Here is a 72,089-nt window from a genome sequence, read left to right as displayed (position 1 = left end):
ACTATCGCCCCATTTCCCTAATAAATATAGATATTAAACTATATGCCAAACTGATCGCTACCAGAATAAATAAATACTTACCCTTCCTGGTGAACCCGGATCAAACCGGATTTATACCGGGCAGAGAGGCTAAGGACAACACCATCCGGGTGTTGCACACTTTACTTTCTGCATCATCTAATGTAAAACCCCTAGTCATACTGTCCACAGATGCGGAAAAAGCTTTTGACAGGGTGGACTGGGACTTCCTCTGGTCCACCCTGTCAAAGTTTGGATTCTCACATACCTCAATATCCCGCATTAAATCTTTGTATACGAGCCCATCGGCGCGAGTTAATGCAAACAACACACTCTCACAAGTAATTTATATAAACAATGGCACTCGACAAGGGTGCCCTCTTTCTCCACTACTATTTGCCTTAGTGGTGGAGGTACTGGCTGTACGAGTCAGAAATAACCCTCTTGTTAGTGGAGTCTCCTTTGGGGAGATCCACCAAAAATGTCTTCTGTACGCGGACGACATTATATTTACAATACACTCCCCGCTAATATCTATCCCCACCCTCCTACATGAACTGGAAGATTATAAATCAGTCTCAAATTTTTCTATTAATATGGGAAAGTCAATGTTAATGCCGATACACCTTAGGGAGGAAGAACTACAGTTTATTTCGACTCACACCTCATTCCAAATGACGAATAAAATACATTACCTGGGGATTGACATATCACCTACATATACAGAGCTGTTCAGCCTCAACTACATGCCACTTCAACAGGAAACTAGTAAGTCATTAGAACTCTGGAGCAAAAGGGGCCATCTTTCGTGGATGGGGCGTATTAACGCTATAAAAATGAACCTTCTCCCTAAGTACTTATATTTATTTCAAGTACTCCCCATAGACCTCCCCTTGCAGTATTTAAGAAGACAACAAAAAATGCTAGACACATTTATATGGGACAATGAGAGATCCAGAGTAGCTAGAAACACCTTATTCTTACACAAAGAGAACGGGGGACTGGGTTCTCCGAACCTCCTGAATTATTACAAGTCGGCCCATATGACCCGTATAGTTGCCTGGAAGCACTCCCCGGCTGGGAAAACCTGGACCCAAATAGAATCCTGCTTAGCAGGTGGCTTGAATTTGGGTGACCAATGTTGGATACCTAGTAAACACAGACCAACAGACGTTTGGGGGAACCACTACATATGGGATAGACTTCTATCCGAGGAGAAGCAGATCTCATCGCAGATCTCCCCCCTAACCCCTTTACTTAACAACCCCTTGTTGTTGCAACCACATACCTTTCCTTCGCCACTTATTTCAGGCATACCTACCAATGTCCCGGCACACATAGTATTACACAATGGAATTATTAAGACTCAAGCGGACTTACACCAACAACTGGGAGCCCCCTTTCACTTATGGTACCCGTATTTGCAAATTAGGCATGCTGTTTCTACTAGCACATATAAGCCAGACCTTGTAAGACCCCTGACCCCCTTTGAAACTCTGTGTACATCTCCTACTATTGCCAAATCCCATGTTTCTATTATATACAAACTGCTTAGGGGTTCCTTCCCTAATAAGACACCAACATTTATTGCGAAATGGGAAAAGGAACTAAACACAGAATTCACTGAGGCTTCATATCTTCTCTGAAACTAAAAAATCCTCTCTGTCCCTAACGATAGTCAAAATGAATTACAAACTACTTTCAAGGTGGTACCTTACCCCACATAGCCTTCGAAGCATATTCCCTAACTCCTCTTCCCTATGTTGGCGACACTGTGGAGGGGTGGGTACACTTTCACATATTTGGTGGTCCTGCCCACTTCTTAGCTCTTACTGGGACAACATAAACAGACATGTGGACAGAGTACTGGGGATGCCAATCACATTTACCCCTAGCCTGGTGCTACTGAGTGACATCCCAAAAATCTCCTGCCTATACCGAAAGAAACTGTTGCATTGTATGCTTAGCTGTGCCAGACGTTTGGTCCCTAGGTTCTGGAAAAAAACTGCCCCCCCTACCTATCATATGTGGATAAAAGAAGTGAGCCACATGTTAGATCTAGAAAAGCTGTACTATACGTACAAAGGGAAGCAAGATGTTATCTTAGACATAATTTTCATCTGGGAACAGCAAAACACTGACAATACCATTAGGGGGGAACCCACCACGTAGTCTGGCTTAATGTGACCTGCTTGACTAATATACCTCCTTGTGTGACCACTTTCTGTCCTAGGTTAAACTGTCTCAACCGTTTTCTTGAGTTTTAAACCGTTAATAAGCCTTTGACCAGCTTATCACATTAGCTACATATGTGTTCACTGTCTGTCAAAAATTAGAAACCTTCTGCTTATGTTTCTTTGATGCACTTGAACTGATTTGTCTATTGTCTGTTAGTATTTGATTTCTTGTTTTTGTTGTTCTTCTTTTTGAGAAAAAATAATAAAAAATTATTTGATGGAAAAAAATAAAATAAAAAAATAAAATACACAATATGAAATAACATAAAAAATTAAATATAATCCAAAAAAGTGTTCAAAAAGTTGATCAACAAATGTTAGTGAAGAACAAAAATAAGTCAATCAAAACTAAAAAATGGGTGATGAAAAGCAAGGTGAAAGTGAGGAAGTTGATTCCTTCCAATGTTAGTTACTTTAACAGATCCAAATTCCTGAGTGTGGTAGCTGAAGTAGCTGATTGGATCCTAGCACCTGTCAGCTGCTCCTATGGTATCCTAAAAAGTGTCCCTGTAAAAAAAGAAATTCACAACATAGTGTATCCAATATGAGAATGAAGTAAAGATTAAAGTAATGCTTACCAATATGTCAACGCGTTTCTGCCCTCAAAAAGGGCCTTTCTCAAGACTCTGCTGTAGTCAGAGCAGCAGGGTTAACAGTTGTGATGGTGTCACATCACCTACCTGTAAATGGTTTCACTGTCCTGCTCCACTTCCTGCGCGCCGGGTGCAGGTTACTGGTATCTGTCATCTGTGATTCTGATTGAGGAAGTGCTGCACAGTGTCTGCGGGAGCCTGGGGGCTGATCTGAGTGAACCGGAAGCTGCTGTGTAAAGGCCCGGGGATCTGCAGCTAGTGCTACTGTGAAAGCAACAGGTGAGCCATATGTTGCCAAAAAATGATCTAACCTTTTTTTTTTTTATTTATACCGGTATATACCGGTAAGAATTGACTGTAAATTTACTGTAAAACCTTCATGTTTTAAAAATTGGCACTGCCGGTTAGGGTTAGGGGTTAGGGTTTAGGGTTAGGGGTTAGGGTTTAGGTTTTTAGGGTTTAGGTTTAGGGTTAAGGGTTAGGGTTTAGGGTTAGGGTTACCGGTATTTGGGTTAGGGTTTAGGGTTATTAGGGTTAGGGTTTAGGTTATTAGAGTTTAGTTTATTAGGGTTAGGGTTATTAGGTTTAGGGTTATTAGGGTTAGGGCTATTAGAATTAGGGTTAGCCCCCTCCCTTTGGCACATCAGGCATCATGAAATAGAAATTGTTCCCCCCAGGGCACCTAATGACATGTTACCGGTATATACCGGTAGTTACCGTAAACATTACAGTCCTTTATTTATTTATATACGGTATACCGGTATGTTTGATTTTAGCCACCAATTACGGTAGCAAGAGCTACTCAGGTGCTGAACCAAAAATGAGACGGCTCCTAACCTTACAGTGCTACTTTTTAAATACAGATAGCAAGAGTAGAAACAAAATTGATAATAGGTTGTCCAGCTTTTATTTATTGATGTTAGAGGTCTTTCCACCCAGGGAGCTAAAGAGTGGAGTATGATATCACACCCGGGAAGGTTATATAAAGCAGCCCTGATAAAGAGGTAAACTGTTCTTGTCCAGGGTCGAGCTGATGACAGATGATGTTGTAGTATATGCCCCAGCCTACTTTGTTAATTGTATTCTGTGTCTTGTCACATACTTTCTCAGATGTTCTTGATATGAGTTGTAACCAGATGTTCTTGATATGAGTTGTAACCAAAAAAGATGTGATTGTTTCTCTTTTATTGCCTTAATATGTTTGTACTCAACTTAATTTACCTCAATAAAAAGAAAAAATACGTTGGAAAAAAAAAAAATTGATAATAGGAGTACGGTAAATTACCGTAGAAATTTGCTTAACATTCCATACTCTGTCTGAATCATGAAGGAAAACAATGGTGTTTCATATCCCTTTAACTAGCAATGGGGATGGTATGTACCGGTAATCATGGCGGGGTGGGGGCGGGAAAATGTATCCTCGCCGTAGCGCACTACCGTATATCCCAGAAAGTCCAGAAGTCAAAATCTACAGTATGTATAAATCCATGATGCTTTACGGTATTTCATTTCAAACTTTAAAAACCTCCATAAAACACTGCTATTCACCGAACACAATCACACTGTGTACAGGTCTTATGGAGCGAATGTGTGTGTGCCCTGGAGCCAAATCGCCAAGTGCAGGGGTGAAAAGCAGGGAAGCATACTGAGATTGTGCGGCATGGAGGAGGGAAGGATGCAGAGTTGTAAATTCTTACTGTTCTTTAATATGGATGCAATTCTATTTACCGTAATATTTCTTTAATATGGATGCAATTCTATTTGATTTGTGCCACCAGAGTGTGTTTTCTGAATTATGGTAAGACCATGCTCAGAGATAACGCAAATGGTCAGCACTCAACATTGGAGATACTGGTACATTACTGACAGTTGCTTCATCACTGTATTTTCTTGCAGAAACCCTCTACCGTACATACAGTTACAAAGATGATACAGCAGAAAAGAATAGCATATAAGATTCCTTTTAAACTAGAGGTAGTAAAATATGCAAAGGAGCATGGAAACAGAGCAGCAGAGAGACATTTTGGGCCACCTCCAACTGAGAAAATAATAAGAGAGTGGAGGAAACAGGAGGATCAACTGCAAAAACAGAATTTATGCTTACCTGATAAATTACTTTCTCCAACGGTGTGTCCGGTCCACGGCGTCATCCTTACTTGTGGGATATTCTCTTCCCCAACAGGAAATGGCAAAGAGTCCCAGCAAAGCTGGTCACATGATCCCTCCTAGGCTCCGCCCACCCCAGTCATTCGACCGACAGACAGGAGGAAATATATATAGGAGAAACCATATGATACCGTGGTGACTGTAGTTAGAGAAAATAATTCATCAGACCTGATTAAAAAACCAGGGCGGGCCGTGGACCGGACACACCGTTGGAGAAAGTAATTTATCAGGTAAGCATAAATTCTGTTTTCTCCAACATTGGTGTGTCCGGTCCACGGCGTCATCCTTACTTGTGGGAACCAATACCAAAGCTTTAGGACACGGATGAAGGAAGGGAGCAAATCAGGTCACCTAAATGGAAGGCACCACGGCTTGCAAAACCTTTCTCCCAAAAATAGCCTCCGAAGAAGCAAAAGTATCAAATTTGTAAAATTTGGCAAAAGTGTGCAGTGAAGACCAAGTCGCTGCCTTACATATCTGGTCAACAGAAGCCTCGTTCTTGAAGGCCCATGTGGAAGCCACAGCCCTAGTGGAGTGAGCTGTGATTCTTTCAGGAGGCTGCCGTCCGGCAGTCTCATAAGCCAATCGGATAATGCTTTTAAGCCAAAAGGAAAGAGAGGTAGAAGTCGCTTTTTGACCTCTCCTTTTACCAGAATAAACAACAAACAAGGAAGATGTTTGTCTGAAATCTTTAGTAGCCTCTAAATAGAATTTTAGAGCACGGACTACGTCCAAATTGTGTAACAAACGTTCCTTCTTTGAAACTGGATTCGGACACAAAGAAGGTACAACTATCTCCTGGTTAATATTTTTGTTGGAAACAACTTTCGGAAGAAAACCAGGCTTAGTACGCAAAACCACCTTATCTGCATGGAACACCAGATAGGGCGGAGAACACTGCAGAGCAGATAACTCTGAAACTCTTCTAGCAGAAGAAATTGCAACCAAAAACAAAACTTTCCAAGATAATAACTTAATATCTACAGAATGTAAGGGTTCAAACGGAACCCCTTGAAGAACTGAAAGAACTAGATTTAGACTCCAGGGAGGAGTCAAAGGTCTGTAAACAGGCTTGATCCTAACCAGAGCCTGAACAAATGCTTGAACATCTGGCACAGCTGCCAGTCTTTTGTGAAGTAAAACAGATAAAGCAGAGATCTGTCCCTTCAGAGAACTTGCAGATAATCCTTTCTCCAAACCTTCTTGTAGAAAGGATAGAATCTTAGGAATTTTTATCTTGTTCCATGGGAATCCTTTAGATTCACACCAACAGATATATTTTTTCCATATTTTATGGTAAATTTTTCTAGTTACAGGCTTTCTAGCCTGAATCAGAGTATCTATTACAGAATCTGAAAACCCACGCTTTGATAAAATCAAGCGTTCAATCTCCAAGCCGTCAGTTGGAGGGAAACCAGATTCGGATGTTCGAATGGACCCTGAACAAGAAGGTCCTGTCTCAAAGGTAGCTTCCATGGTGGAGCCGATGACATATTCACCAGGTCTGCATACCAAGTCCTGCGTGGCCACGCAGGAGCTATCAAGATCACCGAGGCCCTCTCCTGATTGATCCTGGCTACCAGCCTGGGGATGAGAGGAAACGGTGGGAATACATAAGCTAGGTTGAAGGTCCAAGGTGCTACTAGTGCATCTACTAGGGTCGCCTTGGGATCCCTGGATCTGGACCCGTAGCAAGGAACCTTGAAGTTCTGACGAGACGCCATCAGATCCATGTCTGGAATGCCCCATAATTGAGTTATTTGGGCAAAGATTTCCGGATGGAGTTCCCACTCCCCCGGATGGAATGTCTGACGACTCAGAAAATCCGCTTCCCAATTTTCCACTCCTGGGATGTGGATCGCAGACAAGTGGCAGGAGTGATCCTCCGCCCATTGAATTATCTTGGTCACTTCTTTCATCGCCAGGGAAGTCCTTGTTCCCCCCTGATGATTGATATATGCAACGGTCGTCATGTTGTCTGACTGAAACCTTATGAATTTGGCCTTTGCTAGTTGAGGCCAAGCTCTGAGAGCATTGAATATCGCTCTCAGTTCCAGAATGTTTATCGGGAGAAGAGACTCTTCCCGAGACCATAGACCCTGAGCTTTCAGGGATTCCCAGACCGCGCCCCAGCCCACTAGGCTGGCGTCGGTCGTGACAATGACCCACTCTGGTCTGCGGAAGCTCATTCCCTGTGACAGATTGTCCAGGGTCAGCCACCAACGGAGTGAATCTCTGGTCTTTTGATCTACTTGAATCGTCGGAGACAAGTCTGTATAATCCCCATTCCACTGTCTGAGCATGCACAGTTGTAATGGTCTTAGATGAATTCGTGCAAAAGGAACTATGTCCATTGTTGCAACCATCAATCCTATTACTTCCATGCACTGCGCTATGGAAGGACGAGGAACAGAATGAAGTACTTGACAAGAGCTTAGAAGTTTTGATTTTCTGACCTCTGTCAGAAAAATCCTCATTTCTAAGGAATCTATTATTGTTCCCAAGAAGGGAACTCTTGTTGACGGGGACAGAGAACTTTTTTCTTTGTTCACCTTCCATCCGTGAGATCTGAGAAAGGCTAGGACGATGTCCGTATGAGCCTTTGCTTTTGACAGGGACGACGCTTGAATCAGGATGTCGTCCAAGTAAGGTACTACTGCAATGCCCCTTGGTCTTAGAACCGCTAGAAGGGACCCTAGTACCTTTGTGAAAATCCTTGGAGCAGTGGCTAATCCAAATGGAAGTGCCACAAACTGGTAATGCTTGTCCAGAAAAGCGAACCTTAGGAACTGATGATGTTCCTTGTGGATAGGAATATGTAGGTATGCATCCTTTAAATCCACGGTAGTCATAAATTGATTTTCCTGGATAGTAGGTAGGATCGTTCGAATAGTTTCCATTTTGAACGATGGTACCCTGAGAAATTTGTTTAGGATCTTTAGATCCAAAATTGGTCTGAATGTTCCCTCTTTTTTGGGAACTATGAACAGATTGGAATAAAATCCCATTCCTTGTTCTCTTATTGGAACTGGATGTATCACTCCCATCTTTAACAGGTCTTCTACACAATGTAAGAATGCCTGTCTCTTTATTTGGTTTGAAGATAATTGAGACCTGTGGAACCTTCCCCTTGGGGGTAGTTCCTTGAATTCCAGGAGATAACCTTGAGAAACTATTTCTAGCGCCCAAGGATCCTGAACATCTCTTGCCCAAGCCTGAGCAAAGAGAGAAAGTCTGCCCCCCACTAGATCTGGTCCCGGATCGGGGGCTATCCCTTCATGCTGTTTTGGTAGCAGTGGTAGGCTTCTTGGCCTGCTTACCCTTGTTCCAGCCTTGCATTGGTTTCCAGGCTGGTTTGGGTTGTGAAGTATTACCCTCTTGCTTAGAGGATACAGAATTAGAGACTGGTCCGTTTCTGCGAAAGGGACGAAAATTAGGCTTATTATTAGCCTTAAAAGACCTATCCTGTGGGAGGGCGTGGCCCTTTCCCCCAGTGATGTCTGAAATAATCTCTTTCAAATCAGGTCCAAATAATGTTTTACCTTTGAAAGGAATGTTAAGCAATTTTGTCTTGGAAGACACATCCGCTGACCAAGACTTTAGCCAAAGCACTCTGCGCGCCACGACAGCAAACCCTGAATTTTTCGCCGCTAATCTAGCTAATTGCAAAGCGGCATCTAAAACAAAAGAGTTAGCCAATTTAAGTGCTTGAACTCTGTCCATAACCTCCTCATACGAAGATTCTTTACTGATCGATTTTTCTAGTTCCTCGAACCAGAAACACGCTGCCGTAGTGACAGGAACAATGCATGAAATTGGTTGTAGAAGGTAACCTTGCTGTACAAAAATCTTTTTAAGCAAACCCTCTAATTTCTTATCCATAGGATCTTTGAAAGCACAACTATCTTCGATAGGAATAGTAGTGCGTTTGTTTAGAGTAGAAACCGCCCCCTCGACCTTGGGGACTGTCTGCCATAAGTCCTTTCTGGGGTCGACAATAGGAAATAATTTCTTAAATATAGGGGGGGGGAACAAAAGGTATGCCGGGCCTTTCCTACTCTTTATTTACTATGTCCGCCACCCGCTTGGGTATAGGAAAAGCGTCGGGGGGGCACCGGAACCTCAAGGAACTTGTCCATCTTACATAATTTCTCTGGAATGACCAAATTGTCACAATCATCCAGAGTAGATAACACCTCCTTAAGCAGTGCACGGAGATGTTCTAATTTAAATTTAAATGTCACAACATCAGGTTCAGCTTGATGAGAAATTTTTCCTGAATCTGAAATTTCTCCATCAGACAAAACCTCCCTCATGGCCCCTTGAGATTGGTGTGAGGGTATGTCAGAACAGTTATCATCAGCGTCCTCTTGCTCTTCTGTGTTTAAAACAGAGCAATCGCGCTTTCTCTGATAAGTAGGCATTTTGGATAAAAGATTTGCTATGGAGTTATCCATTACAGCCGTTAATTGTTGCATGGTAATAAGTATTGGCGCACTAGATGTACTAGGGGCCTCCTGTGTGGGCATAACTGGTGTAGACACAGTAGGGGATGATGTAGTATCATGTTTACTCCCCTCATTTGAGGAATCATCTTGGGCAATATCATTATCTGTTGCATTACTGTCCTTACTTTGTTTGGACACTATGGCACAATTATCACATAAATTTAAATGGGGAGACACATTGGCTTTCATACATATAGAACATAGCTTATCTGATGGTACAGACATGTTAAACAGGCTTAAACTTGTCAACAAAGCACAAAAAACGTTTTAAAATAAAACCGTTACTGTCACTTTAAATTTCAAACTGAAAACACTTTATTACTGAATATGTGAAAAAGTATGAAGGAATTGTTCAAAATTCACCAAAATTTCACCACAGTGTCTTAAAGCATTAAAAGTATTGCACACCAAATTTCAGAGCTTTAACCCTTAAATTAACGGAACCGGAGCCGTTTTTACATTTAACCCCTATACAGTCCCAGAATGAGGCTCTGTCTATAACTAGAAAGGCCCCCATCTGAAAAAGGTGTCCAACACAGTGCCTGCCGTTTTTCTAAACGTTCCCCAAGATTATAATACCAATAATTAGTTAGAATCTGCATAATATGCCTAGTAAAGCAATTGTTTTAGCCCAGAAAAATGTCTACCAGTTTTTAAGCCCTTTTTGAAGCCCTTTATTCTTTTATGTTTAACTAAGAAAATGGCTTACCGGTCCCCATGAGGGGAAATGACAGCCTTCCAGCATTACATGGTCTTGTTAGAAATATGGCTTGTCATACCTTAAGCAGAAAAGACTGCTAACTGTTTCCCCCAACTGAAGTTACTTCATCTCAACAGTCCTGTGTGGAAACAGCAATCGATTTTAGTTACTGTCTGCTAAAATCATCTTCCTCTTACAAACAGAAATCTTCATCCTTTTCTGTTTCAGAGTAAATAGTACATACCAGCACTATTTTAAAATAACAAACACTTGATAGAAGAATAAAACTACATTTAAACACCAAAAAACTCTTAACCATCTCCGTGGAGATGTTGCCTGTGCAACGGCAAAGAGAATGACTGGGGTGGGCGGAGCCTAGGAGGGATCATGTGACCAGCTTTGCTGGGACTCTTTGCCATTTCCTGTTGGGGAAGAGAATATCCCACAAGTAAGGGTGACGCCGTGGACCGGACACACCAATGTTGGAGAAAAGCGAATAAAAGTAAGCACACTTTTCGTGGGCATGCTGCAAAGTGGCCACAGTTAGACGTGACCATGAAAGAATGGATCACACATCACCGGAATAATGGCTTATCAGTCTCTACAAAAATGATAATATATGAAGCCAAACGCATTGCTGTAGAGAAAGGCATTCATGATTTTACTGGATCACCATCGTGGTGCTACAGGTTTATGAGGCAATGGGACCATGCTATGCGCATCAAAACTAGAATTGCGCAAAAAATGCCAAAAGAATATGAAAATAAGATTCTGTCTTTTCATAAATTTGTAATTGATGCTAGGAAGAAAAATGGGTTTGAAATTGGCCAGATTGGGAATATGGATGAAGTCCCGCTAACTTTTGATGTGCCATCTAATAAGACTGTTGATCTGAAAGGTGCCAAAACTATCACCGTCGAAACCTCCAGACATGAGAAAACCCATTACACGGCTGTGTTGTCTTGCTGTGCAGACGGCACCAAATTGCCACCCACGTTAATTTTCAAATGGAAAACATTTCCAAAAGAAGTGATTCCAAGAGGAGTTGTTGTACATGCTCATGAGAAAGGATGGATGGACGAAAATGCAATGAGAGTATGGCTTGAAAAAGTGTGGTGCTAACGTCCTGGAGGGCTTCTGAAAAAACCTGCCTTATTAGTGCTTGACCAGTTTAGAGCACATATTAGTGAAACTACAAAAAAGTGCTTTAAAGAAGTAAAGACTCATCTAGCTGTAATTCCGGGAGGTCTTACCAGCCAGCTGCAACCTCTCGACGTTTCTATCAACAAACCATTTAAGTTCTTTATGCGAGAAGAGTGGAACAAATGGATGGCTGCTGGTAATCATGATCTGACACCTACTGGACGAATGAAGAGGCCCTCTATCACTCAAGTTTGTAAATGGGTGAAAACATCATGGCACTCAGTGATGGAGGAAATCGTTGTACAGTCATTCAAAAAATGTGGCATTAGCAATGCTTTGGATGGAACCGAAGATAATTTCTTAGCTGAAGATGAAGAAAGTGATGTTTGTGATCTCAGCTTCTTAAATTCTGACTCTAGAGATTCAGAGTTCTTGGGGTACACAGACTAGAAGAGTACTTGAAAGCTTAAAGTCTCTCTTCATTTGTTAATGACACTGATAATGGTTCTTTATTCTACTGTCAACTGTTCTATTATTCTGTTATAGTTTATTAAATAGTTTACTACACCATTTGATTCAGAATATTTTTTTTCTTGTTTTCCTCCTCTAAAAACTAGGTGCGTCTTATGGTCAGGTGCGTATTATGGAGCGAAAAATACGGTATTTGTATTATAACTGAGATAAATAACAACCTTTAATGAATAGGCAACTGACCATTATATAAAATACTTAATATGGCCTACCGTATTCCAATATTTTGTTGGAATGATTCACTAAACTAGGTAAAACAATCACAACAATGTTATTTGTAAAGGATAAAATGGAGGCAAATGTTGGACTGGCACTCTCTACTTACACTGAGGTTCATCTATTGTTATTGGACTATACCAGAGGAAATAGAGTTTTATCTAATTAAAGGGACATGAAACCCCCCAAAAATTTATCTCATGATTCAGATAGAAAATACAATTTTAAGCAACTTTCAAATTTACTTCTATTATCTAATTTAATACATTCTCTTTGTATCATTTGTTGAAGAAGCAGCAAAGCACTAATGGTTTCAAACTGAACTCATGGGTGAGCCAATGACAATCGATATATATATTCAGCCACCAATCAACAGCTAGAACCTAGGTTTTCTGCTGCTCCTGAGCTTGCCTAGATAAACCTTTCAGCAAAGAATAACCAGAGAAGGAAGCAAATTAAATAATAGAAGTAAATTGGAAAGTTGTTTAAAATTATATGCTCTATCTGAATCACGAAAGAAAAGAATAGTTTGTCCCTTTAACATGGCAAAACACTGCACCAAAATAAACAATATTTATGTAAGTCAGTAGTGTTAAAAAAAATATCTACAGGCTCATGCAGGTTGTTTTTTTGTTTTTTTTAAAAGATGGCATCCTTTGTCTGAGAACAACATACCTGGTAGATATGACTGCATAAAGACTATACTGGCTCCATATGTTAAGTTGCTATATATACTCAAAACTGTATTTTATTTTTAAATAGATGTCTATGTATTTACTTGTTTTCATATCCCAGTCATAAAAGGTAGATAGACTTGTTCTAGGAGGTTTTTCCATATATGTTCTGGATTTAGATTTGGAAATCAATAGCCATTCGTGAGACATACCTATAAACTTTGGGCTTGTGAGCTTACATGAATTTTAATATATAGTACTGTAAAATATCCTTGCACTAAGCCCCAGTAGCAATAGCAATGGGTCATGATAGTAATCACCTTGGGCCAATGTTGAAACGTGAAAGAAAAAAATCAAAACATTGGCCTCTAATTCACTTCAGATCTCTAACAGAGGGATAGAGTTGGAAGATGTAAAGAAAATTGTTATTGGAAGTGGACATTATATGGAATATATTTTGTTTTGTTTTGCTGAGAAAGAAATATTAGTTTACAAGGGTTCCAGATACACACAATAGCCAGAAATCTAAAATATTATTTTAAACATTCTACTCCAGAACTCTTATTGTTTAAAAGATAGATAATCCCTTTATTACCCATTCCCCAGTTTAGCATAATCAACATGCTTATATTAATATTTGTTTACCTCTGGGATTATCTTGTATCTACGCCTCTGCAGACTGCCCCCTTATTTAAGTTTTTTTGACTGACATCTATTTTAGCAAATCAGTGCTGACTCCTAGGTAACTCCACGTGCGTGAGCACAATGTTATTTATATGGCACACATGAACTAATGCCCTATAGCTGTGAAAACTGTCAAAATACCCTGAGATTTGAGGCGGCCTTCAAGGGCTTAGAAATTAGCATATGAGCCTACTTAGATTTAACTTTCAACAAAGAACACCAAGAGAACAAAGAAAATGTAATGATAAAAGTAAATTGGAAAGTTGTTTACAATTGCATGTCCTATCTGAATTATGAAAGTTGAATTCTGGCTAGACTGCCCCTTTAAGCACCTCTCTATTATTGCAAGTATAATCTATGAGCATACTTCACTACTAGCTACTAAAGATTTCTGTTTGTGGTAAAAAGCATTCCTGAAGAAGACACGCACGTACACACACACGCTTGTTCACAAGGAAGATGAAAATATTTGATAAAGCAGTATTTTGTGAATTATAGGAGCTTAAGTAGTGTTTCCAATTTCAGACTGGTTGAATGTCACATACTTTGGATTTTCTGTTCGCTTTTACTGACAAGTTTTAATTAAAGTAAGTCTATTCAAAATTATCAAAAGAATCCCATACTTTCCAAAACCAAATGAGAACAATTAATTTGGAGGTCCTACCAGGAAATTAAAGATTACAAATAAATTGGAACTCCCAACTGATAGTCTAATATGTAAAATGTTTCATGAAAATGAGAATTCACTTATAATCTTTAATGCCCATTTGCTACACACAATAAGTCTAATTTATTATCCATTATTACAGAACAGGTGTTTGTAAACCATGTAATTCAAGGGGACATTTATCACAAAAAGACGAATTCTCAAGTATGTATGCACAGTTCAGGAGCAGTTAATTACCATTCTTTTGTGCTCTGATGAATTGTGAGATGCTTAGGTCTGATGTTTTGATGTGCTGAGAGCAATTGATAACACTTGTGTTAAATGAGCCCACGCAGCTAAGAATAAACTTGAACACAGTATAAAATATGACCGTCTTCCAAGTATATGCTAGGGAATAATGTAATATTGGACCTGCTCTGTGTAAAAAATATATCAGAAATTAGGAGCAGCTTATTCCATCAGAAATATTTTTTGATAATCACATATATTACTACTACTATTTCTACTGGTGCTACTACTACTACCAATTTATTTAGGACTAGATTACAAGTTGAGCGCAAAATATTGCTTCCGCGAAATCGATATTCGCACTCAACTTGGAAATACCAGTGAACGCAAATGTGCGCTGGTATAGCAAGTGAGGTGGAATGCAAAGAGAGAGAGAGTATTGGGAAGCTATGAGAGTAAATAAAAAGAGTAGTGGGAAGCTGAGGGAGTAGATAAAAATTAGTATTGGAAAGTTAAGGGCCATTTATGTGGGAGTTCCTAAATTTAGGCATGTCCCCTTTAAATTTGCGAGTCTAAGGAGATTGACTGGCATTTCGCATGGAGGAACACTGAAGCAGAAGCCTGTTGCAGGGGCAGGGCTAGGTAAGTACCTGACACTGGGAGAGTAAATAAAAAAGAGTATATAGTATATATGGATAGCTCACTTTTAAATCTTATGCATATGTTATATAGAGCAGGTGCAACCTAGAATAATTTATACAAAATAACAAAAAGAGAGTAGATACCTCAAATAAGAGGTCTCTAAAAGTCTAGGAAAAACTGCACAAAAATCAAAAAGAGACCGGATGTGCCAAAAATACAAAACACACTTAAATATACTAAAAAATTTGTAACACACACATATTAGGGATCCCTTAGTTTCACATAATTGAAACCGGCTTTAGAAAAGTCTGGTGCACCGAACAGAGCAATGAGATACAGTCAACTTCTCCAATTGATAATAAATATTGCTGTATATGGATAACCAAAGTTGATAGGACAATGGAATATGCGATGAATAACTCAAAGTCCCAAAGGTGCCACAAAGCCAGGAAAGACAGGCATCATCCCCACATTGAAGGTTAGAAACAGACACGCTAGCATAGAAAAGAGGAGCCTTATATATACACGTATCAACAGGTATGACCACCGTTGAAGCGTCCTCCAACACACCAGTCGTAATATAAGTACCTGTCTTCTTTACGTAAGTGCTCCTCCTAACTCCACTGCTGTATTTACGTGCTGCCTTCTGGGGTGATTCTGTACATGGGGGGATGCCATGTAAGTAACAAGCTGCCGAACACCGACGAGTTGTATTGCTCGTTTTTCACTCCTTGATGTATTGCAGCATGGAGCTTCTTCCGGGTGCTGATTGGATCAGCCAATAGGATGAAAGCTCAATCCTATTTGCTGATTGCAACAGCCAATAGGATTTTTTCCTCCTTAATTCCTATTGGCTGATAGGATGATGGATGACCTCATTTAAAGGGAAACTTCATTCTTCGAAAGCCATTGGAAGAAGAGGATGCTCCGCGCCGGATGTCTTGAAGATGGACCCGCTCCAAGCTGGATGGATGAAGACAGAAGATGCCGTCTGTATGAAGACTTCTGCCCGCTTGGATGAAGACTTCTGCCGGCTTCAATGAGGACTTCTACTGGCTTGGATGAGGAATTCTGCCGGCTTGGATGAGGACTTCTGCCTGCATGGATGAAGACTTCAGCCGCCTGTATGAGGATGGATGTCCGGTATTCAAAAACTGTAATTGAATCGTCGAGGGTTAGGGTTAGGTTTTTTTAAGGGTTTATTGGGTAGGTTTTATTTTTAGCTTAGGGTTTTGGGCAATGTAAAATATCTAAATGCCCTTTTAAGTGCAATGCCCATCCAAATGCCCTTTCCAGGGCAATGGGGAGCTTAGGTTTATTTAGATAGGATTTTATTTGGGGGGTTTGGTTGTGTGGGAGGTGGGTTTTACTGTTGGGGGGTTGTTAGGTGTTAGTGTAACTCAGGTTAGGTTTTATTTTACAGGTAACTTTGTATTTATTTTAACTAGGTAGCTAGTAAATAGTTAATAACTATTTACTAACTAGTCTACCTAGTTAAAATAAATACAAACTTACCTGTGAAATACAAATAATACCTAAGCTAACTGCAATGTAAATATTAGTTATATTGTAGCTAGCTTAGGGTTTATTTTACAGGTAAGTTTTTATTTATTTTTAAAAAGGAATCAGTTAGTTATTAATAGTAGGTTTTATTTAGATTTATTTTAATTATATTTAAGTTAGGGGGTGTTAGGGTTACGTTAGTGTTAGGTTTAGGGGTTAATAGGTTTATTATAACGGCGGTGTGGGCGGACTGCAGATTAGGGGTTAATAATATTTAAATAGTGTTTGCGATGCGGGAGTGCAGCGGTTTAGGGGTTAATAATTTTATTATAGCGGCGACGATGTCGGGGAGCGGTGGGATAGGGGTTAATACATTTTTTAAGTGGCGGCGATGTCCGGAGCAGCAGATTAGGGGTTAATAATTTTATTTTATTATTTGCGATGCGGGAGGGCCTTGTTTAGGGTTTAATAGGTAGTTTATGGGTGTTAGTGTACTTTTTAACACTTTAGTTATGAGTTTTAAGCTACAGCTTTGTAGCATAAAACTCATAACTACTGACTTTCAGATGGCGGTACGAAACTTGTGGTTATAGGGTGTACCGCTCACTTTTTGGCCTCCCAGGTAAAACTCGCAATACCGATACTATGGAAGTCCCATTGAAAAAGGACTTTTTTTAAAGTGCGGTACTGACGTTGCGTGACGGCCAAAAAAGTGTGTGGTACACTTATACCTACAAGACTCGTTATACCGGCGTTAGGGGAAAAGGAGCGTTATACTCATAACGCAAATCGTAGCTGATTGTTTTTGTTATTATCTCTAGTAATATTCAATTTTAAAGGGCCAGAAGCCCCTCTGTTTTAAAAATTTACCAAATCATCATTTTCAAGATTGTGAATTAAATCTAAACAAAAGTTTAAAGGGACACTAAACCCAAATGTTTTCTTTCATAATTCAGATAGAGCATACAATTTTAAGCAACTTTCTAATTTACTCCTATTATCAATTTTTCTTCATTCTCTTGCTATCTTTATTTAAAAAGCAGTAATGTTATGCATAGGAGCCTGCCCATTTTTGGTTGAGAACCTGGGTTATGCTTGTTTATTGGTGGGTAAATGTAAGACTCCAATAAGCAAGCGCTATCCATGGTGCTGAACTTAAAATGGGCTGGCTGCTAAGATTTACATTCTTGCTTTTAAAATAAAGATAGCAAGAGAACGAAGAAAAATTGATAATAGTAGTAAATTAGAAAGTTGCTTCATTTCCTGGTGTTAGCTTTGGCGCCAAACATTTTTTCACTTCCTTTTGTATCATGCGTCATACTTGGCGCCAAAAATGTTTTTGTATATTACCCCTCTTCCTTTAATTCTTCTGGTTCTCTTTATATCTTAAAGAGCTAAGATGCTTACTTTTTTGCATATACTTTAGCATAAACATTTTTTCCCATTCCTGAAACTGCTATATGAGGAAATTGGATATTTTGTTTAAATGTTATTTTTTTCTTTTTATATTTTGCAAGATGTCTCAGTCTGATCCTGCCTCTGATGTTGCTGTAGAAACCATGCTGCCTGAACATAGTTCTACCAAAGCTAAGTGTGTTTGTTGTAAATTAGCTGATGGTATTTCTTCAGCTCAATTATGTGGCATCTGTCATGACAAGCTGTTAAATGCTGATAATGTTTCTATTAGTACAAATACATTGTCTGTTGTTCCTTCAACATCTAATGTACCTGATATTCCTGAAGATGTAAAGAATTATATTGCTGCAGCTATAGAAAAGACTATGTCTGCTATTCTGCATTCAAATAAACGTAAAAGGTCTTTTAAAACTTCTCATAATTAGACTTGTGCATGGCGGAAAAATTTGGTTTGGATCGATTCAGATGTTTTCGAATTTCGTTTCGGATCGATTCGAATTTGGAAAAAAACTAATGCATTCGTTTTGGATTAGTTTCGGATTCATTTGGATTGAAATCAATTCGGCTGGATTTGGTTCAGTTTGATTTGGAAATTTGGAATTTCGGTATGTGTTAGGTGGGATGTGCTGTGTATTAGACTAGTATTATGTACTGTATATTAGGTGTAACCCATAGCAGAGTGATATAACCTAATATACTGTACAATACTAGTGTAATCCATGGCCATCCAAATCTACTGAATAAATCCAAACTAATTCGGATTTATTCGGTAGATTCGGTACTACCGTAATTTGCAAATTTGAATCGATTAGAATCTCCGAAATTAATAAATTTGTCCGAATTTCGATTCGTTCCGAATCGAAACGCACATGTCTACTCATAATTCTGATGAAATTTGTATTGACCGACAACATACTGAAGTATCCTCTGCTGATGAGGATCTCTCTGGTTCAGAGGATCCTGAATCAGACTCTGAAATTGATAAATCTTCCTATATGTTTAAGATTGATTAAATTCGTTCTTTGTTGAAGGAAGTTTTGGTTACTTTAGGTATTGAAGAGTCTAGTCCTCTTGATAACAAAGCCAGTAAACATTTAAATTCTGTTTTTAAACCTCCAAAGGTTGCTCCTGAGGTTTTTCCTATTCCAGATGCTGCCTCTGATATGATTACTAAAGAATGGTCTAAGCCTGGTTCTTCTTTTAATCATTCTTCTAGGTTTAAGAAGTCATGTCTTTTACCTGTGGCTAATTTAGACTTTTGGGGAAAAGTCCTTAAAGTTGATGGGGCTATATCCACTCTTGCCAGACGTACTACTATCCCTATGGAAGATAGTACTTCTTTTAAGGATCCTTTAGACAGGAAGATTGAATCTTATCTCAGAAAAGCTTATTTACATTCTGGCTATATTCTTAGATCTGCCATTTCTATGGCTGATGTAGCTGCTGCTTCAACTTTTTGGTTGGAAAGTTTAGCTTGTCAGGTAGAGGATCCTGATTTGTCTAGCATTGTTCTTGTGCTTCAACATGCTAATCATTTCATTTGTGATGCTATATTTGATGTTATTAAGATTGATGTTAAATCTATGTCTTTAGCTACAGTATTTTAGCTAGAAGAGCTTTATGGCTTAAATGTTGGAATGCTGACATGGTGTCTAAATCTAGATTCCTATCTCTATCTTTCCAGGGTAAGAATTTATTTAATTCTCAATTGGATTTTATTATTTCAACTATCACTGGGGGAAGGGAGTCTTTCTACCTCAAGATAAAAAATCTAAGGGTAAGCTCCTAATCATTTTCGTTCCTTTTGTCAGAATAGAGAACAAAAAATCACTCCTTTCCCTAAGGCTTCTGGTTCCAATTGGAGAAAATCTATTCAAATTGGAATAAAACCAAGCTTATAAAAAAACAAATACAGCCCCCAAGACTGCATGAAGGTACGACCCTCAATCCAGTTCAGCTGGTGGGGGCAGATTGAAATTATTTCAGGACGTTTGGACAGGTTCTGTTCAGAATCAGTGTCTCAAGGGTATCGAATAGGTTTTAGAAGATTCTTTTTTTTTTCATGTTCCAACAAATCCTGTGAAGGCTCAGGCTTTTCTGAAATGTGTTTCAGACCTAGAGCTTTCAGGGGTGATTGTAGTTCCTCTCTAGAAACAGGGTTTGGGATTCTATTCAAATCTATTCATTGTCCCAAAGAAAGAGAATTCTTTCAGACCAGTTCTGGATCTGAAGTTTTTAAATCATTTTGTAACAGTACCAACTTTCAAGATGGTGACTATAAGGAATATTCTGCCTTTTGTTCAGCAAGGGCATTTTATGTCCACAATAGACCTACAGGATGCTTATCTTCACATTCCAATTCATCCAGACCACTATCGGTTTCTGAGATTCTCTTTTCTAGACATGCATTACCAATTTGTCACTCTTACATTTGGCCTAGCGACAACTCCAAGAAACTTCTCAAAGGTTCTCAGTGCCCTTCTATCTGTAATCAGAGAGCAGGGTATTGCTGTGTTTCCTTATTTGGACGATACCTTGGTACTAGCTCAGTCTTTTCATTTAGCAGAATCTCACACAAAACAACTAGTGTTGTTTCTTTAAAGGCATGGTTAGAGAATACATTTACAAAAGAGTTTCTTGATTCCTCAAACAAGGGTCACCTTTTTAGGTTTACAGATAGATTCAGTGTCCATAACTCTGTTTTTAACAGACAAGAGGCAAATTAAATTGTTTTTAGCTTGTCTAAACCTTCAGTCTCGATCATTCCCTTCAGTGGCTATGTGCATGGACGTTTAAGGTCTTATGACTGCAGCCTCGGATGTGATCCCCTTTGCTCATTTTCATATTGGACCTCTGCAGATTTGCATGCTGAATCAATGGTGCAGGGATTATACTCAGATATCACAACTGATATTCTTAAATCCCAACATTCAACTCTCTCTGTCTTAGTGGTTAGACCATCACCATATTGTTCGAGGGGCCTCTTTTGTTCATCTTTCCTGGACTGTGATCTCAACGGATGCAGGTCTTACAGGTTGGGGAGCTGCCTGGGGGTCTCTGACACCATAAGGGGTTTAGAAACCTTAAGAAGCGAGGTTACCAATCAATATTTTAGAACTCCGTGTTATCTTCAGAGCTCTTCAGGCTTGGACTCTATTAAAGAGAGAACTTTTCATTCGTTTTCAAACAGACAATATCCCAACAGTGGCATATGTCAATCATCAGGGGGGGACTCACAGCTCTTTAGCAATGAAAGAAGTATCTTGTATACTTTCTTGGATGGAGTCTAACTCTTGTCTAATTTCTGAGATTCATATCCCAGGTGTAGACAATTGGGAAGCGGATTTTCTCAGTCGTCAGACTTTTCATCCGGAGGAGTGGTATCTCCATCCAGATGTGTTTTTTCAGATTGTACAGATGTGGGGTCTTCCAGAAATAGATCTGATGACTTCCAATCTAAACAGGAAACTTCCCAAATAACTTTCCAGGTCTAAGGATCCTCAGGCAGAGATGGTGGATACTTTAGCAATTCCTTGGTTTTACCAACCTGCTTACATATTTCCGTCTCTATTTCTTCTTCCAAGGGTGATCTCCAAGATCATAATGGATCAATTTTATGTGTTTCTTCCTTTAAAGCCAGACCTTCTGTCTCAAGGGCCGTTTTTCCATCAGGATCTCAAATCTCTAAATTTGAAGGTATGGAAATTGAACGCTTAGTTCTTAGTCATAGAGGTTTCTCTGACTTAGTGATTAGCACTATGTTACAGGCTCGTAAGTCTGTTTCAAGGAATATTTATTATTGGGTTTGGAAAGCCTATATTTCACGGTGCTCCTCTCATAAATTTTCTTGGCATTCTTTTAGAATTCCTAGGATTTTATAGTTTCTTCAGGATGGTTTGATACTTTGAAGGGACAAATCTCTGCTCTTTCTGTTTTATTTCATTGAAAGATTGCTAAACTTCCTGTTTCTGACCTTTTAGTAAAACTTTCTGTTCACTGTTTTGTTCAGGCTTTGGTTCATATCAAACCTATTATGAAGCCTATTTTTCCTCCTTGGAGTCTCAATTTGGTTTTAAGGATTTTGCAGGCTCCTCCTTTTGAGCTTATGCATTCTTTGGATATTAAACTACTTGTAAAGTGTTATTTCTTTTGGCTATCTCTTCTGCTAGGAGGGTTTCTGAGTTGTCAGCTCTCTTTTGTGAGTCTCCTTATCTGATTTTCCATCAAAATAAAGCTGCTCTGGCTGTTCCAATCAGTCAATAGAATGCAAGCTCAATTCTATTGGCTGATTGGATCAGCCAATAGGATTTTTTCTACCTTAATTCTGATTGGCTGATAGAATCCTATCAGCCAATTGGAATACAAGGGATGCCATCTTGGATGATGTCATTTAAAGGAACCTTCATTCATCGGGAGTCATCGGAAGAAGAGGATGCTCCACGTCGTCTGGCTTCAAGATGGACCCGCTCCGCTCCGAATGGATGAAGATAGAAGATGCCGCCTGGATGAAGACTTCTGCTCATCTGGAGGTCCTCTTCTGCCTGGATCGGATGAAGACTTCTGCCCCTCTGGAGGACCACTTGTGCCCGGCTGGGTGAAGACGGCTCAAGGTAGGGTGATCTTCAAGGGGGTAGTGTTAGATTTTATTAAGGGGGGATTGGGTGGGTTTTAGAGTAGGGTTGGGTGTGTGGGTGGTGGGTTTTAATGTTGAGGGGGTATTGTATTTTTTTTTACAGGTAAAAGAGCTGATAACTTTGGGGCAATGCCCCGCAAAAGCCTTTTTAAGGGCTATTTGTAATTTAGTATAGGGTAGGGAATTTTATTATTTTGGGGGGCTTTTTATTTTAGTAGGGGGATTAGATTAGGTGTAATTAGTTTAAAATTATTGTAATATTTTTTTTATTTTCTGTAATTTAGTTTTTTTTTTTGTTGTACTTCAGTTTATTTAATTTAATTGTCTTTAATTGTAGTTAGTTTAGGTAATTCATTTAATGATAGTGTAGTGTTAGGTGTAATTGTAATTTAGGTTAGGATTTATTTTACAGGTATATTTGTCTTTATTTTAACTAGGAAGTTATTAAATAGTTAATAACTATTTAATAACTATTGTACCTAGTTAAAATAAATACAAAGTTGCCTGTAAAATAAATATAAACCCTAAGATAGATACAAATGTAATTATTAGTTATATTGTAGCTATCTTATGGTTTATTTTACAGGTAAGTATTTAGTTTTAAATAGGAATAATTTATTTAATTGTAGTAATTTAATTTCATTTTATTTAAATTACATTTAAGTTAGGGGGGTGTTAGACTTAGGTTTATACTTAGGTTTAGGGGTTAATAAATTTAATATAGTAGCGGCGACGTTGGGGACAGCAGATTAGGGGTTAATAAATGTAGGTAGGTGTCGGCGATGTTAGGGATGGCAGATTAGGGGTTAATAAAATTTAACTAGTGTTTGCGAGGTGGGAGTGCAGCGGTTTAGGGGTTAATATATTTATTAAAGTGGCGGCGATGTCCGGTTGGCAGATTAGGGGTTAAAAACTTTATTTAAGTATTTCCGATGTGGGGGGGGGGGGCTCAGTTTAGGGGTTAATAGGTAGTTTATGGATGTTAGTGTACTTTTTAGCACTTTAGTTAAGAGTTTTATGTTACGACGTTAGCCCATAAAACTCTTAACTACTGATTTTTAAATGCGGTAGGAGTCTTGACAGGAGAGGGTCTACCGCTCACTTCTTCCAAGACTCGTAATACCGGCGTTAGGCAAATCCCATTAAAAAGATAGGATACGCAATTTACGTAAGGGGATTTGCGGTAAGCTCGAGTCGCGGAAGAAAAGAGTCTGGCACCTGTACCTGCCAGACTTGTAATACCAGCGGGCGTTAAAAAGCAGCGTTGGGACCTCTCAACGCTGCTTTTTAAGGCTAACACAAGACTCGTAATCTAGCAGTATGTATATTATTAAGCCCTTTTTTTTTAATTTGGATAATGTCTTTATTATTATTCATGTTAAACAATTTTATCACCATTAATTTGTACGTTAGGCTAACATTAGTAAGTCAAACAATCAGCTTATCCCTAGGACAGCTAATAATAATGAAATAAGCTACTTACAGAAGACTCCCTACGCATTAATAAAGTGATATATTAAAAATGCATTGTCCACATGGATAAAGGAAATTAAATTCTACACATATTTTAACATGACAGCTAGCTAATCTTAAAAGAGCAGTGAGGGTTAATAGCATGAAGTTATTTGTGACCCTAATGAGCTCTACATCAGATTTGTAAAATTCTATATTTAAGGAAGATTTTCTAATTAGAATCCATGACCATACATTGATAATATGTCTTTGCTCTGAATAGGACATAATGGAATTTAGTAGTGGGGTAATGGAATGTCTTCATAATGTTCTTTCTGTTCTGAATGCAGAGGAACATTTTAGACTTCAAATCTGCAGAAAATTACCCATGGCACAGAGTATAAATGTGACGCTTTGTTTCTAGAGAACACACTGTGTAGCACATTTCTTGGCATATGATGGCCTTAAAAATTAAATAGTAAACCTGAATAAATGTCTTGCTGCTCGATTCTTTGTACATAACTAATTTAAAGGGACATGGAAGTCAACATTAAAACTTAGTATAAAATAAAAAACAAACTAGCTTTTTTTTTTTAAGTAGCAAGTCAATTTACACTTGCGTATTACATAATACTTGGAGGTAATATACTTTGTTCTTCCTACTTACATGAGGTCATGTTGCTTACATAACCATAGCAACAGCTTCAGTTGCAACAACTCCACGTGTTAAGGCTGTAACACACTGCAAGCGATGCAGCGCGAGGCGAAGCAGCTGCTTCGCGTCGCATCGCTTCTGAAGTTCAGATATTTCATCTCTGAGCACTCAGCTACGCGACCTGATGGAGCAAAGTGCTCAGAGATGAAAAGGCAGAACACACTGAGCGCACACATCCGCATCTACACGCTGCGCGCCGCTCCGCTTGCAGTGTGTCACAGCCTATAGAGTTGCAGTGTGGTAGGTACAGGAGCAAAGTAGCTGTAGCACTATTAGTTTTACATAAGATTGATTTTCCCTTCCCTCATTTTTTTGTAAGTTACAAGAAATAAAGAATGTATTTATAAAAAAATAACAGTTACACTTGCAATATCACCTTATTATATATAAATCAAATTTTCCTAATTTAATTTTTTTTCAAATTATTATCGAATAATTTATGCACATATCACACAAATATTTGTTTTATAAAATATATGACAGATAGATGATAGATAGATATATATTAAACTTAGTCTGATTCAATGTTCAAGTTTCATTTTTGACATCCAAGTTCCTTTAAAGGGACAGTCTACTTGAAAATGTTTATTGTTTAAAAAGATAGATAATCCCTTTATTACCTATACACACTTATGTTACAGAAAATTAGTTCCTAACCATTTTAAGTGGAAGCACACTATAGCTATAAAAAGGAAATGCTGAATCCTTTTTACAGAGAATGAATCAGGAACCTTTGGAGTCTATTTGAATAAAGTACAAAATTCTGCAGGCAAGTTCAACAGTCTTTCTAAAGTTGTTACAAATGAAAGTTGCTGATTATTATTCAATTATAGTTTGTATTGATTTGTTCAAAGGAAAATAGAGCAGGGAGCACAGATCTGCAATTGCAATCATGACTGGCCCTGATCCTGACAACTAAAATATGCTTTGAGACATTTCCCATTACGATATAAACAACTGGAACATATATATCAACTCAACCTCTTGTATCTCTTTAAGAGGTGTATGCATATTTATCACTGCTCCATAAAAGGCCCTTCCCATTTCCATTACCTTGCTTGGTATTGAAGTATTGATGCTTCAGTTAAGATTGTGTTCCGTTCCTGAATTTTTCTCCCCTAGCCTGCTCTCTATCCTCTGGAACTACCCCAAAGGATTCCTTCATATATCGCTCTTATCTTGCACTGCACAACTACAGCTTTGCTCCAGTAGCGTATCCTATGACTGTCAGCTGTTCATCACTGGATCTGCACGCAGTATCCCTCTACATTCCTCTCAGCTGTCTGAATCCCATCGCTTGCAACTGATCTACCAAGTCTTCAGTGCTTAGACCACTCTTCCACTCTTCCATTCCGAACCTCCTGAATACTTACTATCTGAAGTGTGGGGTAAGCCTTGACATCTCAACTTGCAGCCAATAGAATGCGAGCTCAATCTGATTGGCTGATTGATTCAGCCAATCGGATTGAACTTGAATCTGATTGGCTGATTCAATCAGCCAATCAGATTTTTCTACCTTAATTCCGATTGGCTGATAGAATCCTATCAGCCAATCGGAATTCGACGGACGCCATCTTGGATGACGTCATTTAAAGGTACCTCATTCGTCGTTCAGTCGTCGGCCGGGATGGATGCTCCGCGTCGGTGGAGAGAAGATTCAAGATGCCGCTTGATGGAAGATGCTGCCCGATGGAAGAAGACTTTGCTGACGCTTGGATAAAGACATCGCTGGGATGAAGACCTCTTCTTTGCCGCTTGGATAGACATCGCCCAGATCGGATGAGGAGTTTGGCCCGGTTGGGTGAAGACAAGGTAGGGAGATCTTCAGGGGGGTAGTGTTAGGTTTATTTAAGGGGGGTTTGGGTTAGATTAGGGGTATGTGGGTGGTGGGTTGTAATGTTGGGGGGTGGTATTGTGTTTTTTTTTCAGGCAAAAGAGCAGTTTTCTTTGGGGCATGCCCCCACAAAAGGCCCTTTTAAGGGCTGGTAAGGTAAAAGAGCTTTGAACTTTTTTTAATTTAGAACAGGTTAGGGAATTTTTTTTATTTTGGGGGGCTTTATTATTTTATTAGCTTATAAATCTTGTAATCTTTTTTTTATTTTTTGTAATTTAGTGTTTGTTTTTTTTTGTAATTTAGTTTAGTTTATTTAATTGTATTTTTAGATAGATATTTGTAGTTTATTTAATTTATTGATAGTGTAGGTGTATTTGTAACTTATGTTAGGATTTATTTTACAGGCAATTGGGTAATTATTTTAACTAGGTAGCTATTAAATAGTTAATAACTATTTAATAGCTATTATACCTAGTTAAAGTAATTAACAATTTACCTGTAAAATAAATATAAACCCTAACATAGCTACAATGTAATTATTAATTATATTGTAGCTATCTTAGGGTTTATTTTATAGGTAAGTATTTAGATTTAAATAGGAATATTTTAGTTTATAATATGAATTAGATTTATTTAATAAGAATTTAGTTAGGGGTGTTAGGGTTAGATAGAGTTAATATAGTTAATATAAATACTATAGTAACTATATTAACCCTAATATAATTAGGGTTAATATAGTTAATATATATAATGTAATAACTATATTAACTATAATATACTTAGGGCTAATATAGATAATATAGCTGGCGGTGGGGTAGGTAGATTAAATTAGGACTTAATAATTTTAATATAGATGGCGGCGGTGTAAGGGGCTTACATTAGGGGTTAATACCATTAATATAGATGGCGGCGGTGTAAGGGGCTTACATTAGGGGTTAATACCATTAATATAGGTGGCGGCGGTGTAGGGAGGGCAGGTTATAGGGCAAAAGAGCTGTTTACTTTGGGGCAAAGCCCCGCAAAAGGCCCTTTTAAGGGCTGGTAATAGAGATAATTATTTTAGGGGGATTAAATTAGGGGTTAATAATATTAATATAGCTGGCGGCGGTATAGGGGGATTAGATTATGGGGTTAATAATTTTTATATAGGTGGCGGCGGTGTAAGGGGTCAGATTAGGGGATAGATAAGGTAGATGGCGGCGTTGTAAGGGGTTCACATTAGGGGATAGATCAGTTAGATGGTGGCGGTTTTAGGGGTTCACATTAGGGGATAGATCAGTTAGATGGTGGCGGTTTTAGGGGTTCACATTAGGGGATAGATCAGTTAGATGGGGGCGGTTTTAGGGGCTCACAGTAGGGGGTTAGTTTATGTAGATGGCGGCGGTTTAGGGGTTATATACTTTATTAGGGATTGCGGCGGGGGATCGCGGTTGACAGGGAGATAGACATTGCGCATGCGTTAGGTGTTAGGTTTTATTTAGCAGATCGCGGTTGACAGGGAGATAGACATTGCGCATGCGTTAGGCGTTAGGTTTATTTAGCAGCCAGTTTAGGGAGTTACGGGGCTCCAATAGTCAGCGTAAGGCTTCTTACGGCTGCTTTTTGTGGCGAGGTGAAAATGGAGTAAGATTTCTCCATTTTCGCCACGTAAGTCCTTACGCTGCATATTGGATACCAAACTGCGCGGGTTTGGTATACCTGCCTATGGCCCAAAAAACTACGGGCGACGGCAGAAATATACGTGCGTAACTTCTAGGTTATGCCGTATATGTGATACCAAACCCGCGCAAATATTGGCGTCGCCGACTTTTGCGGGCGACGATTTTTATCAGATCGACCCCCAAATGCTCATAACAGAACTATGCTGAAACATAAACCAGTTCCTTTATATTTCTGATAATAGAGACAAACTACTAAAAAACACTCTGGTAAAATAAATATACTTTAATATTAACAACCTTATATGCAGAGTTTTTTTAAAAAAAAAGAAAAGTGTTAACTAAGTTCATTCATTACAGAATACCAAGCCCAAATACAAAACTATGATGGACCCTGCAGACCTCACTAACCATGCGATGACACTTTCACAAAGATAGATCACCTCACACAGGGCTTAAGAGATATGCAAGTGGAAAATATAACTTTAAAAAGTATAATTAAAGAGGGTCTCAGTGCTCCACCCCCCACCCCCTCATGAGACCATTTGTGAACCTCCTGTTAGCCCTCCAGACAAGTTTTCTGGGGATAGAAAATTATTTAGGCAGTTCTACAATTCCTGTAAATTGTTCATTAGCCTAAAACCCAAGACATTTCCTAATGATCGCATCAAATTATTAACCATTATTTCTTTCCTAAGAGGGGAGCCCCATGCTTGGGTGGACACCTTTTATGAACTAAATGATCCTATACTCAACTCTGTAGATAATTTTTTCAAAGCCATGGCAGATTTATATGAAGATCCCCACAGGCAGTTAACAGCCAAAAATAAATTACAATCTTTAAAGCAGAAAAACCATCCTGTAGAGGATTATATATCCGAATTTAAAATTTGGCAGAAAGACTCAGAATGGAATGAGGTATCATTTAAAAAAAAAAAAACAGTTTAGACTAGGACTTTCTGAATTAATGAAGGATGAGCTAGCTAGATTGGACCTGCCAAAAATACTAGAAGCCCTCATGACTTTAGTTATCAAGATTGATTGTAGGTTAAGGAAAAGAAAACAAGAAAGATACACTCATAACTCCTATGTAAAACACCCCTCCTTCAGGCCCACAATCCAGTTTAGTAAACCTAGTGACAAGGCCATGGACATAGGGGTCTTTAAATCACCCCTCTTAGCGGATGAGAAACACTGCAGAAAAGAAAAGGGTCTGTGTATATACTGCGTATCGAAAGACCATTTGGTATCAGAATTTCCATCATTAAACAGGCAAAAAATGGGTAAGCCCTTTTCTACTGATCATTGTCTTTCTCTAACTAACCATCAATCTACTTACTTTCTGATCAATGTCTCTTTACAGTGGGGACGACAACACCTTAAACTAGACGCCGTCGTTGATTCCGGTGCTTATGCCAGTTCCATAGATATCACAGTTGTAAAACAAAATAAAATTCCAGTTATTGAAAGCATAAATCAGTCTGAGTGCGGCTTATTTATGGTAAACAACTTGAAACCGGTCCAATCACTCACCAAGCAATTCCCTTACTAGTTGTAACACACAATAGTCATCAAGAATTCATCACTTTTGATGTTATCACTTCACCCATATTCCCAATGGTACTAGGTTTACATTGGTTGCGCCAACATCAACCAAACATACAATGGTCAGACAATAAAATTGAGTTTCACTACCCATACTGTACATCCACTTGCTTCCCATCATTTCCTTTGCTCACCATCTCAGAAAGCCAAGTACCTTCCCAATATACTGACTTCACCCAGTTTTTTGATAAAAAGGAAGCAGAAACTCTCCCTCCTCATAGGGACTACAATTGTCCTATCGACCTAATCCCTGGCTCTGATGTACCGTATGGACATATATTCCCATTGTACCATCCAGAAGTACTTAAAGTAAAAGAATACATTAATGAAAATTTACAAAAAGGTTTTATTCACCCTTCGACCTCATCCACAGGAGCAGGCATATTTTTTGTTAAAAATAAAGACCAAACTCTAAGTTCTATAGTTGACTACAGAGAACTGAATAAGAGAACTGAATAAGAGAACTGTCAAAGACAGATATCCTTTACCACTCATTCCTGAGCTCATCAAGAAATTGCAGGGAGCCTCCATATTTACAAAACTAGATCTTAGGGGAGCCTACAATTTGATTTGTGTACGTTCTGGAGATGAGTGGTTAAAGGCTTTTCATACCCGATGTGGATTATATGAGTATACATTTATGCCCTTTGGGCTTTGTAATGCCCCTGCCACCTTCCAAATGTTCATAAACAATATATTTCGTTATCTGTTAGACACATTTGTAGTTATATATCTGGATGATATTCTTATTTTTTCCTCTAACTTCAATGACCATATAAAACATGTCAGAATGGTACTTTCCAGATTGCAAGCACATCAGTCATACGTTAAACCAGAAAAGTGTATTTTTCACAGCTCTGACATTAGTTTTCTTGGATACCACATAACCCCTAAAGGAATTTATATGGAAGAAACCAACGTTAAAGCTATACAAGACTGGCCACCTCCAAAGAACAAAAAACAACTTCAGAATTTACTAGGGTTTGCCAATTTTTATAGAAAGCTTATAAAAAAACTTTTCTACAGTTGCAAAGCCTCTAATTGATCTCACCAAATTAAATACTCAGTTCATCTGGACAACAGCAACTAATGAAGCTTTCTTAATCTTGAAGAATGTATTCATAACAGCACCTATTCTCTCCTTCCCTAATCCAAAACTCCAATATACTATAGAAGTAGATGCTTCGGATTATGCGGTAGGAGCGATATCTCAAAAATCCTCCTCAACCGGACTTCTTCACCCTGTGGCTTATTACTCCCATGTGTTATCTCCATCCGAACTCAACTATCATGTTGGTGAAAAGGAGCTATTAGCCATGAAGAGTGCATTAGAACATTGGAGACATTTACTTGAAGGAACCTCTGAACCTATAATTATTTTTACAGATCACCGTAATCTCCAGTACTTAAAAACCAACCGTACTCTTACGGCAAGACAAGTGAGATGGAGTTTATTTTTTTCTAGATTTAACTAGCTAATCACTTACCGTCCAGCTTCAAAAAATACCAAAGCAGACATCTTATCCAGACTGCCAGTTAAACCCAACTTGCTACCTTGTACTGGATCACTACTACCTACTTCCCATGTTCTTGGGGTAATTTCTGATATATCAGATATCATTAAAAAAGAACAATGTCCTCCAATGTCACCCTGATGGCTTATACTACCACCACTCAAATTAAGAGATTCAATTCTTAATTCTGTTCATGAGTCCCAGTTGGCAGGTCATCCAGGTATTCATAGAACTTTCAATCTACTTAAGAGATCTTATTGCTGGCCCAATATGATAAAAGATATTGAAAAACACATACAATCTTGAGAAGCCTGTACTACCTGTAAAATTGATAGAAAGCAAACTGCTGGCTATCTATTATCTCTCCCGATCCCTGAGAGACCATGGAAAGAGATAGCCATTGATTTTATGCTTGGCCTCCCACTTTCAGAAAAGAATAACACCATTATGGTAATAGGGGATTTATTAAAAAAAATGGCACATTTTGTCCAATAACATAAATTACCAACCTCCCTTGAGACTGTCAGTGTTAGGGGTAATATGAACCTGATGGCAGCCATCTTGTTCCTCGCAGCCATCTTGTGATGATTAGTATCCATTTTGTAATGATTAGACTTTTATTATACTGGGTTATTATGTAGTCAGAACTATGTGCATGTTATGATAGTTTCCTTAGCTGTTCGGCCTTGTCAATGTACCCTGGCCCTACGCCCAGAATAAGATGGTTCAGAAACCTTGCTGTCTGCGCAGATGTTAGCCTATTATGACTATGTAATTATTGTTATGAGAAACTCATGTTCCAGCTTTACCTTGTATTTTGCTCTGTATAACTGTGTAAGATGATGCGGTCCTAACGTGTCATCCCCTTAACCCTGTATGCTGTTATAAGAAAGGCTTGCACTGTGCAATAAACAGAATTGGCTTTCGATCATAATGCTGCGTGGTCTGAGTCATTCTAAGGGGCCCTTATCAGATAATCTACATATGCCTCAGGTGGTACACTGGCCCCGTGGCTTCGGCCTGACCTGACACTTACCCCCCTGGGGGGACACCTAACAATTTTGGCGTCAGTTTGTGGGATTCGCAGTGAGTAAGTATGAGTGCTTTTACCATGCTTTCCTTCTGTGAATCTGAACCTAAATTTAGTCTGGTAATAGGTGTTGATAATATATGATAAAGGGTTAAAGGGGTTCCTGTGGTTGAAGCACAGGTTTGCGGAGGTTATAGTCCTGCCGGCAGTTGTGATACCCCTCCAGACAGGTAATCAGTCCTGTGCTGGGATACGACAGGTATTGTTAGTCCTCTCTGTGATAAGCGCGCAAGAAATATATGAATGCCAGTTGACGGAGAGCTTTTAAGATAAGCTCCTCCGGGCAAGGTGGCAGTGAGTGAGTCTCACGTATGTTAAAGTTTCCCATATTCATTCCCATAATAGAGTTTTGTTACCCACCTGAAGCTCATGTTGATATCTGATGCTTGCTTTGCTTTGTTTAGTTTGTGTTTTTTGATGCTGTGCGTAGAAAATATTAAGTGGCTGTGCATGTTATTATTGTGGCTATTATTGTGTTGAGAAATGGGATCTGCTTATAGATAAGAATGCACAGAGAAAATTACATGTATAAGGTAAAAGAAAAGAAGAGTTAATAGTTTCTGCAAAAGACAGAAATGTTTTTTTAAAACACTGTCAGTGAGTACTGCTGTGTGATAAATAGAGAAATCTCTGTGCTAAAGAATGTAGCAGGCAAAGAAGGGGGGCCACCACTGAGCGCGCACATAGATCAGAAGAAAAAAAAAAAAAGAGAGAAGAAACTGGAACAGCAGCTCTGTTTGTAAGACTTTTTGTTTGCTTGCAGTAAGGAAATTTTGTATATTGAGATGCATAATGTGTGATGGTCTGTAGGTTCTCACTGTGGTATGAGTTTAACAGATTTGCTTTAACCAAAAACAGAATGTGTTATTTGAAAATGATTGTCCCAAGCCGTGCAAAAGTGGCCATTTTGCAGGGTTTCAGAAAAAAAATACATTTTGAACTTTTAATCTGGTAAATTTTATATGTATGTCGTACGCTATGAAATAGATGCTTTTCTGAGAAAGGAAAAAAGGGAGTGAATCTCTGGTATGCAAGATGAAATGAGCTTGTCTGTATCGCTGTACAAATGTAAAACTGTTTCTTTCTGTTTCTCTGCTGGGAAATCAGACATTTTTAGAAGATATTCGGTAAATGTTATTTTATATACCTGTATTTTAAAGTCACCAGCATGTTTTAAGTATGTGGTATTCATATGCAGTTTTAGTTTTAAGTGATAATTGTTTTTCGGCATGTAAAGATATGATATTGTTTTTGCAAGTGAAGTAACGGCTTTGAAAGTGGCTTTGAAAGTGGCTTTGAAAGTGCGATGGTGTGTGTGATTTTTTTGTCACGCTCTGGTAAATATGAAACTGTTTCGGGTGTCATTAATGGGATATACATATGTAATTTACGTGATGAATGGTTAGTCCTTAAAGGGACAGTTCACTGTAACAAGGTGTTGCTATTAATGTATTGTCCATGACTTGTTATACAAGCTGCATAGTATAACATATAGGAGAAATTGCATTTGCAAGTTTATTTGTATATATATGAAGTAGCTGGTTTTATGCTTTCAAAACACAGTTGATTGCAATGGGTTGAATTTTAGATAATAAGAATATCTCATTATGTTATATTTGTCTGTAAAATCAGAGCTCAGTGCGTAGACGGAGCAATAGAAAATTGTCATTTTCTTATTTAAAGGACCAGTGCAATAACACTGTATTAGTAGTTTGCAAAATGTATTTTAAGAGACCTTTCTTTGTATATATTTATTTTAAATCTGCCGTTTAGATAGCAGATATTTCTTTTTGCAGCATAACTTAATTCTCTCTGTAATGCAAACTGAAGTGATAAGTTGACTACAATTTTAGTGTAGGGATCCGTGAGACTAGCGGACAGAAAAAAAAAACGAGAAAAAACAGAGGAGTGAAAATATTTAAAGGGATACAGGCAAACTGATATAACATCTGAGAATTTAAGGGAATATTTACATAAAAAACGATGAGGTTTACTGTAAGCCTAACACTAGTATATTTCACTGTGTTAGCAGTTTCAATTAAAGATTATTTTTAGTTTGGGTAAAATGTCCCTTTAACTAGCCTGCATCCCGCTGTGAGTGCGTTCTTATGCTGCTTATGCTTGTTTAGGCTATTTAATGAACGTCAGTATACATTTTTTATTATAAGGATCATTGGGAATAATTTAAAGGGGAAATTGTATTAGTATTCTTTTGTAGAAAGCTTATTTTTTGTGTTATATGCGGTTGTTATATTTGACTGGAGAGATGCAGAATGGTGAATATCAAATTATATACAACGTTAAATCCAATCATTTTGTTGTGGGTAAGCTATTTAGCATTTATCAAGTTTTAGTGTGAATTTTATATTTTTAAGCAGTAAACAGTGTTTCTCCTTTAAGTAAAAATGAACTTTTGAGCTTGCCTCACTATCTTTGAGAGGAATGATAACACTGTGCATGTTTTGCTTTTCTTTAAAAAAAATAAAAAAAGTTTCTCTGTTTGGCTTTGTTGCAGAGAGAATGATTTGCACTTTACATTGAAAGCGGCAGTACTGGTGTTCTATGTTATAAAAATGATAACTATAAATTGCTCACTACAAAGAAACAAGTATTTATATTATATTCTGTCACAGAATATAGCTTACAAATGATAATTTTATTTCTGTGGCTGTCAAACTGTATCTCACAGATAGTTCAGAACTCTTTGTTATTTAAAATAACCCCCACTGCGTTCAATAAATAAATGAGATATTATTTAATGAAGTGATTTCAGTGACACTTTAAAATATATATAGTTATTTGGTTATTAACTAGTCTACCACTATTATTGCAATGACTTTGATTGCTGCTTAATAGCTAAGCCGTGGTCTATAAGGTGTCTACAAATAAACACCCCTAAAACAAATGATGCACATTTTATCTGATTCTACTGCATTTATATAACTTGCTAATTTATCTGATCACAGTTTTAGTTTTATTTATATGGCTTACGTGTATTTTGTCTCTTGGTGTCGTAATGAGATTTATACAGCCTGTGATAAGAGGCAGCCCTCAAAGGCTTAAAAATTAGCATATGAGCCTACCTATGTTTGGTTTAAATCTAGGAAGGTTGGTTAAAATTAAAAGTCCTATCTGAATAATGAAATTTTCATTTATCCTAGAATGTCCCTTTAACAGTGGCTACCGTGGTTATCTGATCGTTCCCAAATAAGCGCAATTTTATTTGTGCAATCTGCAACTGAAGTTTCTTGGGCATCTGCTGTGATTGTTTTCTTTGTGTGATATCAAAGTTTTGTACATAGTGGATGTTTTTAATTGTTTGTAGTGTTCTGAGAGTGTTGCATTTCAGTGACTGTCAGAATATGTGTTGCATTTTAAGTTAATTGTGGTTGTTTGAAATTTGTGTCAGCAGCTAATGTTTTGTTTTGTGAAAGACAAGAATGATTGGTTTTCACTGTTTGTTTGTTATGTTTTTCTCTTTTGTGACTACGTGTGGAAGCGTGCTGTATGGACAGCATATTGAATTGTGAAGTGTATTTCATTTTGCTTGCTATTGAGAATTGTCTCTGCATAAGTGGAGTGCATGATTTGTCGTTTAGTTTCTTGTTATCTTGTGTTTGCGTGTCACATGAGATGTTTCACGCAAACATGGGGGAAGTATTGATGAGTATTGATGAATATCTTTATGTAATGGGGGTGATTGTTTTTAGGAGGTGAACCTAAAACGTTTTCAATCTCCTCGTACAATGTTATTGTCTAACCACCAGCTGTGCCCTAAATTTCCTTGTCTTACCCCTATGCAGGATGTACTACGTCCCTAGGATTGTCTAGAACTTTCCTTCATTGGGAATCTGGCCACGGAAAAGCATCTACCTTGATGGCCACCCCGGTCGTAGCCTGTACACCCACACCCCACTCCTTTTTTTCCCTCCCTGGTGGATTAGATCTTTTTATTGTCTTTCTGTGTTAATTTCAGATGCCTAAAATGTTTTATTTTTCTATTTGGTTCTTAACACTATATTTGTATTTGCAGGATGAGAGTATGCAGCTGTCTTCAGAGATTGAAACACACTAACTGAATTATTTTTGAGTTTCCATATTTAGGTAAAATCTGTACAGGCAAAATTCCATAAGTGCACTCTTCAAAAGATTAAAGATTGAAAGCAAGTAAACCTTTAAAGAAAGAAAAGATGAAGATGAAAGACCTTTTGTCAAGCTTGTTTTAACCACCATACTGCAGTAAAAGTTACTGAACTATCTTTGGATCCATTCTTTACTTTGCATGCTGGTACCAGCCCCAGAACTGGACTCTGGGTAATCCATGACTGTTTCCTCTGATGTGTGTCGTCAGGACATAAAGACTATCCTGCTCTGGACTGTGCCTTACCGCTCAATATGGAGGTCCTGTTATGCTGTTACAGGGTCAACCAATTAAATTAGGGGAGTATTGTCTTAACTCCATTCCTTATATTGCTTGTTTTGTATTCTCTTGTATTTGTTTTATTTTTATTGATCATATTGGGCATAAGACATCATATGCTTCATTGGTATTAGTGCACATGGTAGTTTATGTGCTTAACAAAGTAACCCTTTAGATAAATGTAACTGTGAACTTCGCAGTATTGTACTCTATTGAATGGCCCACTGAGTATAGAAAATAGGTTTAAGGAAAATGCTGCAACATAGCATAATATTTTAGACCCTTCACCCTTTAGAACATAAGGAGGACACGTCTAAGCTAGAAGTTTATAGTAAATATAGAGAGAAATGTTTGTTCAGGGAATAGCATAATTATAGTTTATGAAAGCAAATGTATGTTTTCCCTTTTATTAATTAGTATGGTATCTGCAAAGGGAATTTGGTAATTTCTGATGTTTGTCAAAGAGAGTAATTCTTACCATAAAGATGTGTTTACCTTTAAAAGAACTTGTAGTTTTAAATGATGTTCTGTTTGTATGCTTTCCTCATACAGGAGTGTGAGAGAATTTAGGTTGCATAAAATAATTAGTAAACTAGTAGTGTTTATATCAGATGAGATTGTTGAATATTAGGATCATGGTTGGAGAATTATAAACATTATAGATAGCAGCCATGCAGAATAAAGCAACACAAGGTTCTTTTATTTTTTAGAAGTTCAAAGTGACAGTGTAAAGAAATTCATTTATTTTTATTGACTGTTTTCTTTTTTCCATTCTTACTACAGGGCAGGCCTTAGCATAAGTTTTAGCATAACCATTCAGGCCCTTGATGAAGTCTGACAGGTTTTCACTTGCTTAGTATTCATGAAGTATCATTTAAAAGTGTATTGGGAAGTTGTAAATTATTCTCTGAGAAATATCAATGTATTTAGTTTGTATTATATATCAACAATGTTTTGTTTGATTTTAAATGACATAGGATGAAAGTGACGTTTTATTGGGACATAATTGTGATTGTATTGCGGTGTGTACTCATCCTGTACTGTTTCTGTTTGCTTCCTAGACTCCCTGTGACTCGAGTGTTTGCTTGCCATGGGTATCCACTGGTTGCCTTGTCTACCCCATGAACAAACCATCAGATTTCCAGTATCTCCCTGCGGAAGAACCGTGGATAAGCACCCCTACTGCAAATTAACTGTTGGAGAACTGTATTATAGCAAAGTGTCAAGGTGCAGCGCTCTCAAATGGACAAAGACTGTTCTTAAAGTGATCAGAGGCCACCTAGAGACAGTTGTGCTGTTGCTATGTCATGCTTTACTGTGGAAAAGGAACTGTTGGACATATTGGGGGGTGCTAGCAATGCAGGTGGAGAGATAGAAGATGCAGCATTGTTTGGGGGTAGATGGGGGGCTGGTTGGGTCTCTGTGCCGGTAGACCGGTAGTTTTGGGAAGGCTGGAAGATAGATGGAGGGTATTGGAGGGGTTGTACCTATATGCAGTGACAATTAGCCTATAAAAGTATATCACGACATTGGAATATTTTTCTCTTTAGTATTCTTATAGAGTTCTGTTACCATAATATAAGGCTTTACTAATTTTCTATGCCTGTCTATTTTTATGTTATTCTGTTAGAATAAAAGGATGGTATGTTAGGGGTAATATGAACCTGATGGCAGCCATCTTGTTCCTTGCAGCCATCTTGTGATGATTAGTATCCATTTTGTAATGATTAGACTTTTATTATACTGGGTTATTATGTAGTGAGAACTATGTGCATGTTATGATAGTTTCCTTATCTGTTCGGCCTTGTCAATGTACCCTGGCCCTACGCCCACAATAAGATGGTTCAGAAACCTTGCTGTCTCCGCAGATGTTAGCCTATTATGACTATGTAATTATTGTTATGAGAAACTCATGTTCCAGCTTTACCTTGTATTTTGCTCTGTATAACTGTGTAAGATGATGCGGTCCTAACGTGTCATCCCCTTAACCCTGTATGCTGTTATAAGAAAGGCTTGCACTGTGCAATAAACAGAATTGGCTTTCGATCATAATGCTGCGTGGTCTGAGTCATTCTAAGGGGCCCTTATCAGATAATCTACATATGCCTCAGGTGGTACACTGGCCCCGTGACTTCGGCCTGACCTGACACTTACCCTCCTGGGGACACACCTAACAGTCAGATTTCTCATTAACAACATCATAAAACTTCATGGAATAGGGGAACTCAGTTCTCTTCCAAACTTTGGAGAAAACTCTGTCACACACTTAAAATTGATTAAGTACAGCATTTCACCCCCAAACCAATGGGCCGACCGAGTGCACTAATCAGTGGTTGGAGGAATACATCCGTTGTTACACTACTAAACAACATGACAACTGGACATTGATGTTACCTCTAGCGGAGTTTGTAGTTTGCTGATAACACCTCGTATCACTCATCCCTCAAATTAACTCATTTTTATGCTAACTATGGCTATCAGCCAACATTTCAGTTATAACCTGAAGTCCAAAGTTATTGTCCTGTAATAAACGAGTAGTAATATGACAGAAATGTTCTCTCTCCTCTCTGAGAACATCAAACAAGCTCAAGAAAGACAAAAAAGATATTATGATTTACGACACCAACATTTACCTCTGTATGCAGTAGGTGATCTTGTTTGGCTTTTCACAAAAAACCTCAGGCTCTCTACTCCAAGTTTTTCATTGGACCCTTTCCAGTTAAGAAGTTTATTAATGATAACGCTGTCACCCTTGAATTGCCGCCTCAGTATAAAGTCCATCCAACATTTCATGTTGCCCTCCTGAAGCCCTACAAATTACTCCGAAATCTCCATTCCCACCCTTCCACCGCCGTACCTATTGCTACTGATAGAGAATTTGAGGTTGAAGAGATATTAGACTCCAGAAAAGTTTCTGGGCGCCTTCAATATTTAATTAATTGGAATGGTTTTCCCAGCTAGGAGGATTCCTGGGAACCCTCGGTCAATCTCTCTGCTCCCAGACTTGTTTTGATTTTACATAGACGGCATCCGGACCATCCCCGACCTTGAACCTTGGAGCAGTTCCTTGACAGGGTAGCTTTGAAACATATATATCAACTCAACCTCTTGTATCTCTTTAAGAGGCATATGCATATTTCTCACTGCTCCATAAAGGCCCTTCCCATTTCCATTATTTTGCTTGGTATTAAAGTATTGATGCTTCAGTTAAGTTTTAAGTTTTAAGTCCTGACTTTTCTCCCAAAGCCTGCTCTCTATCCTCCAGAACTACCCCAAAGGATTCCTTCGTATATCGCTCATATCTTGCTCTGCACAACTACAGTTTTGCTCCAGCAGCGTCTCCTATGACTGTCAGCTGTTCATCACTGCATCTGCGCGCAGTATCCCTCTTTGTTCTTCTCAGGTGTTTGACTCCTCAGGTAACGTCATCACCTACTGCCGGTGAACAACGCTGTCTGAATCCCATCACTTGCACCTGATCCACTAAGTCTTCAGTGCTTAAACTGCTCTTCCATTCCGAACCATTCCGAACCTCCTGAATACTTACTATTCGAAGTGTGGGGTAAGCCTTGACATCTCAAATTCCATTTATCGCCTGTATATCTTCAAGTTCTTTATTTTGTACACTTTATTTACAATTACACTGCAGTATTGGATCTCATATGACTTCCTATATTCCCATAAACAATACTGTTCCTTTATATTTCTGATAATAGAGACAAACTACTAAAAACCCCTCTGGTAATATAAATATACTTTAATATTAACAATCTTATATGCAGAGTTTTATATTATATGCACTTATATGCACTAAGTTCTTTCATTATAACAACACTTAACTCATAAAGGTAAACTATCAATTTCAGAATAAGATGAATAAGGTGAATATAAATGGAGGTATAATAAAAACATTCCATTAATTGTGTTTTGCTGATACTTTCTGATACTGATACTTTCTTTTACTTGTGTTGGTTTTATTGGTATTTTGTCCCCAGCATTATAGCATCTCAGGTCTTCCCTGCTTGGCAGGCTCATTGATGTGTCCATATTGCAGTATAAGTTGTTATAAGATACTTACTTTATAGTAGTAATATAACAACCTTGTTAATAAAAACCCATGGCTTCTACGATACTTAAACTGTAATCATTAGCAGTGGTGGCTGGTCCATTGGGGCAGTGCCCCCCAAATGTCCTATTGTTAGTATTATGTTTTTCTTAAAGGGACAGTCAAGGCCAAAAAAAAAAACGCTCATGTTTCAAATAGGGAATGTAATTTTAAACAACTTTCCAATTTACTTTGATGACCAATTTTGCTTTGTTCTCTTGGTATTCTTAGTTGAAAGCTAAACCTAAGAGGTTCATATGCTAATTTCTTAAACCTTGAAGGCTGCCTCTAATCTAAATGTATTTTGATAGTTTTTTACCACTAGAGGGCATTAGTTCACGTGTTTCATATAAATAACATTGAGTTAATGCACGTGAATTTAACATGGAGACAGCTCTGATTGGCTAAAATGCAACTAGGTGAGAATTAAAGAAAAACCAATGGCACTACTCGTGTAAATTAGGTACCCCAAAATTACCCAATTGTAACACTGAACACTGTTCATATAATTGTTCCTGGGATTTAAGAGGTGCTATGTAGTAAATTAATCAGTATGAACAAACAGGAGAAGCAAAGAAGCTTACCCCTGAAACCAGACTACATAAATAACACTCAAGGGGTTAATGTGTTGTTGACTTGCAACAACCTATTCTTAACATATAATAAGCAACTTAAGAGGTAATCTAGACATGTGGATGAACAGTTACAGTATATAAGTTTAAAACATAACTCTTTTATTCTTAATAATAAAAACACTTTAAAATAGGATAGTACAAAGTTAAAATCACACTCAGGAGCCAAACAGTAGTTATAAGGCCAATGTAGTTGTACTGTGTTAATAAAGCTGCTAAGTGGTACACTTAACTAGAAAGCAAAAATAGTTAAATCACCCTTTGAAAAAGTCGTTAGGGCGAAACATGTTGAGGACGCTAGGGTACTGGTGAGAAGTCCTAGGAGCTCCTGTGTTTCAGGTCAACTTATAGTCTTATATTGACCAGGTCAATGTTAATTTATTCTTACAATTAGCTGCTATGTGTTACTAACGATATTGTACATTTGTGAGGGGTAATTGGAACAGTGCCTGAGGAACAGTAAGGAAATACTATATGCTTCAGTTTAGAATTAGTCAACTGAATAGTAACCAGTAATGACATTTATCTAAACCTATACGCTAACAAAACCCCCCCACCCACGTAACCATTGTGTTACACAATCATGCACACAACTGAGTTGCTTTGTATAATTGAAAATACAGTGCATGAGTGAGGGGCGTTCATGTGTATATATAGTCAACACAGCTCAGTCTCTAGTCTCATCTGTTTAACAGGTTTGAATTTTGCCAATCTAATGCATAGTTAACGAATGAGGTACAATCTATTACAGATTTATGTAATTATACCCGCTCTAAAATTGGGAACAATTCTCCATATATTGATGATCTTACGCTATACATAACAGTTGGAGTACCTTAAAGTTTATAATGAGCAGTGAGGCTGTTTAACCTAATATACATATACGGATTAGGTCAGCTGTCAGCTTTATCTCAACCGAACTTACAATTTATAGTAATGTTGCAAGCTTGTTTATAATTCAGCAGATATTGTAAGGGACTCAGTGTTTATTTCCTTTATATAACGAGTAAGAATAACAGTACCTGAGAATACAGTTACACCTTCAGTAACATTCATAATATTTGATTGAACAGCAGACAAGTAGCTTCGACACAGTGTTGCTGTATGGTAACTGAAGGGGTGTTTTCTACTACTACGATCACATTTAATGTGTATTAAGGAATAAACACACCAATATATCCAATATGCAGAGTACTCCAATACGGTAGAAGCACATGGATAATATTTTATTTTTCTGACATTATCCCAGTCACTATTGAACGAGAGGATAAGTAAGGCAATACCATTGTACTTTAGTTTAAAATCAACTGGCTGAACAGCAACCGGTAGTAACATTTATCTATACCCACACACGGATCACCCCCCTACATTTAACTATTTTTGCTCTCTAGTTAAGTGTACCACTTAGCAGCTATATTAACACAGTACAACTACATTGGCCTTATAACTATTATTTGGCTCCTGAGTGTGATTTTAACTTTGTACTATCCTATTTTAAAGTGTTTATTATTAAGAATAAAAGTTATGTTTTAAACTTATATACTGTAACTGTTCATCCACATGTCTAGATTACCTCTTAAGTTGCTTATTATATGTTAAGAATAGGTTGTTGCAAGTCAACAACACATTAACCCCTTGAGTGTTATTTATGTAGTCTGGTTTCAGGGGTAAGCTTCTTTGCTTCTCCTGTTTGTACATACTGGCTAAAATGTAAGTCTGTCAAAATAACTCAAATAAGGGGGCAGTCTGCTGAGGCTTAGCTACAAGGTAATTACAGAAGTAAAACGTGTATAATTATAACTGTGTTGGTTATGCAAAACTGGGGAATGGGTAATAAATGGATTATCTATCTTTTAAAACAACAAACATTCTGGTTTGACTGTCCCTTTAAATTCAATTTTCAGTCTCATAATTGTTTTGAGTAATTTTTATTTAGGTAGCACAATTTTATTTCAATGTTTGTGGTTTTTTTTTTAAATTGAATTATGCATCCTTGAAATACCACCATAAACACCTTTTATTTTTATTCTTTTTTCTCCCTTTAACCTTAATGGATCTATTCTGATACTGCCCCACGCAGCAATGTTATTTGTAGACCATCCTCTTCCTGCTCCTTCTATGTAAAGTGATCATTATTCCCTGTCATCAAGCCCGTTACACTATCGTAGCCTGTCAGTGCATGACAAGCCCTTTTCAGAATGCAGGGGGATCCCCTATCAAACTGTTTTTGGTGATCCCCCACACTACAAACTGGGGATCATTGGCAGACCTCCCAACAGTCCCTATTTGAAAGGGCCAATCCCTGTTTCTGAGCTCTGTCCCTCTGAGACAGCCATAAATCCCTCTTCACCGAATTTCCATTAGCCACACCCACAGACCACCCAAAAACACCCACAATCCCACCCACTAACCACCCATGATCCCTCCCCTCCCAACACGGCTCCACCCACAAAATGGTGATGGGGTCCTATTAACCTCCTTTGTCCCTCATTCTCAGCCATAAATGTTGGGAGGTATGAGTTGGTTGCATAGTGGGTGGCACTCCCAGGCTTCGTCGGAGTGCCAGGGACATCACCACATACACACGTGGTGACATCACAAAGTGGCTGGACCCAGTTGCACCCATAGCTGCAAGAGAGCTGGATGGGGGGGGAGGTTCTTCAAATCCGTCGATCAAAGCAGTTTTACAAGCTACAAACCTCCAATACCCCTCATTTAAAATCGAATCATCTGCTCTTTCAATTGTTGGTGGTCTCAGAGCAGTAATAGAAAGCAGATCTTTTAAAAATAAAGTAAAAAAACACATGGGGATTTGCACATTATATGCACAATAAAACAAAAACTGGTATGTCTACAGACCCCTAATAAAGTTTTTTTTTCTAGTCGAGAAGTCCTGTTCTTAAAAACTTTTGTCTATATAGTCAGGTGATCACTGTGGCAATAGTGAACAACTTGCAAGAAAAATGTTTACTTTTGTTTCTGTACTGCAAAATGGAGCCCCTCTTATCTATATTATAACCCCCAAAAGCCCTTATGGTTCCCTATTTTACATGTGGCTACCCTTGATGACAATGTAGTAAGGTGATCACAGTAACAGCAGTGGTCACTGTCAATATTATTGACTAAAATTGATGCAAAATGTTTACAGTTTTTGTCGATGCTATCTCACATGCCATGAATTTTAAATCTAATAATGGCATATTGTGAATCTACTGAAAAAAAAACCAATATATAATTTGTGTGGGTTACTCGCTGAAATTTTACTTAAAATAGGGTTTAAATGTAGGTAGAAAAAAAAGCTAAAAATTGGCTCAGCACTGGGGTGAAAAAAGGCTAAGAGGCCTATTTATCAAATGTCTGTCGGACCTGATCCGACAGTGCGGATCAGGTCCAACAGACATCGCTGAATGCGGAGAGCAATACGCTCTCCATATTCAGCATTGCACCAGCAGTTCTTGTGAGCGGCCGCCAGACTCGCGGCCGCCAGCAGGGAGGTGTCAATCAACCTGATCGTACTCGATCGTGTTGAATTGTGGCGATCTCTGTCCGCCTCATCAGAGCAGGTGGACAGGGTTATGGAGCAGCGGTCTTTAGACCACTGCTTCATAACTGCTGTTTCTGGAGAGTCTGAAGACTCGCCAGAAACACGGGCCCTCAAACTCCATTCAGAGCTTGATAAATGGGCCTCTTAGCATCGAAATGGTTAAAGATATGGGCAGCTGTAGTCTACAGGTCTTAATAATAAAACAAGAGAGTACTACATCTACCATCATGCAATAGTAGAAGCTGGCTCTTCACATCACAGGTCAGCTCCCACTATCAAGTAATTTGAGATGCCCTCCAATCTGTGCATTGTAAAATGGAGATTAATTTTGGAGACATAAATACACAGGTTAGTCAAATGTTATGTTCTCCAATGATTTATTCAAGTTACACAATATTCAAATTGTATAAAACAGTTACTCAATGCCAGTTATTCTTTAAAAATAATATATATATATATATATATATATATATATATATATATATACAGTATCTATCTATCTATCTATCTATCTATCTATCTATCTATCTATCTATATCTATATATATATATATATATATATATATATATATATATATATATATATATATATATATATATATATATACACTTACCGGCCACTTAATTATGTACACCTGTTCAATTGCTTGGTTACATCAGCCAATCACATGGCAGCAACTCAATACATTTAGGCATCTAGACATGATGAAGACAAAATTTGAGAGATGAGCAATGGCCACCACTCTTTTTACTTTGAGGGAACACTATATTTAAATGTATGGAATATAATCTAATATATAGTTATACTATGTGATTGTGTTTGTGTATAGGTGCTGAGTATCAGAGAGAAACATATACAAGAACAATTCCAGCAAGAGAGCTGGACAGGATACTAACCAGAAAAGCACTCTGCCCTCATATGTATGGGCTTAGTGTATATAGGTTTTAAAATATATCAACTTTATTAGTTTAATTTAAAAAGGGTTACACACAATAAAAACTGTTGCAGCAAGTAAAAGTTGTTTCCAAACTAATGTAGTGAAAAGGCCTGATGAAACGGTCTGGAATAGACTGAGAAACGCGTTGCAAAATAAATACTGTTTGTTTTATACCACGACCTGGTATTTTTGCTTCTTTCCACGATCCACTTGTTTTTGAAACAGGACTTTTACCACGGAACCTTTTATACACTGACACTGTCAGTTTTGGATAAAAGTCTCGGTGGCGTGAGTGCAGCAGGAGAACACCTATCAGCTTGCAGCTCACCTGGTCCGGCCATTGGCCCTAAAAAAACATGGGTGCTACTTTCTAGACGCCTATCTGGATTTCACAGGTCCTCTGGGTGAGACCTCCAGCGTACTGACTGCTGGAATTTAAATGTCAGCCTGCTTTATCGCACCTTATTCATTTAAGATGCCACTTTCCTTGTGAGTAGTTTTTTGCACATCACTTTTATATTTGTTGTTTTAACGATTCACACTATGTTGGCGCCCCTTGTTTATCTTCCATTCTAATTTCTATAGCGTGGAACAACCGATAAGGTAATCTGTTGAGTGGGTACAAACCCTTACACTAACATCACACGGAGAAGCACTCCTTATACCAGCTTCGTATTTTGGGTGAGTCATATGATGTTGCGCCAGTGTCTGACAAACAGGTACTTTTTTTTTTTTAAACCACAGAACTGCACAAGTCAAGCTGTAAGCACCTCATACTAAGTATTGTGACCGTTTACTTTGCCACAGGAACACCCCTCTACATTGTTTTAATAGATTTAACCTTTTTGCTCCAGCAACGAAACTGCCTTCTCATATTGCTCCACGCTATAGAAATTACCCTTTTTCAACATTGGAACTGTTTTTTTGAATTTTCTATGAACTTATAAAGGATGCACTTTTTTGTATTTTTACATTTGGATCCATTTTCTTATGAACTTTTTTTCTAACATCTATTCTGATATTTTTTTATCCATGAATTTTTTATGAATTTACAAAACCACCGGTGGTTATGATTATTAAATATTAATTGTTTTTTTAATTTTATACCTATTCAGGTCTCATTTATTTTTATTAGTTACATAAGACATTTACCACTGTATTTTATCCATAGCTGTATTAGTCATATTAACTTTGCTCTTTTAAACCTCTTACATAGCAGCTTTTCAGCGCTCCCTTACCTTCCTTCATTAATGACTTCACTGTATTCCAATGGCCTTCACAGTCACCAGATATTAATCCAATAGAGCACCTTTGGGAAGTGGTGGAACGGGAGATCCGCATCCGGGATGTGCAGCCGACAAATCTGCAGCAACTGCGTGATGCTATAATGTCAATATGGACCAAAATGTCTGAGGAATGTTTCCAACATCTTGTTGAATCTATGCCTCATAAAATTAAGAGGGTTCTGAAGGCAAAAGGGGGTCCAAGCCCGTACTAGCAAGGTGTATAAAACACAATAAATCAATGTATCAGCACTACCAGTGTAATAAATATGAGAGTCATTTACAAAAATAGTGTTCCTACCTAGGATACAATTTCTGTAGTGCATGATAGTGTTCCTACATAGGATACAATTTCTGTAGTGCATGGTGGGGGTCAAAATTGAAATTTAAAACAAGGAGGGAAAGAGGACCACTATAATCCAGCATCAGACTATAACTCATTGATTATTAGCATTACCACAAGTAAAAGAGAGACAGGGTAGTACATACTATCAAAATAAAACATAATTTATGCTTACCTGATAAATTTATTTCTCTTGTAGTGTATCCAGTCCACGGATCATCCATTACTTGTGGGATATTCTCCTTCCCAACAGGAAGTTGCAAGAGGATCACCCACAGCAGAGCTGTTATATAGCTCCTCCCCTAACTGCCATATCCAGTCATTCGACCGAAACTAGCCAAGAAAGGAGAAACCATAGGGTGCAGTGGTGACTGTAGTTTAATTACATTTTAGACCTGCCTTAAAATGACAGGGCGGGCCGTGGACTGGATACACTACAAGAGAAATAAATTTATCAGGTAAGCATAAATTATGTTTTCTCTTGTTAAGTGTATCCATTCCACGGATCATCCATTACTTGTGGGATACCAATACCAAAGCTAAAGTACACGGATGATGGGAGGGACAAGGCAGGTACTTAAACGGAAGGGACCACTACCTGTAGAACCTTTCTCCCAAAAATAGCCTCCGAAGAAGCAAAAGTATCAAATTTGTAAAATTTTGAAAAGGTATGAAGCGAAGACCAAGTCGCCGCTTTCCAAATCATTTCAACAGAAGCCTAATTTTTAAAGGCCCAGGTGGAAGCCACAGCTCTAGTAGAATGAGCTGTAATTCTTTCAGGGGGCTGCTGTCCAGCAGTCTCGTAGGCTAAGCGTATTATGCTCTGAAGCCAAAAAGAAAGAGAGGTTGCCGAAGCCTTTCGACCTCTCCTCTGTCCAGAGTAAATGACAAACAGGGAAGATGTTTGACGAAACTCCTTAGTCGCTTGTAAGTAAAACTTTAAAGTACGGACTACGTCTAGATTATGTTACAGACGTTCCTTCTTTGAAGAAGGATTAGGACACAATGATGGAACAACAATCTCTTGATTGATATTCTTGTTAGAAACTACCTTAGGTAAAAACCCAGGTTTTGTATGCAGAACTACTTTATCTGTATGGAAAATCAGATAAGGAGAATCACATTGTAAGGCCGATAACTCAGAGACTTTACGAGAAGAGGAAATAGCCATCAAAAACAGAACTTTCCAAGATAAAAGTTTGATATCAATGGAATGAAGGGGTTCAAACGGAACTCCTTGAAGAACTTTAAGAACCAAGTTTAAGCTCCATGGGGGAGCAACAGGTTTAAACACAGGCTTAATTCTAACCAAAGCCTGACAAAATGCCTGAACGTCTGGAACCTCTGACAGACACTTGTGCAAAAGAATAGACAGAGCAGAAATCTGTCCCTTTAAAGAACTAGCTGATAGTCCTTTTTCCAAACCCTCTTAGAGAAAAGACAATATCCTAGGAATCCTAACCTTACCCCATGAGTAATTCTTGGATTCACACCAATAAAGATATTTGCGCCATATCTTATGGTATATTTTCCTGGTGACAGGCTTTCGTGCCTGTATTAAGGTATCAATGACTGACTCTGAGAAGCCACGCTTTGATCATATCAAGCGTTCAATCTCCAGGCAGTCAGCCTCAGAGAAATTAGATTTGGATGATTGAAAGGACCTTGTATTAGAAGGTCCTGTCTCAAAGGCAGAGTCCAAGGTGGAAAGGATGACATGTCCACTAGGTCTGCATACCAGATCCTGCGTGGCCACGCAGGCGCTATCAAGATCACCGATGCTCTCTCCTGTTTGATTTTGGCAATCAGTCGAGGGAGCAGAGGAAACGGTGGAAACATCTATCAGCATCACTTCTGGGTCCCTGGACCTGGATCCGTAACAAGGAAGCTTGGCGTTCTGGCGAGACGCCATGAGATCCAGTTCTGGTTTGCCCCAACGATGAACCAATTGAGCAAACACCTCCGGATGGAGTTCCCACTACCCCGGATGAAAAGTCTGACGACTTAGTAAATCCGCCTCCCAGTTCTCTACACCTGGGATATGGATCGCTGATAGGTGGCAGGAGTGAGTCTCCGCCCAGCGAATTATCTTGGATACTTCTAACATCGCTAGGGAGCTTCTGGTCCCCCCTTGATGATTGATGTAAGCCACAGTCGTGATGTTGTCCGACTGAAATCTGATGAACCTCAGTGTTGCTAACTGAGGCCAAGCTAGAAGAGCATTGAATATTGCTCTTAACTCCAGAATATTTATTGGGAGGAGTTTCTCCTCCTGAGTCCACGATCCCTGAGCCTTCAGGGAGTTCCAGACTGCACCCCAACCTAGAAGGCTGGCATCTGTTGTTACAATTGTCCAATCTGGCCTGTGAAAGGTCATACCCTTGGACAGATGGACCCGAGATAGCCACCATAGAAGAGATTCTCTGGTCTCTTGATCCAGATTTAGTAGAGGGGACAAATCTGTGTAATCCCCATTCCACTGTCTGAGATGTAGGCGCGCAAATGGCACTATGTCCATCGCCGCTACCATTAAGCCGATCACTTCCATGCACTGAGCCACTGACGGGCGCGGAATGGAATGAAGAACACGGCAGGAATTTAGAAGCTATATTTTTTTAGGTAAATTTTCATTTCTACAGAATCTATCAGAGTTCTTAGGAAGGACACTCTTGTGAGGGGTGATAGAAAACTCTTTTCCTCGTTCACTTTCCACCCATGCGACCTCAGAAATGCCATTACTATGTGCGTATGAGATTTGGCAATTTGGAAATTTGACGCCTGTATCAGGATGTCGTCTAGATAAGGGGCCACTGATATGCCCCGTGGTCTTAGGACCGCCAGAAGGGATCCCAGAACCTTTGTAAAAATTATTGGGGCTGTAGCTAACCCAAAGGTAAGAGCCCCAAACTGGTAATGCCTGTCTAGAAAGGCAAACCTTAGGAACCGATGATGGTCTTTGTGAATCGGTATGTGAAGGTAAGCATCCTTCAAATCCACTGTGGTCATGAACTGACCCTCCTGGATCATAGGTAGGATGGTCCGAATAGTTTCCATTTTGAACGATGGAACTCTGAGGAACTTGTTTAAGATCTTTAGATCCAAAATTGGTCTGAAGGTTCCCTCTTTTTTGGGAACCACAAACAGATTTTAATAAAATCCCTGTCCCTGTTCCGTCTGTGGAACTGGATGGATCACTCCCATTACTAGGAGGTCTTGCACACAGCGTAAGAATGCCTCTTTCTTTATCTGGTTTACAGATAATCTCGAAAGGTGAAATCTCCCTTGTGGGGGGGAAGCTTTGAAGTCCAGAAGATATCCCTGAGATATGATCTCCAACGCCCAGGGATCCTGAACATCTCTTGCCCACGCCTGGGCGAAGAGAGAAAGTCTGCCCCCTACTCGATCCGTTACCGGATAGGGGGTCGTTCCTTCATGCTGTTTTAGAGGCAGCAGCAGGCTTTCTGGCCTGCTTGCCTTTGTTCCAAGCCTGGTTAGATTTCCAGGCCGGCTTGGATTGAGCAAAAGTTCCCTCTTGTTTTGAAGCAGAGGAAGTTGATGCTGCACTTGCCTTGTAGTTTCGAAAGGCACGAAAATTAGACTGTTTGGCCCTTGATTTGTCCCTGTCCTGAGGAAGGGTGTGACCCTTTCCTCCAGTAATGTCAGCAATAATTTCCTTCAAACCAGGCCCGAATAGGGTCTGCCCCTTGAAAGGAATGTTAAGAAATTTAGACTTTGAAGTCACGTCAGCTGACCAGGATTTAAGCCATAGCGCCCTACGCACCTGGATGGCGAATCCAGAATTCTTAGCCATTAGTTTAGTCAAATGAACAATGGCATCAGAAACAAAAGAATTAGCTAGCTTAAGTGTTCTAAGCTTGACAAGTATTTCAGTCAATGGGGTAGCTGTCTGAAAGGCCTCTTCCAGAGACTCAAACCAGAACGCCGCAGCAGCAGTGACAGGCGCAATGCATGCAAGGGGCTGCAGGATAAAACCTTGTTGAATAAACATTTTCTTAAGGTAACCTTCTAATTTTTTATCCATTGGATCTGAAAAAGCACAACTGTCCTCGACAGGGATAGTGGTACGCTTTGCTAAAGTAGAAACTGCTCCCTCCACCTTAGGGACCGTCTACCATAGGTCCCGTGTGGTGGCGTCTATTGGAAACATCTTTCTAAAAATGGGAGGGGTGGAAACGGCACACCGGGTCTGTCCCACTCCTTATTAATAATTTCTGTAAACCTTTTAGGTATAGGAAAAACGTCAGTACACACCGGCACTGCATAGTATTTATCCAGTCTACACAATTTCTCTGGCACTGCAATTGTGTCACAGTCATTCAGAGCAGCTAAAACCTCTCCAAGCAACACCTGGAGGTTCTCAAGCTTAAATTTAAAAGTAGACATATCTGAATCAGGTTTCCCCGAGTCAGAGACGTCACCCACAGACTGAAGCTCTCCTTCCTCAGCTTCTGCATATTGTGACGCAGTATCAGACATGGGCCTTAAAACATCCGCACGCTCTGTATTACGTCTAACCCCAGAGTTATCGCGCTTGCCTCTATATTCAGGTAGTCTGGCTAATACCGCTGACAAGGTATTATCCATGATCGCCACCATGTCTTGTAAAGTAATCGCTATGGGCGTCTTTGATGTACTTGGCGCTATTTTAGCGTGAGTCCCTTGAGAGGGAGTCAAAGGATCTGACACGTGGGGAGAGTTAGTCAGCATAACTTCCCCCTCGTCAGAATCCTCTGGTGATAATTATTTTAAAGATAACAGCTGATCTTTATTGTTTAAAGTGAAATCAATACATTTAGTACACATTCTCCTATGGGGTTCCACCATGGCTTTTAAGCATAATGAACAAGGAGTTTCCTCTATGTCAGACATGTTTATACAGACTAGCAATGAGACTAGCAAGCTTGGAAAACACTTTAAATCAAGTTAACAAGCAATATAAAAAAACGTTACTGTGCCTTTAAGAGAAACAAATTTTGCCAAAATTTGAAATAACAGTGAAAAAAGGCAGATAAACTAACAAATTTTTTACAGTGTATGTAACAAGTTAGCAGAGCATTGCACCCACTTGCTAATGGATGATTAACCCCTTAATACAAAAAACAGATTAACAAAACGAAAAATATGTTTTTTAAACAGTCATAACAACTGCCACAGCTCCTACTTTTGAAGCCTTTTGAGCCCTTCCGAGATGTCCTATAGCATGCAGGGGACTGCTGAGGGAAGCTGAATGTCACAGTTTGTAATTTTAACTGCACCAACTGTAACTTTCATACTATAACAGTGGAAAGCCTCAGGAAACTAGACAAAAATAAAGCCAGCCATGTGGAAAAAACTAGGCCCCAATAAGTTTTATCACCAAAGCATATATAAAAACGATTAAACATGCCAGCAAACGTTTTATATTGCACATTAATCAGAGTATATACCTCTGATAGCAAGCCTGATACTAGTCGCTATTAAATCACTGTATTTAGGCTTTTACTTACATTAATCCGGTATCAGCAGCATTTTCTAGCAAATTCCATCCCTAGAAAAACTTAACTGCACATACCTTATTGCAGGATACCCTGCACGCCATTCTCCCTCTGAAGTTACCTCACTCCTCAGACATATGTGAGAATAGCAGTGGATCTTAGTTACTTCTGCTAAGATCATAGAAAAACGCAGGCAGATTCTTCTTCTAAATGAGATAAAATAGTACACTCCGGTACCATTTAAAAACAATAAACTTTTGATTGAAGAAAAAACTAACTATATTTTACCACTTTCCTCTTACTACCTCCAGCTATGTTGAGAGTTGCAAGAGAATGACTGGATATGGCATTTAGGGAGGAGCTATATAACAGCTCTGCTGTGGGTGATCCTCTTGCAACTTCCTGTTGGGAAGGAGAATATCCCACAAGTAATGGATGATCCGTGGACTGGATACACTTAACAAGAGAAATGTGTTTTAAATAATCACAACTGGCAACATAAAATCTTACAATCTGCATCAAAAATTAAGCCATGCATATATAAGTTAAAGATTCTTGTGGAACATGTCCATCATATATGTCCGTTATCTGGATCCATGGTGAAAAAGGCGAAAACACCCATCAGGATGTTTGTTTGTAATACACATTAAGAGTAGATAGGTAAACGTAAATGTTAATGCAGGCACAGCTCAAAATACCATATCCTAAACTATCCAACAGGTCGCTTCCCATCAATATAGAACCAGCACTCCTTCTGACCATATGGATCACTTGTGACCCTATTCACAGAAGGTCTTTAGATAGTGCAGTGAAATGAGACATCAAGCATGATTACCTGTAGGCGGGTGGTCATAAATCAGCTGTCTTTACCTGCTATTCATCAAAACATATCCTCCACGGAATCCGGAGAGGTCTGTATTGTTGTTTCTTGTTAATGATCTCCTACCACTCGTTATCAAGAAGGCCCATCAGTGCTAAGCACGCCTTCGGTGGTAAGGCCCAAACAGATTGATGCAGACTAAAAAGGGGTCAGCGGTGTTCAGCTGATAACACCGCGGACATTTGAGCTTTGCACGTTTCACCCGTGCTACATACGGGCTTCTTTCGGCTCATCCTTCTTGATGGGTCTTCTTGATAACGAGTGGTAGCAGATCACTAACAAGGAACAACAATACCGACCACTCCAGATTCCGTGGGTTATAGTTTGGTGCTGGATTATAGTGGTCTTCTTTTTCTCCTTATTTTAAATATATATATATATATATATATATATATATATATATATATATATATATATATATATATATATATATATATATATACAGGGAGTGCAGAATTATTAGGCAAGTTGTATTTTTGAAACATGTTCTCAATGAACCCAAAAAACTCGATAATATCAAAGCTGAATAGTTTTGGAGGTAGTTTTTAGTTTGTTTTTAGTTATAGCTATTTAGGGGGATATCTGTGTGTGCAGGTGACTATTACTGTGCATAATTATTAGGCAACTTAACAAAAAACAAATATATACCCATTTCAATTATTTATTTTTACTAGTGAAACCAATATAACATCTCAACATTCGCAAATATACATTTCTGACATTCAAAAACAAAACAAAAACAAATCAGGGACCAATATAGCCACCTTTCTTTGCAAGGACACTCAAAAGCCTGCCATCCATGGATTCTGTCAGTGTTTTGATTTGTTCACCATCAACATTGCGTGCAGCAGCAACCACAGCCTCCCAGACACTGTTCAGAGAGGTGTACTGTTTTCCCTCCTTGTAAATCTCACATTTGATGATGGACCACAGGTTCTCAATGGGGTTCAGATCAGGTGAACAAGGAGGCCATGTCATTAGATTTTCTTCTTTTATACCCTTTCTTGCCAGCCACGCTGTGGAGTACTTGGACGCGTGTGATGGAGCATTGTCCTGCATGAAAATCATGTTTTTCTTGAAGGATGCAGGCTTCTTCCTGTACCACTGCTTGAAGAAGGTGTCTTCCAGAAACTGGCAGTAGGACTGGGAGTTGAGCTTGACTCCATCCTCAACCCGAAAAGGCCCCACAAGCTCATCTTTGATGATACCAGCCCAAACCAGTACTCCACCTCCACCTTGCTGGTGGGAGTCGGACTGGAGCTCTCTGCCCTTTACCAATCCAGCCACGGGCCCATCCATCTGGCCCATCAAGACTCACTCTCATTTCATCAGTCCATAAAACCTTAGAAAAATCAGTTTTGAGAAATTTCTTGGCCCAGTCTTGACGTTTCAGCTTGTGTGTCTAGTTCAGTGGTGGTCGTCTTTCAGCCTTTCTTACCTTGGCCATGTTTCTGAGTATTGCACACCTTGTGCTTTTGGGCACTCCATTGATGTTGCAGCTCTGAAATATGGCCAAACTAGTGGCAAGTGGCATCTTGGCAGCTGCACGCTTGACTTTTCTCAGTTCATGGGCAGTTATTTTGCGCCTTGGTTTTTCCACACGCTTCTTGCGACCCTGTTGACTATTTTGAATGAAACGCTTGATTGTTTGATGATCATGCTTCAGAAGCTTTGCAATTTTAAGAGTGCTGCATCCCTCTGCAAGATATCTCACTATTTTTGACTTTTCTGAGCCTGTCAAGTCCTTCTTTTGACCCATTTTGCCAAAGGAAAGGAAGTTGCCTAATAATTATGCACACCTGATATAGGGTGTTGATGTCATTAGGCCACACCCCTTCTCATTACAGAGATGCACATCACCTAATATGCTTAATTGGTAGTAGGCTTTCGAGCCTATACAGCTTGGAGTAAGACAACATGCATAAAGAGGATGATGTGGTCAAAATACTCATTTGCCTAATAATTCTGCACACAGTATATATATATATATATATATATATATATATATATATATATATATATATATATATATATATATATATATTTATTTTTTAATTTTTTATAAATTTATATATTATTTTTTTATTGTTATTAAATCTTGTTATAGTAAACATGCTCTAAAAACCTCTGAATTGGTTTCAGATTATTACAGCAAATCAGTTATAACTTTTGATTTCCTATATATATTTCCATGTTGATGTAAATAAATCTTAACCCTTTAGAATCAGTAAGGACTGCAATGCAGTGCTATGCAAGTTTTGCAGCATTCAGTGGCTGACGACTTAAGAGGTTTGGATTTTAACAGCTTGAATATTGATTTATTTGTGGGGGTGAAAAAAGTAATTTTAAGAAATGAAAGTAAGGAGCGCTCATTGCAGCCTACTCTAAATAAGCTGCATACAATGAAAATATATGTTGTCTTATAAATCTACTAAATTTATTCTATTCCTCTGTATATTTTATACTTACAATCCTTTTTGATGCAGGGAAGAGTAAAATAGTCATTTTGAACTGTTCTCTATAAACATAAGCTAATGTGTTTATTATTATTATTATTTTACAAGGGTTTAATACAGATAGTTTGTGCAAAATGGAGCCACCTTAGTAAATAGTAGTAAAGGACCAGTAAATACAGTAGATTTGCAAAATCAACAAATGTATGATAAAACAACAATACAATAGCTCTGTCTGAACTTCAAATGAGTAGTAGATTTTTTCTGATAAATTTCAAAGTTATATCTATTTCCACTCCCCCTGTATCATGTGACGGCTATCAGCCAATCACAAATGCATATACGTATATTCTGTGAATTCTTGCACATGCTCAGTAAGGGCTGGTGACACAAAAAGTGTAAATATAAAAATACTGTGCACATTTTGGTAATGGAAGTAAATTGGAAAGTTGTTTAAAATTGTATGCTCTATCTGAATCATGAAAGTTTAATTTTAATTTGAGTGTCCCTTTAAATATCTTGAAGGGGATCTTAAATATGATGTCAACTATGTTTTAGCTAAAGCCCTTAACCAATGTACATACATTACTGAATACATGTCTGATTCCTGTATTAAAAAAACAGTGGCAAACAATTAAACAACAACCAATTAAAGGGACACTGAACTCAATTTTTTTCTTTTGTGATTCAGATAGAGCATGCAATTTTAAGCAACTTTCTAATTTACTCCTATTATCAAATTTTCTTTATTCTCTTGGTATCTTTATTTGAAATGCAAGAATGTAATTTTAGATGCCGGCCCATTTTTTGGTGAACAACCTGGGTTATCCTTGCTGATTGGTGGATAAATTCATCCACCAATAAAAAAGTGCTGTCCAGAGTTCTGAACCAAGAAAAAAGCTTAGGTGCTTTATTTTTTAAATAAAGATAGCAAGAGAAGGAAGAAAAATTGATAATAGGAGTAAATTAGTTGCTTAAAATTGCATGCTCTATCTGAATCCCGAAAGAAAAAATTTGGGTGCAGTGTCCCTTTAAGGTTAGCGAAATGGCAGAATATTCTGCCCCGACAATTTAAAACTTGGAAAACAGGTGAAATCCACTGATCATCTTCATCATCTTCATAAGTATTGGCATATTAGCCACCTTGGCATAAAAATCCATGGCTACTTCTAAATATTTGAAGTTTCCCCAATAAACATACCAAGTAAAATGCTCTGGTCTTTGTCATAATGTAAGTATGGGTGTACATTGTAAGCATTATTATGTTTGAAAAACTGGCACTGTTGATATTTTACAATATTTCAAAATCAGAATATAAAATTATGGTGCAACCACCTCCTTCAATCAGTATTACATTAATAAAAAGAAAAGACAGAAAAAAGAAATTGAGGTTTTGGTGCGCACTTTCTTAAAGTGACTGTGTATCCAAAAAAGGTAAAACATAACTTTATTTACTTTTAGCATACATAAAAATTATTGTTGTTAGGGGGAACAAAATAAAGGTGCCCTTATTCTCTTATACTGTAAGCCCCTTTTATGAATGTTATGACTAGGGCTCACAGAAAAAAGAAAAAACATCACAAATAAGAAACTTTTGCCTAGAATACAAATGGAGTTCTATCAATAGTGCAGGGTATGCTATCCATATCACATGCTAACAATATTGCACAATCTGGTATTAAAAGTCAATTGCAGGGGCGAAACTACAGGGGGTGCAGAGGTCGCAATTTGGGGGACCCTTCTTAGATTCTTGCACCTGGGCCCTGTGGTTTTTAGTTACGCCTCTAGTCAATTGTAAAAAAAGATTTACAGGGGAATGTTAATGGGACTGACATTTTTTTTTAGCTTGCCCTAAACTTTCAATGGATAGTGCAGGGTGACCTATCAACGGTCACATTACAAGTGGAAAGTTATAATGGCATTAAAAAATTAAGTGCACCCGGAGACCTGAAATAAACTGTTAAGGCTAGAATATACGCATAAAACATAACATACACACACATGTGTAGTATATCATTGGCGTATATGCAAAGCAAACCTAATACAAACTTCAAGTTGATTAGAATGTTTATTGGCATAAGTGAAAACACTATGGGGCTGATTTACCAATGTCTGGCAGACATACGCTGTAGCGTATCATGTCCGCCAGACATCGCTGCATGCCGACAGCATACGCTGTCAGCGTTTAACATTGCTCAAGCAGTTCTGGTGAACTGCTTGTGCAATGCTGACCCTTGCAGATTTGTGGCCAATCGGCCGCTAGCAGGGGTTGTCAATCAACTTGATCGTATAGGATCAGGCAGATTGATGTCCGCAGCCTCAGAGGCAGCAGACCAGTTAACAGATAACTGCTGTTTCTGCGAGCCTGAAGGCTCGCACAGAAACAGAGGCATCAGGGGCCATTCGGCCCTTGATAATTCGGCCCCATTGTTTCAACAGAGCTATTCTGTGTGGTTAACATACCCAAGTGTAGATAGAAAAAATACACCAAAGAATGATGTGATGCTTCTCATTGTGTGTGTGTGTGTGTGATTTGACAAATCAATATGTCTTAGCCATACTGTGATAATAGACAAGCAAATATAATTGAAAAAGATACTCATTATATACACTATATTATTGTATTTATACAAATATAATATACAAAATGCATATGCACACGTGATGCTTATTTACAGTATATATTTAATTAATATATTAGCCACAGTCTCTCTGTTTCACATACCCTGTGTCTCTTCTTTCCGTATAAAACACATTTGTAAAAGTTAAATTGAAAATAAAGCAAAGGTACATTTTTGTTAAGAACAAAAAAGCTGTTTTTATGGAATGTTGGCACAACCATAATAGAATATGGCTATATTTAAAACTGACATATGTTAGCAAATAGAAGTGCCAAGGCAGAAAGGAAGATAAGAGTCTGAAATGCTTTGATGATCTTCTTTTAAGGGATAGTCTACACCAAAATTGTTATTGTTTAAAAAGATAGATAATTCCTTTATTACCTATTCTATAGCTTTGCATAACCAACATTGTTATATTAAAATACTTTATAACATTTAAACCTCTACATTTCTGCTTGTTTTTAAGCCACTACAGACAGACTCTTATCACATGCTTTTTTATTTGCTTTTCATAACAGGAGACTGCTAGTTCATGTGTCCCATATTGATAACATTGTGCTCATGCCCGGGGAGTTATTTAAAAGTTAGCACAACACACCACTAATAGGATAAAATGCAAGTCAATAGATAATAACTAAAAAGTCATGAGATCAAGGGACTGTCAGAAGATGCTTAGATACAAGGTAATCAGAGAGGTTTATTATAACTGGGTTGGTTATGCAAAACTGGGGAATGGGTAATAAAGGGATTATATATCTTTTTAAACAATACAAAATCTAGAAATAATGATCACCTGGCAAAAAAACTCTAGCTTTCTTTTGTTGTGTTATGTGAGGGTTTTCAGATTCTTCTTTTCTAAGTAAAAAAGAACTGGACTAGTATAAAGATAGAATGACATTTATTTTAACTATTTAAATAGTTAAATTCCTGGATGGGTTTTATCAATATAACTACAATAATAGACATAGTAGATTAGATCTAAAGTTTAACAGCAAATCCCTAAAATGAAACAGAATGGTACTGAAAATGAAAGCAGCCATGCCTTTAAGGTCCATGAAGATGTTTTGTTATGTAATTAAAGTGTAAAGTATCATCTAAATGTTTGAAGAGTGGTACAGAATTTGTTGTTGCTCCGTAAATAAAGGATAATAATAATAATTTAATCATAATAAGTAAAAATGTTTGAATAAAACAAGCACACTTGTATAACCTGACAGTAGTAAAGCAAAGGGTCAAACATTTGGAGTATAAACAAAGACCACCACTGCAGGAGCATCATTTTTGACAAAGCCATATGGATTAGAGTAAAACGCATATCACAGGAGCATGTGCGTGCGTCCTTATGTGCATGTGTACATATGTTTGCGTGTCTATGCTTGTGTGTTTATTTTCACAGAGATAGGCAGTTTTATGATCCACTTAATTTTCTTAATCTAAACCTAGTCTCATAAAAGTTACATTATTGCCATCTTTACAGCAACAATGTGAGATGAAGACCCATAATTTGAAAGAAGAGCCATTCTTTTTAACAAGTGGTTTGCTTTTGGTAGCAAAAAATGCACATATTTGGAGTTTACCAGCTTATTGTATTATAAATTAAGTAGATAGTGGATTAAAACTAGATACGTGCAAAAAACTTGGTTTATCCAAAAGATTCGGCTCAGATTCTTTGGCCAATTCAGCTCATCAGAATTTAGTTCATGGTTGCTTTCGGTTCATCTGAATATTCGGATAATTATTTCTTTAAAACTAGATTTGTTCAATAACATTACTGCCAATGGGATGCCAACAAAACATTCATTTTAGCAACAAAATGACACTGCTATGAAATGCCAATATTTGAATGATTCAGTGCTAACTGTGACCATACAGGAACTAGAACAAATTTTACAAAAAATAATTCAAACATTACATTTCAATTAAAAACATCTGATAATTCCAGTAATATCACTTATTTACTAATACCACCCTATTGTCTTCCCTTTCTAACCTTTCACTTCACACCACTACAACATTTCCATACAATCTTATATATTTTTTTCAACTCATTCATTCTTTTTCAACTCCCTCATGTTAAAGCACCACATTCCTCACTTTCTCACACACTCAATTGTGAGAAGGGCAGGGGCAGGAGAGGCAGCGGCAGCAGAGTTAGTGAATTAGACTTCTTATAATAAGAGTACATAATCTACACTTAAAATACACTTCCAAGGGAGATGGACAAATGGAGGACACACATGAGTTTACAGTCCCTTGGACACAGTGGCTAACAGTTCCCTATGCCATGAATTTAACTGATATAAATTCGACACATTGGGGCCGATGTATCATGGCCCAAATGGGGCCAAATGCATCTGTTTCCGCGCAAGCCTTCAATGATAAATGCTGACAGAGTACGCTGTCGGCATTTATCGACGTGTTGCGGAAATGATCGCTACAGATAAATCCGCCCCTAAATGTAAGCTGGGTGTGTTATCAGCGATGAAACAATCTGTTATTTGCTATGACTCCTGCATAGTTCAGCCCCTCTCTTTTACTATGAAAGTGACATTATTTTTTCACAACTCCATCCTCCTAGCTCCCAATAATGAGCTATCTGAAGTACCAAAAAAAATGTATAGAGACCTCACTTCTTTGACCCCTTTTAACTTTTTTGTGCAATATTTTTTTTAATATTTTTTATTAGATAGTGTAGGTGTTATTTTGAGTGTAACTGTACTTTTAAATGTATTTGTATGTGTTTTGTGACACTTTTGTGTCTTGCATAACAGTTAACCAGAGCTCTCAAGTCTCGTTATCCCGATGTGCGTTAAATTCAATTGCATTCAAGCTATGGCATTTAGTTTCAACCTTTAATAGGCGCCCTCCACTTAATGTATATCGCTCGCGGGTAACTGCTAGTGCGCCACTCATAATATAGTCCAAAGGTAGGAGACCTGCCCCCACTGTCATATATATTAATATTTTAAAGTGATACTTAAAGTGATACTAAACCCAATTTTTTTTTCTTTCATGATTCGTATAGAGCATGCAATTTTAAGCAACTTTCTAATTTACTCCTGTTATCAATTTTTCTTCATTCTCTTGGTATCTTATTTGAAAAAGCAGGAATGAAAGCTTTGGAGCTGGCCCATTTTGGTTCAGCACCCTGGATAGCGCTTTCTGATTGGTAGCTACAGTATATTTAGCCATCCAGTCAGCAAACGCAACCCAGGTGCTGGGTTTGCACAGTGTCCCCCCCCCAAAAAACAAAACAAAACAAAAAACAAACCCCAAAAAAAACCATGCAGATGTACACACAACTGCACTGTTCAGAAACTGAAGTGAAAGTGAATAAAGATGGCTGAAGTTCACTTAGACTCCCACCTCCCTGTGCTAGGTTAAAAAGTGGATTGGACAAGCCTGTTTAGCATTTAATGCCTGACTTGCTGGCCCTCACGTCAATCATTTAGTAAGGCTCTGTCAGAATTGGACTGGGGAAGTTGTACACATGAATGGTCAAGACCCCCCTGTACATCAATGCAAACAAATGAGCTGATTTGTCAAATGATATCAGCTCATTCCTGCTTTCCTGTGTTCTCTGTCCCTTTTTTGTTGCCGAAAGTGCAGAACAAAAAAGCGAAACAAATACAAGTTACGAATATGAAAATTTTTGTTATTCAACCATTTCGGTCCCCGGTCCATTTGTCTACTTGTTACTTGGCTTCCTGAGGTCTGCTTCTGTGTATGCTGTTAAATAACAGCCTGTAAAACTTTTTGATCACTTACTGCCTTTTTAAATCAAACGGAGCAAATCCAGCTGTTAAACTTTAACAGAAGAAATAGGTTTTGCCTTGTTAGAAAAACAACACAACAAAACTTATAAATGAATAATTTAGGTCTGAAAACTCATTTTGTGAAACAATCCTTAGGGGCCTATTTATCAAAGCGTCAACAATGTTGCATTCATCGGCGTCAATACGCTCGCCAGACATCGCTGCTGTGGATCTGAATATGATACCCTTATTTATCAAAAAAGCCGTAAAAAACACGCGTGTCAAGTACAGTGCGAAGATCATCGGTCATCGATGTCGCAGTTATTTAGGTTTTCCCCAACTTTGTCCATGAACAAGCACATTTCTCTAAAGCTAATCTTTTATTTTTCATCTGTTAATGTCCAATAAATAGATTGATTTATACCTCAACAAACAATATCTCATAGAAAGTTATTTTTATATTTATTTATTATATGATACTTTTGCATAAATTAATGTGTATTTGTATGTCTATAAATCCTATTTTTTTTATTATTAATGCTAGAATTTGCACATACTTGTGTATATATATATATATATATATATATATATATATATATATATATATATATATATATATATATATATATATATATGTGTGTTTATTTACACCACTATATGTATATATTGTAAATGTTGTATTATTCTGAGCAGGAATAATTGCGAATATAACATGTAATCAGGGTATCATATGTATTTATTGCAATCAATGGATATTTTAAGAGCTGGGCCAGTTTTCTCTCTGCACCTGCCTAACCCCTCCTGATTGCAATCTATTTTTAAAAACCACCCCTACACAGGTGTTATAAAATTGGCTGGCATATAAGATGACATTTCTTACTGAAAAAGAAATTCAAGAGAAGGAAGAAATACACTGAAAATAGCATGCCAGTAAAGAGGTGATTTTAATTTCTGCTGTATTTGAATCATGACAGTTTAATGTTAGGTGGGCTATCCCTTGAGCTATCATCTTAAGATTATATTGAATCAAACATCAATTTGTAGTTTAAAATCCTTGTCTAAAATATTACACTGAGTGTCCTAATGTCAGCATCAATGTGTGTCTTTAATATTAATTTCACATATACATACTTTCAAAGTATAATGCACAATGTAACCATACACAATGTAACAAATGGCACTTAAAAGTTCTGATGAGTGATCAATGACACAAGTATCGAGCAATTTGATTCGTTGATAGTTTATAATGTGTATTTGAATCAGATTGGCTGATGTCATAAATCATGTGATTATGCATATTCCAATCAAAAAGTGGTTGAAAAATTCACTAGTGTGTGGGTTGTTTAGGAGTTGGGTCATAATTGGTGCGAAAAGTGTTGAGTCAAATTTGGCGTGAAGTGGAGAGTGTGACTTGTATTACATGGCTTAAACATGGTGCACATAGATTTTTCCAAAAAATAAAAAGGAAGTTAACTATATTATGCAATTGTAATATTGTTTGATTTAGAAAGGGTATACAACATCTTGTGTTTTCAGACTCCCATTGAGTTCTATGGCTTCCGCAACCTCAAGGGTGGTGGATTCAAAACTAGGTACACTGAGTCGGAAAAGACACAAGCGGAAATGTAGAATTTTTGATAACTTAGTGAGAGATTAAAATAGTGTCGATTAGGAGGGCGAATAAACAGAATTCCGCTCGAATACCACTGTTTTCAACTTGCATCAATCTGCGTCGGATTGAGATCACGGGATTGTATATTACTTCATAAATTTCAACATTTGCCGATTTTAACGCTTTGATAACTACGACGGATCAATCTCTTGATAAATACAACGCAGAATTCAAGCGTATTTTTTTTAGCTGACGCTATGATAAATATGCCCCTTTATCTTTAAAAAAGGATTTAAAACAGACCAAAACAATTATACAAATAATAAAATCATCCAGATGCAGTACTCATCAATGAATGAAGTCTATCAAACGTGATGACAGCATCAATGAATTGTGTAGTTAAGGGGTTAGAATACAGTTATAAATTATCACTGGTTTTTCCAGAGTACAAAAAATGATTAATGAGACAGATTTAGAGGTGACATTGGAATCTAGGCCATAAAGAATAACAGAAAAATGCTAGATAATATTAGCAGTGCTTTGCTGTACCATGCACTGCAGCTGTACTGCCAGATAACAAATACAATTTCTAGCCATTTATTTTAATTCATAAATGTATTTTACAATGTTTAAAACAAAAAGTGTGTGTTCTATGTATTTATAATTCCCTATAACATTTCACCATTAAGCTTTGTGTGCTATTATGCATAGATAAGGCTATTCTGATGACAGCTTACTGGCAGAACTTTGAAAACTTCCAGCAAATCTACTCATGGCCCACTAATTCCTATGCTGGTAATAACCCCAGATTAGGGGATATAAGGCCACCACCCTCTTGATTACACTAAATTAAATTGGGAAAGCACCACGCTATAATATTAAAGCCATGAAGACTTGCATTTGGAAGGATTTGCAGAGGATAATCAACTTTTGGAACACAGGGCTAGCAGTAGCATGCCACCAGCAGAGGCCACTGGTATAATCATTGCTCATAGTCAGCAGGCCAGTCACAGGAAGCATAAGTAGCAGATGGTACACGTGCCAGCCATAACATGATTAGGTATATATCATCAGCTTCATCTATATCTACAATAAGCTGTCTGCTACTCTGTAACTATGTTTAGCTAATAAAATCTAAAATATAAGATAAAAAAAACAAGAGCTGTTTTTGGTTTGGCAACAGATTTCACAAGAATTAATGAACCCTTATTTAGTTTTATCTAGGTATATCTGAGGTATTCTGCAATAGCTGTGTTCTGCATAATATAGTATAATACATTGTTTCAGAGTTAAGCTGTATTGAAACATTTGCATTATGGTTTAATATATATTTTTTATCATTAGTAAAAATTTGTTAAAGGGACAGTAAATTTAATCTTTTCTGATTCAGATAGAGCATGCAATTTTACACAGCTTTCAAAAATATTTCTTTTATCAAATTTACTTAGTTCTGTTAGTATCCTTTATTGAAAAGTCAGTTTCAAAGCAGCAATGCTCTACTGGGAGTTGAAACCACCAATAGCCATTTGGCTCCCAGTAGTGCTTTGCAGCTCCTAAACCTACCTAGGTATGTTCTTCAGCTAAGGACACCTAGAGATCAAAGCAAATTTGATAACAGAAGTAAATTGGAAATGTGCTTAAAATTACATGTTCTATTTGAATAATTACATTTCAATTTTGACTTTGTCGCTTTAAGCATTGCCATATTCTGTACAGCAGTGTACATGGGAAAAGGGTGTGCATGGAGCTGCACTGATAATAGTTTGATACCTATCCTGTGCATTACTAGTAGGATTAACTGCTAATGAAGCTTATATTTAAAGACTCGGAGGCCGAATAATCCAGCTCCGAATGGAGCTTGATGCCCCTGTTTCTGCGTGAGCCTTCAGGCTAGCCGGAAACAGCAGTTATGAAGACCGCTGCTCCATATCTTGGCCGCCTGCTCTGAGGCCGCGGACATAAATCCGCCCGATCCTATACGATCGGGCTGATTGCCACGCGAATCTGCAGGGGGCGGCATTGCTCAAGCAGTTCACAAGAACTGCTTGTGCAATGTTAAATGCCGACAGCGTATGCTGTCGGCATTTATTGAAGTGCAGCGGACATGATCTGCTATTTCGGATAATGTCCGTTCGAAAATTAATAAATAGGCCCCTTGGTCTCCTCCAATCAGCATATATCTTTTTTAGGCACAGAAAGAGAATTTGATACTTTGTAATAATCTGGTCAAGGCCTTTAATGAAATTAAATTTCTTAATTATCATTGTGCTACTATGTTGTTATAAGGTAACCAAACAGCCTCAGGGTCCTGTGTTGTTAGAAGTAGGATGTAAAGATAGTGTCCATCTTCTCATTTGCTCTTTGATCTGATTGGATAAGGGGCATGTTATGTCACATTTATTGTTTACACAAAACTATGAGGACATCATATACTTAGACAGTGCCCCTCTCTTCATTTCATAAACCCAACAGTCCTCCTATAATGCAGTCAATAGAAAATAATTCTCAAAGCAAATTAAACTTTCCTCTTTTCATTATGTAGAGAGCATTTTTTGTTAAAATATGTGTATTTACTTGTCTGGGCTATCTTGTATATATGCTTCTCATGTTGTTACCTAACAATAAATAAACTATTTAAAGGGACATTCGAGTCAAAATTGAAATGCACATAGATGAATGACTTCTTTGAATAGTAACATATTTGCAATATACATGTATTGGCAAAAATGCTTCTAGTAAAAATTATCACTGTTTTAGTGTTAACATTTTTCTCTGCACGTGTATGTGAAGCATAGCTAGATATTCTATGTGCACCAGCATCTTAAATACTGCAGCTGCTCAATACACAAGTGGGGCTTGTATCATGCCAGCAATTAACAAATTGAGTCAATACCAGATGGTACAACACCTCTGAGTAAGTGCTATGTTTAAATTGCTGGTGCACAGTACATACTTAAATACACTTTTAAAACATCTATAGCTTTTATAAGAAGCATTTTTGCTGATACACGTATATTACAAAAATGCTTCTATTCAAAACTGAAAGGCATCCATGTGGATTCCAAATTTGGCTGGAAAGTCCCTTTAATAAGCTTGTTGGACAATATAAAAGCTGAATAATAATCTGATTTCCAACTCACTGGATCAAAGCATATTTCCTCATGTTGCTACCAAGTTATTGCCTCATGCTAGCCCAACGCATACTATGCAACTAGTGGAGCATAACCCGTTCATCAGCCATTCAATTAAAACATGGTAAAATTCCTACTGAAACAAACACTATTAAGCTACAAGCTTTAACAGCTCCGGTAACATTCTGCTACTTAACAACCCACTGATCCCATCAGGAACTTCCACTTGTTAATGAGGTGTGAGGGACTTTATTAATGGATTTAAAACCAAAGGAGACATGCAGAATATTCTCTGTAAACAAAATCCTTTATTTTGTAAATACAGGGTAAAAAAATATGTTATACTTAATTTGCAAACCTCCCAATATATAACAGTATTATCACATATCCCATCATTATATCATATCATCCTTTATTCAGTCCCTAGATATAGGGCCAGATTACAAGTGGAGCAGCATTTTGCGCTTTTGCTAGAGCGCTAACTCCGCTAGAATTTTTGCGCTTGTCGGGTTGCGCTCATATTACAAGTTGTAACTAAACTGTTTTCACTCTAGCAGTTACCCGACAAGTGCAAAAATCCAAACTTAGACTATTGCATGCACGTTCACATATTCCCCCATAGAAGTCAAAGGAAAAAAAAAAAGGGGAAAAAAAAAGAGGAAAAAAAAAACGAACACCCTGCTCTCATGCAAACCCTATATTCTCATTTGTGCTAACCCGATATGAAAATATGAATATTTCATATTCCAATGTATAATTATATATTTATACCTTTATATATATATATATATATATATATATATATATATATATATATATATATATATATATATATACATAATTATATATAGGTATAGATATATTTATATATATATATAGGAACACAAAAACAAAAAACGGAAAGTCCCAAATGTAGCCTTCTTAAAAAAATTCAATATTTTATTTTATAATTAAAACAGGTAGCATACAAAGAAAAAAAGAAGAAAATAGATAGGAATGGTCTAACGCGTTTCGGCTGTCATGTTGCTGTATTCATAGGCCTATCCAAGTGATATCCATAACTACAATATATAGGCCTCTTAATCAGTGTTAAAGAGACAGTAAACACCAGAATTTTTGTTGTTTAAAAAAGGTAGGTAATCCCTTTATTACCCATTCCCCAGTTTTGCATAACCAAAACTGTTATAATAATATACTTTTTACCTCTGTGATTACCTTGTATCTATGCCTCTGCAAACTGCCCCCTTATTTTAGTTCTTTTGACAGACTTGCATTTTTAGCCAATTAGTGCTGACTCCTAGGAGCTTCACGTGCCTGAGCTCAATGATATCTATATGAAACACATGAACTAACGCCCTCTAGTGGTGAAAAACTTTCAAAATGCTTTCAAATTAGAGGCGGCCTTCAAGGTCTAAGAAATTAGCATATGAACCTCCTAGGTTTAGCATTCAACTAAGTATACCAAGAGAACAAAGCAAAATTGGTAATAAAAGTAAATGGGAAAAGTGTTTAAAATGACATGCCCTACTTGAATCATGAAAGTTTTTTTTTACTTGACTGTCCCTTTAATTAATTACATCTGTTTAGTCTGCTATCCATTTAACCATTTATACTAACACTTGTTGCTCTCTGAATACTCATTATAGAAAACAGACATTTGTCATGATTAAAGATGAACTGTACAATACAGAAAACATTATATATATTTTTTCAAATTATATAATGTATACGGCATTCACCCAAGGATATATAAATTGATATATATATATATATATATATTTTTTTTTTTTTTTTTTAAGGAAAACACAACAAGCCAAGCATATAATTTGGAATTTATTAATATACCACAGCCTATATAGGTCTCAAATTTAATTTCACTTATGGTATAGATGCAAAAAACTATTTACTTAATGGCATTTTAACCTTTTGTTTTATGCCCAATAGTTAACAATATCATATTCTGAATTATATCCCAATGAAATTTGTGTTTTCAATTTATATATCCAATAAGTCTCCTGCCTGCCTAGTATCTGGGATCTGTCACCTCCTCTCACAGGTGTTTTTACAACTTCAATTATGTTCCATCTGAAGAAATTCACGTTTTGATTATGTTTATATATAAAATGTCTACTTAAAGCTGAACAGGGCATGTTATTTTTAATGTCTTCTAAATGCTCACGTATGCGGGTTCTAGCCTCACTTATAGTTAACCCTACATACTGACCTACATATAAATTACATTCAGCTAAGTAGACTACATAACAGGAACTGCAGTTAGCACAACCCTTAACATTAAAAATCTCACCTGTTATGTAAGATTTAAATGTGTCTGTTATTTCATGATATTCGCAGGCCTTACAGCGTTTATTTCCACATCTGTAGCTGCCGCTATGCATTAGCCATGAACTGCCTGTAGTTTTTTGCTCTTTAGCATACTGGATGAGAGAATGTTACTAATTGTGCTATTCTTTGAATAAACATATCTGCATCCATTTCCTATTACATCCTTTAGAACATCATGCCCATTTAAAATTGGGAGATACTTTTTTACAATTCCACAAACATCATTGTACTGATTTGAATACTTCATTATAAATGCAGGCCTGTTATCTGTTCTTTTTCTTTCTTTTATTTTCAAAAGATCTTCACGCTTATATTTTTCTATTTCTGTTGATGTCTTATGAATTAGACTTTTAGGATAACCTCTGTTTATTAACCGTTCTGTTAACTCTTTACTTTCTTTCATATAATCTCTACTTTCAGAGCAGTTTTTTTTTATCCGCATCATCTGTCCTTTTAATTACCTTAAATACATGTCGCGGGTGACTACAAGTCGCATGTAGTAATGGATTCCCAGCAATGGGCTTGTGATAGAGTTCAGATATCACTCTTTTATCAGTAGTCTCTCCCACTAATGTAATATCAAGGAAATTGTTTTTCTCTCTATGCCATTCATTTTATATTTAAGTCCCATTATGTTATTATTAAGGAACTTCACAAAAGCATCTGCTTCTATTTCATCAGACTCCCACACTAGTATAAGATCGTCTATGAATCTGTTATAACTGTTTATGTATTTCCGAAAGGGATTACAATCTCCATATATATATTCTTTTTCAAACCAACCCATCACAAGGTTGGCATATAAGGGTGCAAAATGCGCCTCCATAGCCATACCCTGTTTTTGAACAAAGTGTTCGTCTTCAAAACTAAAGCTATTTTGCTCTAGTAAAAATGTAATCACCTTAAAGGAACAGACAACACAGTAGATTTGCATAATCAACAAATGCAAGATAACAAGACAATACAATAGCATTTACTCTGAAATTCAAATAAGTAGTAGATTTTTTTATAACAAATTTCAAAGTTATGTATATTTCCACTCCCCCTGTACCATGTGATAGCAATCAGCCAATCACAAATGCATATGCGTATAGTCAGTGAATTCTTGCACATGCTCAGTAGGAGCTGGTGACTCAAAAAGTGTAAATATAAAAGAATGTGCACTTTATTTAATGGAAGTAAATTGGAAAGTTGTTTAAAATTACATGCTGTATCTGAATCATGAAAATTTAATTTGACCTGAGTGTCCCTTTAAGGACATACATCTTGAAACATAATTCAATCCTAATGAGTGTGAAATGGAAGAATATAATGAGGTTGCATCTACAGTCAACCAGCTATAATTCTCTTACCATTGATATTCCTTGAATATATTAAGTATATGTGTAGTGTCTTTTATATAACTACTTAATTTAAGGACATAGGGCTGTAGGATATCATCTACCCATTCCGACAAATGCTCAAGTAATGAGCCATTTCCTAAGACTATAGGTCTCCCTTTGATGTCTGTAATCCTTTATGTGTCTTGGGTAGATGGTAGAATACAGTAGATATGTGCGATTCGGTTCGGTTCGATTCGGAAATTTGGAAAATTCGGCAAATTCGGTGATTCGAATTGAACCGAATTTCCGAATTAAAATTTTGCCGAATTTTCTGAATCGAACCGAATTGAATCGATTCGTAAATTCGGATGGCCATTGGATTACACTAGTATTGTACAGTATGTTAGGTTAACACCTAATATACAGTATAATACTAGTCTAATCCCACCTAACACTTACCGAAATGCTGAATTTCTGAACCGAATCGAACCGAATCGAACCGAATCCAGCCGAATTTCTTCTAATCCGAATGAATCCAAAACGAATAGATTCGAAATTTTCCGAATTCGAATCGATCCGAACCGAACTTCGAAAAATTCCGAATCGATCTGAACCGAACCGAATTTTTTTGCCATGCACATGTCTAGAATACAGCGGTCCTAGGGTATTCTACAAATAAGTAATCATAGGTATTCTAAACCAAAAAGCCACTTCTTCTCCCTTCATTTAACAATGTCATTAGTTTTCTCTGGAAGTCTACACGTGGATTATAGGGTACTTTTATA

The sequence above is a fragment of the Bombina bombina genome, chromosome 4, assembly GCF_027579735.1.
Source record: "Bombina bombina isolate aBomBom1 chromosome 4, aBomBom1.pri, whole genome shotgun sequence".
Lineage (NCBI taxonomy): Eukaryota > Metazoa > Chordata > Amphibia > Anura > Bombinatoridae > Bombina > Bombina bombina.
This window is presented reverse-complemented; position numbering follows the sequence as displayed.